At 37.6% G+C, this 72,089-nt stretch overlaps 1 protein-coding gene across 1 annotated transcript; it reads left to right on the top strand.

Annotated features, from left to right (window-relative positions):
- Window positions 1-21,418: 21,418 nt before the first annotated feature.
- Window positions 21,419-48,483, top strand: LOC309797549 (uncharacterized protein; the record flags this gene model as incomplete). The annotated part of the gene is made up of 6 exons (XM_082646044.1): window positions 21,419-21,602; window positions 21,713-21,767; window positions 21,834-21,895; window positions 22,202-22,280; window positions 22,341-22,590; window positions 48,094-48,483. The coding sequence occupies exons 1-6, from the start codon at window positions 21,509-21,511 to the stop codon at window positions 48,481-48,483; spliced, it is 930 nt and encodes a 309-aa protein (XP_082502170.1). The 5' UTR covers window positions 21,419-21,508.
- Between the last annotated feature and the right edge of the window lie 23,606 nt (window positions 48,484-72,089).

Below are 72,089 nucleotides of genomic sequence, written 5' to 3'. Positions count from 1 at the left end.
AATCAGAGGTAATCAAGTTGACGGCGAATGGTGATAGCAATGATAGAAGTAAAACATACTGAAAGGCAAAGCAAAGCGCACAGATGGGTGTGGTGAATAACTGGTGACCCCCGCAGATAGGGCAGTCACGGGTTGGAAATTCGCCTACGACAAATTTCGTTGCAGTGTAGGGGTCCATCTCTTGTCTTGCTTAGCGAAACTGTAAAAACGATTTATATATTTCCACCGCGTAGCCGAAAACAAAAGCGTAAGAGCATGGCGAAAATCACAGCTATCTCATGATAAGAGTTAGGTCGCCTATAATATTGAGCATCATAAAAAGTTCTACATAAATCCAACGTTTGAAGGCTTTCGTTTTTCGCAGTCAACGTCGTGTTATGAGAGTGATGTGTTTAGTAAATCAAAGATTGTTATACTTCCGACCGCGTAGAATTTCATTTGATGCTATTCCATGTGTTTTCGCTTTGCATCATTTTCATGTAGTAAAAAAATATCATGTTCTATTGTCCTCTTATTAAATAGATCCTGGACTTGTACAGTGGCGAGTTCTTGCGACTGGGTTGGTTTTTGCTTTTGGTACTGAGGCTCCTGTTTCGAAAACTGGGACGATTTAGTGAGCGAGCTCGATTGCTTACCGAAGTGTATCGTTTGTGTTTGCGGCTACAATACGTCCATTACGAGCTTTGAAAAATCGAACTTTTAATAATGCTTATAAAGAATCGATAGAACACTTTGAAGAGGACTTGATGAGTTGAACATTGGCTTGATTGTTCGGTAGGCCACCGAAAGTTATGGGATGGGTCACATATGCATTCATTCACATCTGCGTGATGAAGACGAATGCATGGCGCATTCATCAACGTTGAGCGTTTTGTCTTTTATCTCTATCCACAAGCACTCCAATTAACGAAAATTGTTTGCGATTATCGAAAAAGTAGCATCGTCACGCATGCTTTGATGTCACCTGGATCACCTGGATTCCCGTTGATCTTCGAGTGTATCGAGCGGGCGCCAGTACTGTCTCCATCCGTCCCTGTCGCGTGCAAGAGTAGCCCAATGGGTTCTGCTCGCTCCAGGGACACGTTGAGCATCATACCATTCCTTCAGCGTTTTTGTGAAGAACTCTGACCATCGGGTCGGTGGTCTTCCTGTTGTGCGCTTGACATCCCGAGGAATCCAATCCGTTACGGCTCTTGTCCATCGGTTGTCATTGAATCGCATCACGTGCCCGGCCCACCTTATTTTTGACTTTTTGGCGTGAAGAACGGCGTCTCTAATTTTCGATCGTTGACGTAGGTCGGAGCTTCGTATTCCCTCTCTCACTTGTGTGATACGGGACAGTCCTAGCATCGCCCTTTCGACTGCGCGTTCAGTAACGCTGAGTGTTCTTTCATCCTGCTTACGTAGACACCAGGTCTCTGATGCGTACGTTAAGGTAGGAAGAATCGTTGAGTCAAAAAGGTGGGCACGGAGTCGAGTGTTCTTCATTCTCTTCACTACATCCTCGATGCTCTTAAAAGCTCCCCATGCCGCTCTCTTCCTCCTGCTCAGCTCTGGAGCTAAGTCGTTCATCATGTTGATTTCTCGACCTAGATACACATAACTAGAGCATTCGGAGATATTTGTTCCGTTGAGCGTAAATGGGGCATTAGATACCCATCCGTTCCTCATGAACATCGTTTTTGTTAGATTTAGCCGAAGGCCAATATTTCCACACACTTTGTCGAACTCGGCAAGCATTCGTTCCGCCCGACTGATGTTTGATGTTATAAGAACGATGTCATCAGCAAAGCGAAGATGGTGTAGTTGCCGACCGTCGATTTTCACTCCTTCATTCTCCCATTCCAATTTTCGCATAACGTCTTCGAGGGTCGTTGTAAACAGTTTTGGCGAGATTGTGTCGCCTTGTCGAACACCTCTCTTTACGTTAATTTTAATTTCGTTGTAGAATGGTGATATGATAGTTGTGAAATCCTTATATAGCTCACGAAAGATCTTGATGTACTGAGCAGCGACGCCCTGGTTTCCCAGAGCTTCAATCACCGCTTCTGTCTCAACGGAGTCAAAGGCTTTCTTCAAGTCGATGAAAGTTAGACAGAGCGGTCTTTTATACTCTCGTGACACTTCAATGAGCCTCGTTATTGTGTGGATGTGGTCTATCGTGCTGAATCCTTTTCGGAACCCTGCTTGCTCGCATGGCTGTACCTCGTCCAGTGTTCTATCAATCCTGTTGAGGATGACTCGAGTGAAAAGTTTATAGACGACGGACAGCAGGCAGATTGGGCGATAATTACCAATGTCGTGGAGGTCTCCCTTTTTGTACAACAACACGGTCTTGCTGATCTTCCATTGATTTGGAACCTTGCATTCCGACAGGTAGCGCGTGAAGAGACGAGCCAGTGTGTTGATTAGAACTGGCGGAAGGTTCTTCAGATGTTCAGGTCTTATCCTGTCTAGACCGGGTGTTGTGCGGCTTCTCAGAAATGAGATAGCATGTTGGATTTCTGAAGGGAGAACCGGTGGAACAACATATTCGTCCTCTTTGATTTCATATGTAGGGAGGAGGACGTGGCTGTCGAAAAGATCAGAGTAGTAGTCGTGGATGATTTTCTCCATTGCCCTTCTTGAAGCTGTAAGTGTTCCGTCTGGGCGTCGGAGTGCAATCATCTTAGTTTTATAATTGGCAAAGCTCCGGCGAACGTTGCGAATGTTCTTCCCAACTTCAGCAGCTTCAACCATCACTGCAGTTCTTCTCTCTTTGAGATCTTATTTTATTGCCTTTCTGCACAGTTTTGCGAGTTCGGACGTGAGTTGTCGGTTGCCTGTGGCTCGCGCAATACCACGTTGGCGTATCAACTCGAGTGTTTCTGGAGAGAGACGTCTCTTAGTGACTTTGGGACACTCGGCGCTTATAGCACTAACGTGAAGATGTTGAATAAGCCGATTGTATTCTTCGTCAATGTTGTCAGTAACAGAATCTTTCCATAGGCCGACTATTGATTTGAATAAATCCCAATTAACGGCAGTTTTGGGATTTCGTTTTTTGAACATAGCGGCTTTCTCTCCTTTCCGCGAAAAAAAGAATTTTGCACGAAGAAGGCGATGGTCTGATCCGGTGTAGAACTTGGGGACAACAGCGACATCGGTTAGGCAAAACCTTCGGTTTACTATGATGTGGTCTATTTCATTATGGTACTCTCCATTGGGGGATTCCCACGTCCAGCGTTGAGAGAGGGGCTTTTGGAACTGTGAGCTACCATGGATTGTCTTGGTCGTCATGATAAACTCGGATAGCCTCTCTCCCTGTTCGTTCCATTCTAATCCGTGGGTCCCAATGTGATGTTCTTCAGACATTCTTCTCGGTCCAATCTTAGCGTTGAAGTCGCCAATTATGACTTTGAAGAAAGTATGATCTTCTCTGTAGAACTTTTCCAAGTCCATATAAAACGCTTCGACCTCATCTTCGTCGTAGCTTGAAGTTGGTGCGTAGACGACGAAGATAGTCAAAGCTGGCATAGGCCCACATCTCTTCAACCTTAACCGTCCGATTCGGGTTGTTAGTTGCTCAAACGATTCGATGTTCATGGCCAAACTCGGGTTGACGTGGACACCAACGCCTCCATCTCCTCTATTGTCGCATGTTCCAAGGAAGAGTTCTTCTCCGGAATCATGCACGGCGTTAAAGGAACGATGTCTCCTCGTCTCAGCCAGTCCGATGACGTCGTACCTGATTTTTCTGGCTTGCATCAGCAAGTCCTCAACAGCGGACTCTGATGCAAGCGATCTTGCGTTGTAGGTACAGATCGTCACCTTAGTCCTATCACATTTAGGCAGCCTAGAATGGCCCTGAGATTTTAGCAGCCTCTCCGTACTCGTCCTACCCAACGCTGCAGTATCGGGGGCTCTTTCGGGGTCAGGGGAATGAGGCCCATTTGTTATACTGTTTTTGGCGTTTTTTGTACCGACGGAGTAGCTTGCCGGGCTCTGACCATGGGGCTAAATATACTCATGAGTAGCTTGCCAGTCTTTCCCAGAGTTTAGTAGAGTGGACATTGAGCTTATTTGTTGGAGGCGACTACTAACCGCCTCACATGTACTTCCCAGTCACTTGCTTGCAGGCTTTTAGCCGAATTTACTTGTAGAATACAATCTGCACTGCAAGAGCATATCCACACACGCGTGCACGAACATGTCTACACAGCAACAGAAGGTATGTGCGAAATCGGCGCAGCAGAAAAAGGGAGTCCATCCCCTTAATCCACCTGCGGCTCTGGACAGTACAAGGTCGCTTTTGGTCCGCGTTTCACCCCCTATCCGCCACCTGGGGACGCGCCACGTAGCCTCGCGACCGCCGGCTCGAGATCCATCCGTGAGGAAAAACCTCAGTGAATGGAGATCCGTGGATGCTTTGATGTAGGAAAAAGAATCTAAGGAAGCATATGAATGTAGCACATGCTGAGATATGTGTCTTCCACTACACTCATGATGTATGTTGATGTTAATTTATAGTTAAGGAGTGTAGATGATGTGTAGTAGACACTGTGATACAATCAACTCTTGGTTCTAAGTGAGCACTGTAATGAGAAAAGGCTCACCGCGAAGAGAGCTTGTGAGTCTACCGCAGAAATTTTTTGCTATGTGCTCGTTTAGGTATAAAAAAAAAGATAAAGGATAAAAAGGATAGTTGGCGTTGATCAGTCCCCGAGGGATACGCCATGTATTCGACTTCATTATAAATCTTAGAGGTGATTGAATGCATATGTGTCATATACAATGATTTGCGGGGGTAAGTCAATTCAGTGTTTTTATCCTCCCAGACATGTCTGCCACCAATTTGCCGACACAGTAGGGATGGAGGGCTTGGTGTGCGCAGAACGCGGGATCGAATCCACTGTGTATTGCAGGACACCTCTAACCACTGCGCTACACGCGCCCCGTTTAGTACATATTTGAAATTTCGACCTTTGCTCCGCCATCTATTTTATAATAGATAGTGACTGACGTTCTAGAAAATTAGACCAATTGAAACACGTGGTAGTTGTGAATGTTAATGATGCCGCACTTGACATTTTGCTCAAATATGTTGTGGTTGAACAGGTATATGTTAAAGTATACTTCGTATTTTATGATATATTTCAGTTTTGTACCGATGACGCATGTACTCGTTGTTTTTGCAGGATTTGCAAATATTTCGAGATCCGATTTTCGAACAATCCTCTTTCAAGTTGACACTTCATGGGTAGACTAACCCTAGTGGGTCAATACGATTTTACATTTAAAATAGTGTAACTGTCCGATACGCTGTAATTCAGCTACATCTGCTGTTTCTCAATGTCTCTACCAAAATACAAAAAAAAAATTTTTAAGTTTTTCTGCCTTTAAATAGATCAACTTGGATGCAGTCTTGATCTTGTATTTGTGTTAATTATGCAGTTTTTTTGTCCAATTTTTTATGTTTTCCTAACTTTTCTATGTTGTTAATGAGGAGACCGGCCAGTAGAGAGATCTCTGCTTCTTGAAAAAATAGAGCTACCTTTCAACGGACGAGAAGATGTTAAAAATCCCTTTGACGAATTGTAGAGTGCAGTTGTTTACTGGGTGTAATCAAAACTATTTGTCTGTAAAATGGCTAACTGTTCACCAGTGTTTTATGTCGTAAACACGTAAGTAACTAAACTTTTTTTTTGCAAAACTCCTACAATTAGCACTTCTTATATACCATCTGGATTCTTTCCATCCTCCAACTTTCATAAGAGTTTTAAATCGTTATAAGATAAAGCCCTCATAACTAGCACTCTAGATGTAAAATCAATGTCAATTTGAGGTTCGAGATAGTAGGTCAGCTTTTCCATTATTAGCACTTATCCTCATCGTTATGGGAAGCGAAGTCAAAAACTACTTCAAATCAAAATAACCGCTAAGAAGACACTGAGATATTTGCAAAACTTGGGGGCGGTGCGAACTTCCAACCCGATGATTGCCCTTTCCGGGGGGTCACCAAGTTATCCATTACACCATCCGTGCCCCTCGCTTTGCCTTTCTCTCAGCGTGCTTTTTTTTTTTTTTATTTTACTTTTATCAACGCTATCAGCACTCACCCGTTATCGGGATGATCTTGGGTGCCCAAATCGGCCTTAAACCCAAGCTAAGCTGAAGCTGCGGTTAATTTATAATGTTGAATTTAAAATTCAACATTACTTCAAATCAATTTGAAGAAATTTTTAACTAGAGTAATAGAAGAGTGCCTAAAATGGAGAGAAAGTAAAATCCATAATTTCAACTACTTTTGAGAAAAGAATACACAAAACATAGTAGCAGCTGGGAAAATTTGGTAAAACATTTAGTTTTGCTTGTGAAGGCTTTTCGAATACATCTAACTCATCAGAATCATCGACGAAAGTTTTTTCTACGACTGACTGTGCAACTTGGAATATCAGAGATAAATCAGGATAGACATGCCAACATTTTTTAACAATTTCCATTGACAAATTGCACAGAGGAGTGCAAGAAAAATTGTTATGAAAAGGTTCGGGTAAAAAGTAAAAATGATTTCCGATGTCGACTTGTAGATTTAACTTTCACTTTAGAAATAAGAGGTTGTAACCAACTTAACCAGGAATTAAGAATTTCATAACGACAAAGAAATACTATTGATATGTACCTAGAAAGCTTGAACGCCTTTATGCGCTTTACCAATGTTATTATTGATATGTGAAGTAATAGGAATAGAAGCAATTAAAAAGAAAACAACTGAAATTTTCGCGTTGAAATGGAGGAATTTTAGCAGAAAAGGAATTATTTTAATAAATCATAAAAATTTAATCCGCTAAAATAACTGGTTAAAAAATAATGTGTTAGTGTTCGAACGTTGCAGGGGGATCTCTATGGGCTGTTGAATTTCAATCACTGAGCGAATCAGAATTGGTTACCAAGCCTGATGTACTTTCATTATCCTGGAACAGGAAAGGGACAGGTTATGCTAGGGTTATAGTTATAGGGGAAAGGAGATAACATTTTACTTAATTGGCGACTGTTACATTTATCTTTGTGCCTTATTTACTTTAAAGAAGCAACGCTGGGAGACTTACATTTCTTCATTGTTGGCACAGTATCACTAATAAATTCAGATTTTAAAGCACAACATTTTATGGAGACTACAGTTAATGGGGGGATCATAGGCTGTATCTTGTGTCAAAAAGAAAAACAACAGCAACAATACCACATTGCTCCAGTTAGGATTTCTTTAAAAAAAGAAAGAAGAAAGGTTCATATTTCAATAAAAGAAGAATTAACAGTTAAAGCCCTAATATAAGATACGAAGAGCAATGTCCTCAGGGTCTATGTACATTTGATAACTAGCTTCAAAACTCATAATAAGATGCCGAGAAACTCCTCATCTCTATACTCATTCTCTGACGTAAATTCATCGTGGACCCCTACACAGAGAACTCAATGCTCATAAGCTTCAAAAACTTTAGCATCACTGTCGTTGAAGAGCTGACTTAAAACCTACTGGAAATCGTTATTAGAATCCCTGTTCGCCCCATAAAAGTTCAGCTCCTATCCAGTTTAAAATCGTTCAGATAAACGAAAAGCTTCATTACAGCACAAAGTAGAACTAATATTTCATAGATAGATGTGTTTGTGGCATTCCAACGACATAAACAAGCAATTAAGAGAAACGGAATAAGTCAACTGTTCACTTTTAAGTAGCGCTTTGCAGTATATCGGCGAATATAAAGCAATAAAATATAAATACACATAGACTGATAAAAGAAATTGCATTCGATGTATGGAGTCATTTGTATCGTCTGAAATGACCTAATGTAAAGATGTGGTTCCCATTGACTCCCGTATGACCCCTACAGAGGTCTTTACGAATGTGTTAATCAGCTGTCAAGAACATAGAACTTTGTTAAGTGCACGCATTCACTCACAAATATATACATAAAATGGAAATTCGAGCTATGCCTGGAATTTTATAAAGAATTTTTACCACCACATATAGACAAATACTAGTATGTTGGATGTTTCCTACATTAACTACTACATCATTGAATTTTCGTTTAACATTAAGAGGATGAAGACAAAGAAAAATAAGAATTCAAATTTACGAATTGCACGAACAACTCTTTGAAAATTTGGTGAACCAGTATACTTTCCATTTAGTTTGAAAGAAAAAGCTTCTTTTCAGTGCGGCATTGAACCAAAGCTTGTGCCTCTGGCAGTCATCATAAATTTCGGCATCAATAACACTGCCTTCATTTATCTTACCAGCGAGACTCCATTGGTGTGAACTATTTGCACAAGTTACACCTTCATTGCTGAAAAAAAATGTAATGAAATATATCTGCACTGATAGATTAGTTGTGAGAGTTTCATAACGGTTTACAGAATCATTGTGGATAGAAGGAGGGCGGGAAAAGCATCATGGAAACTTTTCTAGAAGTCCCTTGTCTTCTATGTGAACAGAAAGGATTACTTTTATGGGAAAAGCTTTAGCATAGAACAAATGTTCTGCATCACATGATTCCAACACCCTAATAATTGACATTGGTTGATGAACCGCAATGGATAGAGATTGGGTCACACACTACAATGATAGGTGGTGTATTACTGAAACCAACAAAATTCGGTCCCATCCTAATGATTTCAGTATTTGAGTTAGATATTACTGCAGGCGTCAAAAGGATGCTACCGCTACATGGATTTTGGCATTGGTCTCTAGGTGGCAAGATATATGCAATTAAAACGTGAGAAAATGAAATTTTGCTATTCATAAGAATTTTCGTAACAAACAATGAATGCAAGAGTCGAATGCAAGAAGTTTTGGAATCTCCATTATGTGTAATGTGAGTCATGTAAAATAAAAAAAGTATTACTTATTTAGTTGTTCGCATTCCCAGGACGAAGATACGCGACGTTTCTGTTCATTTGATAATCAACTAAATGTTTGGTAAGCACGTACTTGTCTGTTACTGGAAAAAAGAAGAAACATTGTTATTCAACCACAACTATGTAGAATTAACTTTAAAATATTACAGCTATACAATAGTATTATTAACAAACGTACATATAGTTAAGATATTTGGTTATGTTACCATAAGGTGGTTAACTTCGATCGAAAAATGATTTTTCGATAGCAAAAGCTATGCAGCAGAATAAATAAATAGCGGAAGTGAAATTAGCTTTAAGTGCTAAATATTAACCAAATGCGTGAAGATATGGACAAGCAGAGGCAATGAATTTGGTCCCAATATCAGTTGTTTGAGGAAACTTGTAGAATGAGAAACCATCAACCTCACTCTTCAGTAGTCATAAACATGAGCAAAATTATTTCATTTACGTAGTATTGAAGAATAGCTTGAGTTTCCTTGATGAGGGGATACATCGATATCAAAACTATTTTCATTCGAGAGGTGCCGCTAAAGCTATCCAGAGTGACGAATTCAGCATAAAAATAGATGTAGATGCCATCAGGCTTCTTGGAGTTGCCATTTGAAACTGAGTTTTTGTGCTTTATGAAGTAATATGAGATCAGAGTGGTTAAGTAAGTAATGTGAAGAATTTTTTTTGATTTCTTGAACAACAAGCGATCATTTTCTAAAAAAACATACACAGTTCGCAATAAATAAACCATTTTTTAAAAAAAAAACTCAATTAACGAGATAATTGACCAACTACTTGACTGGTAATTGAGAGGTATTCCAATTTCAATCGCAATCACGAATCATGTTTATAGTATGGAATTAGTGGGTATGAAAAGATAGAAGTGGATACCAGTAAAACACTTTCAAGTGTTGCCAGTAAAAGTCTCTTCTTTTATGTTCTCAACCCCTATTCTCCAGTTATAAGAAAAATAGATCTCCATTCTCTAGTTATAAGAAAAATATCCTCTGTTTCCGAAAACTGGAAAAACTGTAACTACATGAAATGCATATGAAACATAGCGCACCTATTTATGTCAACGAAGTGTATGTCCATCACAATATCTTCAATGTTCCTTAATATTGCGTAGACTTTCCTTGAGGAATAACCGCCTCTAAGTTGAAACGGTGTCATAAAGGTCTCGTATAGGCTCAGCTAGTTATCTACAACGATTTGAATACACTGAATAAATCCGCCATTTTGAAAACACTAAAATAGCCACCTGCATGCTTGAATAACACAATTTCGTTGGTGAAATACTTGAGAAATAATCTGCAATAAACCACATATTATACGATAAACAAATTCTTTAATATAAAAACCCGTTTGTCTTTGATTAGAAGAAAAAAACCACCAATCATACGCAACAAGAAAAAAGCAAAAGAAAAGCATTAAGCGTGGTTTCTGGAGAGCTAATAAGAAAGACTGTCATATGAAATTTAAAAAAATTTAAGGCTTTAAAATAACATAAGAAATTAAGAACGCTCAAAAAGCATGAATGATTCCCCACGCTTTCATATAATTAGCTATCCCAAATAATTGTAGCTTTGAGGTCTTAAGGAGGGGTGGATCGCGAAGAGTTTAAGCTAGTTATTTCTCATAAGATTAAATGACGTGACACGTAATGCTCGAGATAACTTGTATGCTGTACATTCGTAGAGGGCGAAGTGGAGGAATTGCATTGTATCCATTGAATCTTGTTCTCACCGTTTATTTTGCTACATAGAGTTTTTTTATCGTACTTTTTGGGCTCAATCGATACCTTGTCCAAAACATTTGTGGTAGCGATCATTACTTGTAAAGAGCTATTTTCAACGCCTAATAACTCTGCACATTTATTAAAACCGTTTTTTTTTTTTTGGAAAGATTTCATCCACTAGTAATTTGAATGGTAATTGACTGACATTTTAATTCGTATCGCTATGATAGAACATGGTTATCATATGTAAAGGGCGGCTATAAAAAATATAGAAGTGGACTCAACACAGCTGAAAAATGCTTGTAAATGCTGGTAAAAATGCGGTTATGTGGAAATATAGAGAAAATTGCATATTTAACACATAAATGATCGCAGTTGATTTTATGGAGAGCAGAAAAGTCTTGAAGTTTTCTACGAAAAGTTGTTCGGTTCCGATAAGGTATGGACCACATAGCTCAAAGGTGTTTCAGAGTCTCGTAATTCACTTGAGTGCGTCTCTTTATGACCCACATTCTCTATGGCGTCCTCTTTAAAAGCAACACTGTCTCGTCATAAAATGACCATCTCCAACAGGATTTTGTTTGTAAATTATTAAGGATAGAGAACATCTTCTCATAATCCGTGCAGACATAGCGGTTCGGTCAGATTTGTTATCGACTCCCAACAAGAAGTGCGGTAAAAAATCTCTGCGAAGCGCTGGATGGATGTGGTGTGTTATAATTTCAGTACAGTGGTTGGTTATGTGTCAACACCTTATTATTAACACTTAATCGACCATCTGAATCCAATCGGATGCAGGCCTCTTCAGCAGTTCACAGAAGTTTTTTACGGGAATTTTTATAATCATTCGATAATCAATCTCGCCTATCGTTTATGGCCTGCATGGATCTTGAAATGTTTTCTGTATACTTAACTATTTCCAAAAATATTTGGGCAAGTGCATCGACCTTTAATTCGACTGGTAATCTATTGTGATTTTAATAATAGTCGCTATAATGAACCATAGTTGTCATATGGAATGAGGGATATAGAAAATACAAAAATGCGCTCAACATAAACTGGTAAACACTCCAAAATTGTAAAGGTGCTATTTTTGTGCTGTATACTTGATAACATAGTGTAAATAGTAGCATGCATACAATTCATACTCTTAGAGCAATAGAGGAAAGTATTTTCCACAATAATATCATTTTCTGAACCCTAAAACCATCGTGTATTGTTGAAAAACCAGCAAGTTGCGGCATCCGTGAAATTAACTGTGGTCTGTTATGTGTTACTACTGCCTAACATTAACAAGGACAGACGACCTACCAATTTTTTTAGCAGTTATAGTTAATTTATAGTTGTAACACAAGATCTGTTGCATCTAGGTTCTCCACTGAGAAACTGTTGATGCAGGCTAAGAAGATCAAGGTCGTTGTTTTCGGACTGGTCCAAATGAGATGATACCGCCCACTTGACACCGTCTATTGTACTGGAGAAACGCTTTCGAGAACATGCGAAAACAGGAAAGTCGGCAGCGTCGGTGCCCCCGTCGACACAAATATGACCATAAACATTGATTCTTTCGATCAACTAGCAACTCGAATTGGGCGAATACGGTTGAAGAGGCGCCTATACCGGCGTTGACATTCTTCATCGTCTACGCACTCACATATAGTCACGACTATGACGACGTCGAAGAGTACTATATAGACATGGAAAAAGCTCTACAGAGATGACCATACCTTTATCAACGTTATCACTGCCAATCCGCACGGTAAAATTAGTTAGTGGTTTAGTGAGATCTCTTTCTTTTCCCGTTATAACATTACTAGGAATTTCTCAAGGTTTACAACTTAACGACTATGCTTCACAGGAAAATAGCTATTATTCTCAATAATTTATAACAGCTTGGTTTTTGGATGTAAATCTCAAACTCGTTTTCAATTTGGGCGATCATCTGTCGGAAGAAACTCTGTTGTACATCACAGTTTGACAATCAGGAGCGCTTTCATCCCGGTCGACAAGTAAATCATTGAGGACAAAACAAAAATGTTACATTTCTAGTGCTTAAAACTTGTATAGGAGTCTATTTTTATTATTCAGTAATTGAGCAGAAAAATTACTTGTTTAAATAATTTTCGAAGTCTTAAGATAGTCGTGGAAGAAGAGCATATTTCTTTTAGAACGTTGACGGCACGAGGAAAAGACCGTTGGTCGGCTAAAGATATGAGGAAATTCATTTCAAAGGAGAAGCTTTTGAAGCCAGTCAAGGTAGAAGAATCTGCATGAAGACATTATCATTTCAATGGTTTAATTTTCACATTTCATAAACAGTTCTTAAATGCAATTTTTGATCACCCAACATTCATCGTGTTCTTTGTTTACTTCCTTTCTTTTCGTTAAGATTTCTATAGCATTTCGTGCTATCACTATCACTTTCCTCCAACATTTCTTGTCTTGTGATGCTTACATGTACATAATTTGATTTTTTTTCGTAGACTTCTGAAGTTTTGACGAGCATTTTTTTTAAATCTTCCATCATAGCCTTTTCTATGTGAATAGATGAATTTTATTCAAATAAATCTCGTAATTACTCGTGTCAATGGTGGCAAATGATGTAACGACTTTCATACTCAATCACAAGGTCACAATCTTTCTTTTTATCTATGCAGCTAACAAAAATTTGCACATAGTCGCTAATTCCATTAATCTCTAACTCAGGACAGCTATGCTTCAGTTTAACATGCAAGTTTTATCAAATCACTCTGCTTTCAAATTATTCTAGTTCATTTTACAATGAAGCGGACGATGTGTTCGCATGTAGACCGAGTGAGATCGTTAAGGTGAGCTCTTAAATGCAGATGGCGACATAATCTTAGAAAGTCAGCAAGCATTACGGTATACTATCGATTTTTTATCTCTACCGTTCTTGACTAAGCAACTACAATCACTTTAGCAAAAAAAAATACACCCCTACCTCTTGAGGGGTTGAGGATATAAGTGCAATACATCCATTTTCTAGTTCTTTGATTCAGTTTTACTTCCCTTGTTCAATATTTACCAATTTACAGAATCAAGATCAAAGAAAAGATAATGGGAAAAAGAAGAGAACACTGAACATTGGATCAGCGCCACATTGTCAGCAATAGCGGAAATTAGCGAGCAAGTGGTGTCAGCTGTGACGACTAATTCCGTCATATCGCTTGTATGTTTTTGCATGAAACCAACCAGAAATGTAATTAATAAAGTAATTTGAAACTGTGAGAAGTTATTCACTACAATCTTTGGCTTCATTATACTACAATAATATAAAGTATTGAAAAACAGCATATCGATAGAATGTTCCATCGATATAAAGTGTATTAATATTGAAACAAAACTCCTCAGGCTCTAAGTCTACGTGAATAGAAGCGTCTTCGACGGGGATAAATAGTAAATTATTAGTTTATGTTTGTTTGTTGCTTTTGCGCAGTTGTTTCAATCAAATAAATTGTTCAATTATAGACTAAACAGTAGATGTAAAGCTTGCTTCGTTGGGTATCGTGCTATGATTTCGAACTCGTTTGAGGTAAATTCATGATTTAAAAAGTATTCTACGTGAATAGAAGCGTTTTCGACGGGGATAAATAGTAAATTATTAGTTTATGTTTGTTTGTTGCTTTTGCGCAGTTGTTTCAATCAAATAAATTGTTCAATTATAGACTAAACAGTAGATGTAAAGCTTGCTTCGTTGGGTATCGTGCTATGATTTCGAACTCGTTTGAGGTAAATTCATGATTTAAAAAGTATTCACTCCAAGTTTTTGGAAGAACGTTTTCTCTTTCAAATTTTAGCATTATTATACATCATTATCTATATGATTAAATTTTTAAAAATATTTTTGTTACATTTCTCCTCGTTATTTCACAGATGAGCTTCCACAAAACTGCAAGCCAGAGCTGAGTTATAAGAGGCGATACTGATCTCTTGGTGCCTGTAAAAATCAGATTTCACCCATTCTGTAAAAAAGGTGATATATACAAAACACTATGAAAAGAGTATAACATATGTAGTGTTTTCTCAACTGAGTTTCTCAAATATTTGTTAGCAATAACATTACTCATCTGCCGAAAGTTCGAAGACCACATACTCGTTAGCGAGGAAAATCCGTAAAAAGCTTATGCTCGTTGCCTGTGAGCTTACTTCCGAAACACACGAAATGAACGTAATGCCTGCTTGGACGAATATCATGGTAGTATTCTTTATTAGAATTTTGTTCTATCATTCCTATAAGTTTCAGCCTGTGTCACACCTTACATCATTATCAATGAGGAAGACTGAGTCAACTAATATGCATTTCTAAGATCATCATCCTTATTGTTACTAGCAAAAATTTGTGCAAGAAGCTTGATATCACTTAAAGTTATAAAGCTTAGGTAAGAAAGCTATAATTCCATAGTAAAAAATCGCTATCTCATGGAAAAACAATGACCATAAAAGGCGAAACTACTTTTTATTATACCAGAATCAATAAAATATCATCTGGTTGTCTCCTTTATGTACTAATTTTTTAAATCAAAATCTTTGTGTCACATGAAAATTTCTGCAGTCGTCATTCGGACTTTTAATCCTTGGCATAAAGCATTTAGGATTACTCGCATCCTTCAAAAGGTTGTTTTTTAAAGCCATCTTACATTTAACGTGCACTTATCTTAGCTAGGGAGAGTGTCACAAAAACTAACATATTTCACGTTTTCTACTCTTGCTCTTCTTTTTTTTTTTAAAATGCGACGTGGTAAATGGATATACCTTATTTTTTATACTTAGTTTTCTAAGTATTGCTTATTTGTCCAAAATGTAATATTCCTTTTTGAAATTAAAAATAAGTGATCGAATATAAAAGAGTGATTTTTACATAAACGAATATAAAGAGTAAAGTGACGACACGGAGTATACAGTTCATATTCATTGGTATCAATGGATTCAAACTGTGAAAATCGAAAATTTCAGGGTTTACCATTTTATCTACACATGTCTATTCACTATGACCAGTCAACATCCGAAAACAGCATTCGATTTCCTCACCTACAATTGGACCATCCAACACTTGAACAAATCAGCATCGAGCGGGTGAAAAGCGTCGAGAAAGCGTGCAAGAGACTTTTTCGAGTGCCTTCGGATTTAATGTAGTAATCATGTCGAGTGCCAAATATAGTTTAGTTTTCAAGCTGATATTTCCTTAAATATACCCCATTAAGAGATGCCATTAAGACACCATTTTGATACTGTGCTGGATTAGTGTTTTACTTAATTTGGGGTCAAAATTTAAAGATGATAATTTGCCTAGATTTAAACACACCTATAATTTTGAATTTCATTTTTAACTACCTATTTCTGTTAATCGGTAGTGTTATTATCAATCGAAATAACGGCTAAGACACTGAGATATTTGCAAAACTTCGGGGCGGTGCGAACTTCCAACCAGATGATTGCCCTTTCCGGGGGGTCACCAGTTATCCATTACACCATCCGTGCCCCTCCCTTTGCCTTTCTCTCAGCGTGCTTTATTTTACTATACACCTATAACTGTTCCAAAGCAGCATTCCGTATATGTGAAGCTAGATTTAACACAAATATTGCTTACCAGCACTTCTTTCCGCTGTATACTTTTTCGTCAAAGAATGATAGCCAATAGAATAAATCTACTCACAAAGGTCTGAACTATTCGCACTTTTAACGTTAGCTTTCTTTCAACCTATCCTCAATAACGGATACTTCGCCGATCATGTTCTTATTTTAGCAATAAATATCCGATTTTGAGCAGAAAATTGAACACCACTACAACATCGTTAAAAAAAATAACTTTATCGGCCAAAGTGAAAGCCTTAATAAGTACTGAATTTTTTTTTTAACTGTACAAGTTTAGACATTCCATCCATGCAGAAGATAAGATTTTTTAGTCTGAAGTCGTCAAAGGCCTGTTTGGTCGCTTCTGAATTGATGTTTAGTGCGAATGAAGTTGTCCAGGATTTTGAAGTGGCAGTAATCCGTAATTCCCACTTTAAATTAGTAAACATGTCCAACTCCAACATGTCCTTCTACACTACCACTTGCAATTCGCGCTGCTTATAATTACATAGTAGAAACCGTCTTTACCGATCTTTCATCAACATCCTATATTCCAATTTTTAGTACATTATAGCGACTTCTGCACACTAATTCTTGCCGTAGTAATTTTCCCAGGATTTTATGCGTTATGATTTCATGTGCTCAATAACATCCATGACCAGTGGCCGCAAAATTCTTCGAGCGTAATTTCGCACAAATGTGTTTCAGGGTTTTCTTCATGTGTCTTTTCTCTTGGTCATCATAAGGGTAGCTGCGATCCTTGTAATCCTCAAGCTGCTTTTCTCCATCAATAAACATTCCGAAACGAACGTTGTAACCATTGATCATTAGCAATTCTCTGACCAAATGCAGTTCAATGCAACCAGTTTCAACGATTTTGCGTCACTGTTCAATTGAAAGTTAAAAAAGTCAAATTTTGAAACGACATTATCTCAGTAGTCCAAATCAATGAAGGACAATGGACAAACCATTCGGCATTGGTCACTATCGTTGATTTTCTGAGCAATGCATCATGGATTCGACTTCAGGCATTGTAAAAGTGATTGAACGCAATGAGTTCCGGTTACCTGGCAATGTATGAAATCACTGGCCTTATCCTCCCAGACTAGTCTGGCACCAATTTCTCGTTACCAGAGGAAGGAAGGACTTGATTAGATCGGCTCTCAGATCAAACACTCAGATAGTGCTTATTCCATTGCACCTCTAACTACTACGCTACAGGTACCCACCCAGAATCAGTACAAGTTAGTATTAGAACAAGATCACTAAGAAAAATGGTGAAAAAAAACGTGAACTTTTCGCGTTACGAAATTGGGCAATCTACTCTAAATAATCCAAATATTTCCTCAATCTTTTATAATTTTTTGCTGCATTACCTTTACAATCAGTTTTGTGGTTTATCAATTGATTGAAACCGTTTATGCTCATCTCTGACACAGTCGACTAATCTGTTCTCCACACCCCATGAGCACCAGGAGCACAATGATTTTTTTGTATGAGGCTTTCTGTTTTCAATATCTGTGATAAAAGATATCCACGGCAGGCTTGCCAAGCTTTGTCATTGCAATGCAGGACCTAACAAAGGTGTAGCTTGTCAAGTTCCTCCTATTACAAGTCGGGTTTATTTATTGGAATCTACCTCACACGGTGTCCCATTTCTACCACCTCACTTCATTTCAGCCTTCTGGTCAGTTGACATGCAAAATACAATCCATGCACATTGAGAAAAACTCATAGATTTATTCATGAGTATGGTTACCTGTATTTGAAAAATATAAATCATTCCGACAATTCAGAAGCCAAAAATCCATCTCTTCAGCGTTTCACTATCTACTAACGTAGTCGTTTTTGGCATAGTTCTAATAAGTTAGCCACTAACTATGTGTCTGGGATTAACTGAGTTGAATTTTTTCACATATCTCCGTGGAGTATTTTGAATTATGGACGAAGATTAGGGCGAAAAACAGGAGCAAAGTTGTTCTTCCATTATCCGACGTCAGATGTTCTGCGGGTCCCAGCACATCTCTTATTGGTTTCCTCGTATTCACCATCTACGAAGGTCCACGGATTTGTGTGTGGATTCGGCTTGAAAAAAATAGGAGAAAACGAGATCAAACTCGGGCGTTGTTGCAGAATAGAGTATTTAAAACAGCAATGAGGATTAGGCCAAGGAATGCACAGGGCGACATTTGTTTCAAAAAAATCGTAACGGCGAGTTCTACCTTGGAAAATATAAAAGTCGCTGTCATTCCCCTGCTACGGTCGAAGGAGCTGGGCCACGAAACCCTGCCTCACTCACCATAGTTGCCGCATCTCTTATCTATCGTCTACGACTTTTTCAAGCATCTCGACAGCTTCCTGTTCGGTAAAAATTTCAGAAACAAACGAAGGCTTAAACTGCATTCAATGACTTCATCGCTTCCAAAAATGCAGAATTTTATGCAACCGATATGTGCCTCGTTCGCAAAAATATGTAAATTTTAAAGGTTTTTATTACGGTTAAGAAAGCTTACTCTGAGCTAAGATGTGGCTTTCTAAGAAATAGCCCACATTTTTGACGTCGGGATGCAAAAGCAGAATTTTAGAGGAGATTTTAGGACATGGTATGGGTATTGTAGAACTAAGAATATTAGAGTACAACTTTCTCTACATCAACTTCATATAATAGAAAGAAGTGGTAGAACCACTGTGTTTCTCAAGTAGAATTGGATTCAGATCTTTATGTTCACAATTGAACAGAAGCATTGTTTCCTGTTTTGGACTACTTCCAGTGTTTTTTTAACCTGTTATATTTTCCTGCAAAAATAGTGTATAGCTAATATTTAATAATCACCAACCGTGTTAGGTGAACTAATATCTTGCTTCAGTTTTCATCATTTCTTAGCAATATTTCGTAACACCTTTGCTTTGCTAGAGATAATACAAAAACTTTATTACTAAAGATGATGAAAGGCAACAGATTACTAATGAAGAACTGAGATATAATCGAAATAGCCTCTTTCCGGTTCAGTCTACTAACAGTCTTTACTCTAAATCTCCTTGATCAGCCGGTTCTCTCGTCATATAATATTTATATATTTTTATTTATTGTCATGTTATTTTTGATGAAAGAAGCTCATTTACAGATTGCAGATGATTTGAATCATTCCACGAAGATGGCGGTGAATTGAGGCTGTAGGGAAACTTGTAAACTGCAGTGATGTCAACTTAATACTCGACATAATCCTAATGTTCTAAACCTTTAAGATTTACCTAACTTCTAAGCAATTGTGAATTTCTACAAGATGTTTGCAGGTGTATTTCCAAGCACAGATCTAATCTTCATTCGAGGACAATTATTTGAAAAAAACAACACGCGTGATTGTGCTGCTTATGGAGAAGACTCAGGTGGCTGTCATTTCAAAGCCTAGCTGCCTACTTATTAACAGCTGCAGATTAATTAATCAAGCGCAAAAACTATTCGGTAGTGTTATTTACGAAGCACTAAAGTACTAAAGATATTAACAGAAAATGAGCATTTTATTGATGTTTACTTTAAACGCATGTTTCCCTGGGTATTTTTATAGTCGTTCTTCTTCAAATAATATGCGAACCCCAGTTCCCAGTAGTTTTAAGGAGTGCAAAGAAAAAAACCTCTATAAACCACTCGAATGAGGGTTGTACAGATTTTCGGCATGCGTTAATATGCAATGACTTAAGTCCTTATGTGACGTCATAAAACATAAAATAACGGATCAAAGGGATCGTCGTTGATCAATCCGTGAGGCGATGCGCCATGCATTCGACTTCAGCAGACATCATTGAGATGGTTGAATACATATTCAATTTATACAAACTTACGATATCTGACAAATGTAAGAGTCTAAATAATTTTCCGATCCCAGAGTGATATGGACGACTTAGTAAGCCCGGAATCGAACCAAGGATCAATCGTGAATTTTAGGGCGCCTCTAACCACTGCGTCATACTGTCGTCATGTGGAGTCATACGATGATTGAATGGTTGCTTTTAACTTTCAACACATTACATTCGAGATTTATTTGATCCAGTGCATTCAATGAGAAAATAATGAACGCTTTTAACTTTAAATTAATATATTGTCGGTTCGTATTGAACCTTAATACTTGGAATAAAACCATTGAAATCTATAGATTTTTGCCTACAGATATCCCATCAAATTAAAATTCTTATTTTCTAAAGGCAATGATATTCTTTTCACATTTCAGAGAGAAAGCCTTTATCTCCAATACAAAAGCTGTTCAATTCAACAACACAATATTTCGCCCTAGAATGCATAGACGTATTTTTCGTAGCTCCGTTTGTATTTGCGGCTACCGCGCTTATTTGAAAAGTTTGAAAAAATTTAGATTTGGTTTCATTTTTTTGGAATGTTTTGCTTCATTTGTAATAGATTTACATTACACTTGGAATGGTAGAGTAAAGTTGTTTTTATTGGTATGTAGATTTCCCAATTCCCTTACTATTAATGAAGAAATTATAGTCTGTTATCGAAAATACAGTTTCGTTACGGAAGTGTTAATAATGATTACTGAACAAATTGCATAATATACTTAATTTTTCAAATAGTGGAATAACATTGAAGTTCGCAACTTATTTATTTTCATTTTCCAATAGAATATAGTGCTTGACAGTTGCAATAAGCCGGAACTCTTAACATTTTATAGTTCTCTCGCACAGTTCGACGAGATCTACAATATTTTTTTTAAATCGTCGCGCAATATCGAATAAATAAACTGTAGGAGACACTATTATTGACATTCATAATCATAATGAATGCTTTCCTAAGCACAAATCAACAATTAAGAAGCGGTGGAAACTGCCTGCTGGCGGTCATAGGGATTTTATAGTGACGTGTTGATTTCTATCCATTTCTAGCTGGTTATCATGTTTTTCATTTCACGAATAGATGTGTAAAAGATATGTACGTGTTGTTTTCTTGATTTCGCTGATATAAAAGTAAACCGTCATCTCAGTGGTCTCAAATGAGTTCTCTACCTCGTAAATATACTCGCGCTCAACTTGGTGCTCCTCGTAGGTTTTTTGGAATTCAAAAATTCATATTTATCATTTTGAAATTTCCATATCGATTACTCAGAAATAATATATCGATTTTCTTAATGCTTTCTCTATTGTGTTTGAGTTTTACTGTTCCGTTAATGTTAGTGGATTTTTAACGTTTAATCTGGATGACCGTTGCTAGAGTCAGTATGCATTCCAAATATATTTTTTTATTTGTTGTTCTCTTTAATACCTTCAGACACTTCCAAAATGTCTAGCATTGCGGATGATGAAGAGATAGTGGAAGACAGATTCGATGATCAGAGTTTCGACGATGCCCCGCTTTCAGATCGTGAATCAAACTGTGAGTTTGCACTAGAATTGTTGTATACTAATTAACGAGGTACTCGTAGAATTTCCTCTGCAATCTACCATGTCGTGATGTCATTGTGTAATACTTTTTTTTTAATTTAGTTGATGAAAAGGAATTGCATGAATATGACAATGTTCAACAATCCGTTGACGAAAGGTATGTGTTTTGCGCAACAGATTGTTTTTAGCTAAAACAACTTCGAATGTATAACCTATTTAACAGGATTCATTCTTTCCTTTCCACAATTCCGGAGGAATCGAAGATTGGAGACATGCCAAATAGTGGTTTGCGCTTTAGTTCTTAATCTTAATCAGTATTTGTTGTTTTGGTATATGAGACTTCTAATCTTAAGCTCCACTTTTTATTTTCAACCACACTCATGTCTTTACGCAGATGAAATAGGTTCCTATACTTTTACAATTAACCATTCTGTCATCAATAAGTCGACATCCGTCGAATAGCAATACCTTCAATAACGATGATTGTTCATCCTTTCGGGCGGTTTCTGTCAAAAGCAGCGAATTTATTTCAGACCGTTAGTTTTGTGTTATTAGTCATCCAATATAAAGAACTGATAAGTCTCACTTTAGAAAAACCAATTGACATCATTCAAAGAGAGCAGGAATCATTTCTTCGCGATCATGGCCGCTTCATTTTAAACGATCCAAGGTTTGCAAACTGTTCCAACAAGTCTATATCTATTTACCATTTTATTTCTCTGTATTGAAGGTTCAATCAGAGCAATTTCGAGAAGGAGAATAGTTGGGAGCCAAGCATTATTAATCATTCTTCGTGCGAAAAAACAAATAAGGCTAGATTTTCCCAAGGCCTTCCAGTGCCGGTATGTCTTTTAAAACTTTCTCAGTTATTCGTTTCATCAACTATATTACTGCAGGATAATGGTGATTGTTGCCTGAAATCTGACGGAACATGCTTGAATGCTGCTAATGAAGCACCTTCAGAAAGCAACAACGGCGCGGTTGGTATAATCACAAGTATTTCGTTCTATCATTATTAAACGATTGAATATCTTGTTCCAGGTTTCCGTTAGTACTAAAATGTTTTGTCAGAACATCGTAAACAAGGAAAACATAACGAGTGATGTTACCAATAAAGACTACGATCACATGCTATTAGACATGCAAAAAGTGATTAAGAACTTTCTTGGAACTGTTACTGTATGTTTTAAGCTTCCTGAGGCGTTCAAATTTCAGCTTAATTTGAGTCATAGTTGGAGTACTCCCAAGCGGATTCTGGATTCATCGTATGTTACCAACGAACCGACAAACCCTTCTGTTTCATCTTCAGGAGTCGTACAAACGAGCACTCCTATTTGTGTGTTACTGCATTTTCATATTAATTCTATAGCCATCCACTGCATATTCACTCTTTTACATATATATATATATATATATATATATATATACGTATGCACACGTACATACATGTGTATATACATATATATATATGCATATATATACATATATGTGTATATATACATATGTTTTTTAGCCTTAATAGCCAAAGCTACATCTCGACATCATGATCTTGCTAAAGAATTCCATGGTATATCTCTGATCCTGCCTGAAGGTAATTTACATGGAAAAATTGGCTTTAGTTCGGGTTCCTTTTATGTGTATAGAGTTGTTTTTTCTTTTTAGCTTCATCTACACTTGATGAGCACTCTGTTGCGGAAACCACGGGATCGCTTCATTTAAGTATAAGGACAATTCAAGAGGTTTTAAAGGAATACCTTTGATCCTAACGAAGAGTGTATCTTCGATAATCAAAAATTCTGAAACGAGTATTTATTGTCTTAACTTAAGCAAGAAGTATATTTAAAAGTGACTATTACACATAAGTTCGGTTAGTAAATTCTTGCGAAACATTGATAACCCTGGCATGAAAAACAGCATAGTTTTTCTCAGTTATTTATTCGTTAAAAAAGAGATCGCGGTGTTTGAGTTCTTGGAAGAACGGTGGAATTATCTCTAATGTCGAATCTTTTAACCCGTTTATGAAAATGTTTCTTATTAGTCGGACACCTTTCCAGAATTAAAACGAAAAATTTTTCAGAAACAACCCTCTGGTGCTTCCACAGAATCGTTAATGAAGGTGTTGGAAGAGCATAGAAAAAGTCGAGTGAAGGCACGAAAAGCTCATAATCACCTTTTTGCGCCTCCGGTTTCATATATGTCAGTGCATATATCTTAATTAGTAAAAAAAGGTGCATTCACACTGCTCTATTTAAGTAAACCATCATTGCCGTGTACCTCGCGTAATCTCTCTTCCACTAAATCATGTAGCAGTGGTGGAATCATGGTAGGAGCTGTCTTTTATAGTTGCCGCAATAACATTGCGCAATATATTTGTAGTTTAGGCTGGATTCGCTGTGGCAGAAAATGCTTTGGTAGGTTAAGTTTCAAGTGTTTCTGTAAAGGCTGTCTTCCTGATTTATTTTCAAGGCTAACATATTCTGTTCAGGATAAAACTACAGATATGAATAAGACAATTGTTCCTGACAATGAAATGGTTTCAAAGGTTTCTGCCACATTGACGGTTGTTCTTTGACTTTATTTTGCTATCGTTCTATTTAGCATGATTCATTTTCCTTTCAGCTCTTTATTTTGCTCGCCCACCCACTACTTTTTTATTGCTCTTCTCCATATATTTAATCTATACAGCTTCCCGATGCAGACGTTATATCACGCGTCGCCTGAGAAGCTTATTTTGTACAAATTAAAGTTTGCAAAATTTTTTTGCAAACGGGTTAGTTCTTTTCGCGACGGAACTGTTCTAAGAAGAAGGAAACTAAGAGTACCAGCTTATTATTATGATTCCATATGTTTTATCATTGAAGACATTAGAGATACTCGACTCTATCGTAACAACTCGTATAACCTAAACGTTTTGCCATCAACTTTTGAACCTTTTGGTATACCATTTATATATATACTTGTGGAGTTTGTATATATGTATATATACATACAAACAAACATATATACAAACATATATACATATAACATTTATATATTTATAGTATATATACATATATATAACCTCAGGAGGGGCTGGTGTAGAGCAGTGATTAGAGGTGAATTTGCAATATGCACTGTATCGAACAAAGGTTCGATCCCTTCATCTAAGGTCACCATGCCTTCATCTCTCCGTGGATGACGAGTTGGTTAAAACTTGTTTGGAAGGATAAAAGCACTAACTTGAAACATCATTGGGCCACCTTTGGCTAGTGTATAGGCCAAATACGCATTCAATCATTCCTATGATGGTTGATGGAATCGACCACATGCCACTTCCTTCATGGTCTAATCAAAGCCGAATAGTTAATCCTTTACCTAAGGAGCTTCTACTCACCAATTTGAAAACTCTTTGAGCTTGTGCAATCTTTCCAGCGTCCTAGAGAGGTTTTCAAACAGGAAATTTTCTCTACTGAAGCAAAGTTAGCAATTCGCATATTGTTTAGAAGACATTTTAAAAGTCTCCAGTTCTACTTTCATTGTAAGCTAAGTAAGACAGATTTTCAAATTTATCTCTTGATGGGATTTGGGATTCAAGAGGATGGAATACATAAGCGAAGTTTGGAATTCCTCTTAATAGTGTTAACAGTTGTTATGTGAAGGCACAGTCTAATAAATATGTTCATCTCTTCAAAAGATGTTGGTACCCTCGATTCTGATTCGTCGCCTGCCCAAGCCACTTTACTTTCACAACGAGATATTAGAAGTACTCCAAAAATTCTTAAAGTTCTGTTCATTCTCCCAGAAGCTGCAGTCCATTGCAAAATCTGTTCTCGATAATCCAAGTGTCGTGATGCATCATATTGCTCCACCACTGAAGTCATCTTTGTCCTTCTATGTACTTCTCTTTACTTTCTTCGCATATGAGAAACACTGGATGTTTCGGTGGCTTATGAATTGTATTTTTTACACTCGTTGAACAATTCGAAAAAGTTCAGTTCTCTTCGGCCGACATAACACAAGCGTTTATTTGAACATACAATTTAACATCCAGTTCAACTGTATCACCTGTATTCCCGTTGATCTTCGATTGAATCAAGCGGGCGCCAGTAATTCCTCCATCTGTCCCTGTCGCGTGCAAGAGTGGTCCAAAGGGTTCTGCTCGCTCTAGGGACACGTTGAGCATCATACCATTCGTTCAGCGTGTTTGTAAAGAACTCTGAAGAATCGGGTCGGTGGTCTTCCTGTTGTGCGCTTGACATCCCGAGGAATCCAATCCGTGGCGGCTCTTGTCCATCGGTTGCCATTTCGTCGCATCACGTGCCCGGCCCACCTTATTTTTGACATTTTGGCGTAAAGGACGGCGTCTCTAATTTTCGATCGTTGACGTAGGTCCGAGCTTCGTATTCCCTCTCTCACTTGCGTGACACGCGACACTCCTAGCATCGCCCTTTCGCTGAGTGTTCTTTCATCCTGCCTACGTAGCGATCAGGTCTCTGATGCGTATGTTAATGCAGGAAGCATCGTTGATTCAAAAATGTGGGCACGGAGTCGAGTGTTCTTCATCCTCTTCACTACATCCTCGATGCTCTTAAAAGCTCCCTAAGCTGCTCTCTTCCTCCTGCTCAGCTATGGAGCTACGTCATTCATCATTTGAGTTCTCGAGTTCTTCTAGGTACACATAACTGTTGCATTCGGAGATATTTGTTCCGTTGAGCTTAAATGGGGCCTTTGAGACCGATCCGTTTTCATGAATACCGTTTTCGTCATGTATAGTCGAAGACCAATACTTCCACATACTCGGTCAATGTCGGCAAGCATTCGTTCCGCCTGACTGATGTTTGATGTTATAAGGACGATATCATCAGCAAAGCGAAGATGGTGTAGTTGCCGACCATCATTTTTCACTCTTTCATTGTCCCATTCCAATTTTCGCATAACGTCTTCGAGGCTCGATGTGAAAAGTTTTGGCGACATTGTGTCGCCTTGTCGAACACCCCTCTTTACGTTCATTTTAATTGCGTTGTAAAATGGCGATACGGTATTCTATTCGTGAAATTCTTCTATAGCTCACGAAGGAGTGGTGTTTGGGTAGCGACGCCCTGGTTTCCCAGAGCTTCTATAACCGCTTCTGTCTCAACGGAGTCAAAGGCTTTCCTCAAGTCGATGAAAGTGAGACAGAGCGGTCTTTTATACTCTCGTGATAGTTCGATGAGCCTCGTTATTGTGTGTATGTGGTCTATCGTACTGAATCCTTTTCGGAACCCTGCTTCCTCGCATGGCTGTACCTCGTCCAATGTTCTGTCCATCCTGTTGAGAATGACTCTAGTAAAGAGTTTATTTACGACGGACAGCAGGCAGATTGGGCGATAGTTGCCAATGTCGTGGAGGTCTCCCTTTTTGTACAACAACACGGTTTTGCTGGTCTTCCATTGTTTGGAACCTTGCATTCTGACAGGTAGCCTGTGAAGAGACGAGCCAGTGCATTTGCACACCCAAATCGGTTATGCAAAATCTTCGGTTTACTATGATGTGGTCTATTTCACTATGGTACTCTCCATTGGGGGATTCCCACGTCCAGCGTTGAGAGAGGGGCTTTTGGAACTGTGAGTTACCATGGATTGTCTTGGTCGTCATGATAAACTCGGATAGCCTCTCTCCCTGTTCGGTCCAATCTTAGCGTTGAAGTCGCCAATTATGACTTGGAAGGAGGTATGATCTTCTCTGTAGAACTTCTCCAAGTCCATATAAAACGCTTCGACCTCATCTTCGTCGTAGCTTGAGGTAGCTGCGTAGACGACGTAGATAATTAGAGCCGGCATAGGCCCACATCTCTTCAACCTTAACCGTCCGATTCGGGTTGTTAGTTGTTTAAACGATTCGATGTTCATGGCCAAACTCGTGTTGTCGAGGACACCAACGCCTCCAACTCCTCTATTGTCGCATGTTCCAAGGAAGAGTTCTTTTCCAGAATCATAAACGGCGTTAAAGGAATGATGTCTCCTCGTCTCAGCCAGTCCGATGTCGTCGTATCTGATCTTTCTGGCCTGCATCAGCAAGTCCTCAACAGCGGACTCAGATGCAAGCGATCTTGCGTTGTAGGTACAGATCGTCACCTTAGTCCTATCACATTTAGGTAGCCCAGATAGCCCTGAGATTGTAGCAGCCTCTCCGTACTCGTCCTACCCAACGCTGCCTTATCGGGGGCTCTTTCGTGGTCAGGGGAATGACTCTCATTTATTTTACTCTGTTTGGCATCTTTTGTACCCATGGGGTAGCTTGCCGGGCTCTAACCATGGGGGCTGAATATACTAATGAGTAGCTTGCCAGTCTTTCCCAGAGTTCATTGCAGTTGAGTGGACAGGACTCCTAACCGCCTCCCATGTACTTCCTAGTCACTTGCTTGCAGGCTTTTGGCCGAATTGACTTGTAGAATACAATTTGCACTGCCAGATCTGCGCAGCAGAAAAAGAGTGTTCATCCCTTTGATCCACCTGCTGCTCTGGGAAGCACAAGGTCGCTTTTGGTTCGCGTTTGACCCCCTATCCGCCACCTGGGGACGCGCCACGTAGCCTCACGACTAACCGGCTCGAGATCCATCAGTGAGGAAAAACCTCAGTGAGTGGAAATCCGTGGAACATCCAGTTATTACCAGCAATTGGTTGTTTTTCATTTGAAATCTCTTTTAAGAATCATAGTTGTAGTACTGAATTTATAAGAGGGTAGAGTTTTTGGCGTTGGTCAATAACTTTGGGATTTACAATCTATTAAGCTGAGCCTCGAACAGGTAAAATATTTGCCCTATACGATCTTGCGTGGCCTACCGATGTTTCCAGGTAATGCTTTTTTTTGGAACCACTTTCCTGATCTCAAAGGATGGAGAGTTCGGTTTGTTTGGAGCGCGAGATCGAGCCAAGCCTCGTTTATTATAGGGTTCCTAGGCGATAAATACTTTTCTTTAAAGTGGATAGTTGTAAATGTTGTATAAAATTGGAGAAATATACTACATGTGTTGCAAAATCGACCGCCAAAGGCGACAGCAACGTATTTCAATAGAAACATGGAAAACTAAATAGATAAGCCGAATTGTAGAGCCGAATACACAAATAAGGGGCGGGCTATTGCGAAACTACAGTGAAAATCATGAGTCACATATTATTCGTTGCGTGAGAGATGAGAAATTATACGTTGTTCCATGGGCTTGACACAAAAATTTAGACGTTGTACACGTTGTCTTAGGTGGGTTAAAAAAGAGATTAGATCAAGACGAACTGGAAATATATCTGGCTAAAAATTCACCTCTCAAAATGCTTTACATGGTGAAGACTCTACTCCGAAGCGAATGGTACCGCCAACATTCATTTGAATATTATTTCCTTCTCGGTTTCTTTTTGATTTTCTTTTTTTTATTTCCTAATGTATACATTTTAGAAAATGGATCATGGTGCTGCTTGTAATCAAGGGAAGGTTACATGCGAGGGAGAGGTGCGTTGTGAGGCGGTTTTTTTGCTTTTATGATTTTAATAGTTCCTCTTTCTCTTACAATATTCGTTCCTGGTGGTGATCCTTTTCGAGCATCGCGACGTTTGCGTGTGTTATTCTATAAAATACAAACGTACAAATCTTTTGAAGTTGCAACTACAACTGGGTGGCTTAAGCCACAATCATTATTGTCAGCCATCCCAATGTTCACCTTAAAGCTCTCTTGCATCTTATTCTGTCTCTCTGATATCTTTCTGGGCCATTTATAATGAATAGAAGAATGATTGTAAAGTTGCATTCAAACCCCGTATACAATCCATTTTCCATCCTTGGATTAGGGTTATAAGGCAACGAAAGCAATAAAGGGAAAGCTAGGCAAGTACGATCTAATTAGCAAGCACTCTATGTATAATAAGTAAACAATTAGTATTTGTGTATAAATTTTTGTGTTCGCTCTCATCAACTTCCGTGCTGTTGTTTGCTTGTTTATTAGCTATTCAAGCTGTTTTTCATACATATTTTGGTAATTGTACGCATATCTCTATGATGAAACTTCACTCCGTTAGCTGCATAGTACTATATGTTGCGTCCTATTGCTGTTTGTGAGTAAATGTAAGCCAAAACCAACTATGTATTTTTTATGATCAAAAATATAATTCCTATATCTGTTGTGCTGGGATGGTTTGCACACAACATACATTAGTCATAATCATTCTTGATTCTGTGTATACTGGTTGATTCTATGATTGGGAAGAAGTGGTGAGACACTTCAGAGCTTGAAGAAGTAAGTCCACGTATACTCTTCAAAGGTCGGTAAGGCAACTAATAGGTTTGCTAAGTTCCCCAGAGAGCGGCTCGTAGCTGTTTTTGGTCGTTATTCACTTCTTTCGTATGCCCCATACAACCTAATGACGTGCGAGTGAATGAAGTTGACGAATATATCTTTAGTTGAGCTCTCGACCGCATTCCTCTGCAAGATCATCTAGCTCTTTATCTACAAACGCTATGGTTCCATGCTTTTCACAACTGACTTCTAATCCGACGCGGAGGTTTTTTTTTCACTTACCAATAAGAATTTTATGACAGCTTTATTTTCTGAAAATTGAGATTTAGGTCTGTGCTTTATATCCCTCAACTCGAAGTAGCGTTCGGTTTCGTAGCTATTGGAGATACAGCTGTTTCGAACGTTGATGTTACCAATCGTACAGATACCTCTCTTCGAATAAGGGCGAAGCTCAGTCATTCTGGACCACCTTTTACTGTACACTAGTTATTTTCTAAAATCTTTCCTATCACTATTCAATGCTCTAATGAAGAACGACTATATTGGTTGCAGCTCTTGGACAGCCAAATCTTACTTCTGGATCCACGTCGTACTGTTCCGCTTCGAATTGAATTTTCCCCGTCTCAGATTGCTCGATTCTATACAAATGTTCTGATTGCGGTGGAGGGAGGAGATGGACCTCAAGTGAACTATAGGGTATTCTTTTTTTTCTTATAAGCTTTTATTTATAGATAATGTTTCATTGTTTCTTTTCTTTTCTTAAATCTTTGTTGTGTAACTTCAATGGTGTTAATTTCATTTTTATGGTTACTTTCAGCTGAAATAAACTCTTAATTTTTCTTTCTACTTTTTTAATACACTTCTACATAAAGCATTATTTCTTTTAAGATGCCGGTTCGAGGACTGGGTGGAGCTGCAGTTGTTAGAGTGAAGGCCAGAGATGACCTACGTATTTTACGAAATGGAACTTATATCTTACAGTCTTGTCATGAATCAACTTTCTCATTTTCGTTGACAAACTCAGGAAACCGGTTTGTTACTAACAACCGTTGTTGATTCAGAAGCTATTGGAAGAGCATTGTATGTGATTATATCTTATATGATTCATTATAAAACTTGAACTTTTAGACGAGCGTTTTCCCGTGTAGTCGTTTTATGCACTACAGAATCTGGCGCTCTGGAACACATTCCTGCTGATATTCGTCCAGCTCCTGGAATTGTGATAGATCGTGGTGACTCTAAGGAAAGGATATTCACTGTTATTTATTTTGCTTACGTCTTGTTTTTATTTTCATTTAAATGTCCTCTGTAGTAACACATTTAGATATGTGGTCGTAAACAAAATTCACTTAAAACTTATAATTATGATTTTATCCTGAAGAAAAATTTATCGTAACGCTCATCTAACTTTTCAAAAAATTTTGACGCGCTTAATATCGCCTACAGTTATTTTGCCTTTTTAAGCTGGTTTCCATACGTCTCCATTCTCCCATATCTTCAATGAACTCAATTGTCTCTACTGCGTCAACAGCAGTAAGCATTTTTGCATACCTGTATTTCTGTACTCCCTTTTGGTTTCGAAACTTATTAGATCCATTTAAAGTAGTTTTGTTGTAGCAACAGCGAACAGCTAGTGAGCTTCAAGTGATGGTATATTGGGGAGAAGAACGCACTCGTCAACGACTAAGATGGTTGATTTACTTTCTCCTCATTCTTCTTTTTTGAGACATGAATATGGTGTTTTCATATCCTTACGTTTCACTATTTTTTACTTTCTTAAAGGTATCTCTGTCATTTCAGAATAGTTTTGTACATATTTCTTACTTGTATTTTTTATAGCTCACGAAGTTTTAGTTTCGAGAAATTGAAAGACATTTCACATCTGTGTGAAGGGATTCGTTTTACGGATGCTTTTCTTGGTGAAGAGTTATCATTCTGCCCTCCTGAAGACCATCCCATTACCAAAGAGGACGTGCGACTTTTCGATCAGAAGCTGAGGATGTCTACTATATATGTGAGTCGGTAATTTTTCGCAATGTCTGGTTTTCATAGCTGTATTATTTGTAGGTTTGCTCCCAGCTAGTTCGCCTAAGGCAATCATTGGCCTCGAGCTATTCAACATCGTTTGAGAGGAGCCTTCAACCAGAAGACACTTTTTGCGAGGAATATACTTACAAAGTAGCTGTTCCTGACCAAACGCTGCAATAGATGGGATCAAATCTTATATTTAACTAGAGATTTTCTAATTTCTTATTTCGATCTCTGGATCTCTTTCACGATGTATGGTTAGAGGGTGATATAAATGCTGTGTTTTTGTGATACATTTCGTTCCAACGCTGGAAATGCGTTTAATGTAATGTCATATTTGAAAAAAGTGAATTCAAGAGGCAAATGATGCTGTCGACATACTCTTATGGTCCTGAATACGGCCTGGATGTGGTCCATACAACAGGTTTCATGACGGAATCCTGATTGCTGTTGTTGTGACTCAAAGTTCACGATATGCAGAAGAGGGTAATCTTCGTGTAAAAATTGTAGAGAACACTCAACAAGCGTATCGGACAGTACTGATGAAGAATTCTTTTGCAAACTAAGGAGGAGGAGCGTGCGCGAGATCGACTATCTAGGATCCTTTCCTTTGAAAGTAAGACGTCATATGGCTTGTGGCTTTCAACAGAAAGAATTTTGTAATGATTTTATTTGGCAATCAATGACGGAGTCACTGACCTATCTGTGAATAAATGAATAAAGATAGGTTGAGTCTCATGTGTAGATGGAAACGAATAACGCAGAAAATTATAAAATAGTTCTACAATTCTCAATTGATCTCAAAAAGAATCCTGAATGGTTACAATACACTACTTTCGTGGAGTGTTGCTATAGTTGAAAGTGTTCAAATGGCATTTGCAATACACCTGATTTAAATACTAATGGTGCGCGTGTAGCGTAGTAGTTAGAGGTGGCCTGCAATACGATTTCCAACAATCCTTGGTTCGATCCCGTACCCAGGCACACTAAACCTTCCATTCCGCTGGAATCGGTATATTGGTACCAGACTTGGTTGAGAGGATAAGCACACTGACGTGATAGATCGGTAGGCCACCGAAAGTCATTTTATTGGCAAATATATGCATTTATTAATCTCTACAATGCTTGATGAAGTCGAATGCATAGCGCGAGACTGATCAGCACTGATTGATTGTCCTTTATTTTTCAAATAATAACAAAAACCACAACAATATATCGTACTTGGCAAGAAAACGGAAATATCGATGAAAAAAAAAACATAAAAAAACCAAAGTGTGCATAGGATGAGACCGATGTCAAATAATATTGTGGTTTAATGAAACGAAGAAAAAACTCGAAAGAATCTAAAATGCCCAACTAATTTATGTGTGTAGGGTGGATACATATTAGAAAGGTATTTCTTCGCGATTCTTTTTATCCGTTTGCTAGCCTTAATAAAAGAACTAATTTACGTGGAAATTGTTTTGAAATTAGCAACATTGTCGCTTTTTAGATCCATGTTATATGGCTTTGGACAATTAGATCAAATTTGCCACACATTTTAAAAAGGGCAACCAGAAACAGTCAATTATTTTGTACAAAAATCCTCGACAAAATCTGGTACCTGTAACGCTGTAGATTCTCGACTAATAGATTTACGTAACCCTCACATACGAATCATTTCACATCGGATCTCTGGCTAACCGATTACCATTTTTTCGCAGGAATCTCGAAAGCTACTACTACTAAGAAGTCTTTAACAACTAGACCGCTGCTGAAAACGTTTTCAGGAAAATCGTCGATTTCAAGACGTCAAAATGCTATGCGAACAAAAGAAAAGTGTCTCGTTGGTAGAATTAGTAGATTCCAACTGTTCCTTTTTTCAGAGTAGCCATGTTGTGTTTGATCAGGATTATATCATTTTAAAAGTAAATTATGACCTTTATAAATAAATCGTCTACAATCCATCGTTATTTTATCACCTGAGATTGTTTTCATGAGAGCAGCGATTTGAATCTTCCGATTTGTTAACAGACGAACTGCTCGACAACAATGTTACAAACCAAATTCAAGGTTTAAGGGCTTCGTTGGTCTGGTGCCGCATTGAACCAGTAAGGTTATTATGTTGTTAAATGGTTAGGAAAGTGTAATCTTCTGGAATTTACTAAAGAGACATCTGGGTAAAAATATGAAGGATATTGATACTTATACTACTTCATAATTGAAAATTAAACAATTGTTGTTCAACCCTTAAGTAGTCGCCAGTTATGCGGATTTGAAGAAGCCAATTGGTCCTGAACAAGTCTGGTACCAATTCTCCGACCCGACTCCGGAGGGATGATAGGCTTAATGGTCCTCGTGTATGATCGAACCAATACCTTTCTTTTGCTGAACAGTATCACTTCTAATGTGTTATCAATTCCTAATTTTAATAGTACTCTATGAAATTTAATGAATAAATTGAATGGATTCTGCTGCCTAGAATATAGCTTTTCGGTTCGCTTCCTTAACACAAAAACGCCATGTGTACCAAAATCGGTATACACCCCTTGAAAGATTCCCAGAGGTTTTCTTACCGCACTTCTTGAAATCACTAGAAAAGAAAATTCGACGTAAATCGTATGTCCGGAATAGCTCTTCGAAAACTGTTCTCTCAACTAATAATTTATAAAAAACCTCCATTTAGAGCAGCTCAATTTGGGACAAGAGTGTATTGCTTTTTAAGAGAATATACACTACAGATTATGGCCAATGAGAAAACGCAGATATTCCCTTGTTTAGACATTGAGGTTCATTACCTTAGGACAGCTTTTCACTATGATGTAATAATAAATCAGTAATGATAAATGTTCTAACTTACTGTGTTTCTTTTCACGACAGTGAAATTATTGGAAATAATTTGGATACATAACAGCATCATTGCAGTTCTTTGAGAATTCTTCTTCAGACTGTTCAGACATTAGGGGTGAGAAGATTTTCTGTTTGGAAACAATTATTAATTCTTATTACCACCAATTTTTATTGCTGGTTTAGACCCTTACTGTTCGAGAACATAGATATATGCGATATTATAGTACAGCCCATAAGATAGGTCCTTCTATGCAGTAAGTCCTCAGCCAAAGGAATACTTGTATACCAACACTATCGGTGTACAAATGCCTTCTCTTATTTAGAAATTCGTACATAAAGTACATCATTATGGAATGCACTACATCTGCACTAAAATTCAGTACATCCTGAATAACTTGTGAATTCTGAAGAACTTGGTTTTGTTCTTGGATCTCTTATGTGAGATGTACTGGTAGAAAGCTGTCACAATGAATTGTCACATTGTCATACGTCAGCAAAATGGAGATTTGCCATCGGACATCCAAATCACTTTCTTGACATAAAAGGCCAATGACACAATGAGATGGCATGATGAATGTTTTAAAGTGAAATAAGCTTAAAATGAAAAGTACACACACCTTAGAAAACTTACTAGTACTTTCCTACTTTGGTAGATCACTTTTTACAGATAAATAACTGGTGTTATTAAAAATTTTGCATCGTCCATGTAATGTATGTGTAAAACATGTAATGTATAATATTTTGTATTTGTATTACATTATTTTATTTATTTATATTTATTTATTATATTATTTTGCATTTGCCCTCAGGGCAGAGACGGTGATTGCATGATCTCAGGTACAGTGTACCTGATTTCTTGCAAAACTTGCGGAGACGAATATATTGGCGAAACGGGAAGACCTCTTTGTGTCCGCATAGAAGAACACCTAGATGGAAAATTTAAAAGCAAAACGAGTACTCCACTAGGCACGCATAGGACACAAAGACACAACGGAGAGGATTTTGATGTTAAGGTTAATATTCTTGCGCAAGAAACTAGCATATCGACGCGCAGGGTTCTTGACGCATTTTGCATTAACTTCAAAAACCCAAATATGAACCGCAAGGAAGAGTGCCTCCTAATCACACGTGATTTCGCACAATATATCAGATTGATCTTCTAGTCTGATAAAGGGGCACTCTAGAAGGAAGTGTACCTCATTCCTCTTCCGCAGACACAACCTAGCGGTTGGTCGAAGGCAGAGAAGTGGTGAGTATTCGATGTTATTCACGCGGTTAGGATTTGGTTTTTGAGTTTCTCTGTTTGAGATATTGACGTGTTTGGCTTGGTAGATCGCTGTCAGTCGACCTTTCCAGGCTCTGAAGAAGGCGACACGGCCGAAACGTCAGCCTCATAATAAACTTAACAACCTCGCGCTCGTTCAAAGAAGAAGAATCAAGAAGTATTAAACAATGCCGAGGTTAAAAGACAGTCGGTCTTGGAAATTGTGGAATTATAACTTTCTTACCTAAGCTTTATAACTTTAAGTGATATCAAGCTTCTTGCACAAATTTTTGGCTAGTAACAATAAGGATGATGCTCTTAGAAATGCATATTAGTTGACTCAGTCTTCCTCATTGATAATGATGTAAGGTGTGACACAGGCTGAAACTTATAGGAATGATAGAACAAAATTCTAATAAAGAATACTACCATGATATTCGTCCAAGCAGGCATTACGTTCATTTGGTGTGTTTCGGAAGTAAGCTCACAAGCAATGAGCATAAGCTTTTTATGGATTTTCCTCGCTAACGAGTATGTGGTCTTCGAACTTTCGGCAGATGAGTAATGTTATTGCTAACAAATATTTGAGAAACTCAGTTGAGAAAACACTACATATGTTATACTCTTTTCATAGTGTTTTGTATATATCACCTTTTTTACAGAATGGGTGAAATCTGATTTTTACAGGCACCAAGAGATCAGTATCGCCTCTTATAACTCAGCTCTGGCTTGCAGTTTTGTGGAATCTCATCTGTGAAATAACGAGGAGAAATGTAACAAAAATATTTTTAAAAATTTAATCATATAGATAATGATGTATAATAATGCTAAAATTTGAAAGAGAAAACGTTCTTCCAAAAACTTGGAGTGAATACTTTTTAAATCATGAATTTACCTCAAACGAGTTCGAAATCATAGCACGATACCCAACGAAGCAAGCTTTACATCTACTGTTTAGTCTATAATTGAACAATTTATTTGATTGAAACAACTGCGCAAAAGCGACAAACAAACATAAACTAATAATTTACTATTTATCCCCGTCGAAGACGCTTCTATTCACGTAGACTTAGAGCCTGAGGAGTTTTGTTTCAATATTAATAGACTTTATATCGATGGAACATTCTATCGATATGCTGTTTTTCAATACTTTATATTATTGTAGTATAATGAAGCCAAAGATTGTAGTGAATAACTTCTCACAGTTTCAAATTACTTTATTAATTACATTTCTGGTTGGTTTCATGCAAAAACATACAAGCAATATGACGGAATTAGTCGTCACAGCTGACACCACTTGCTCGCTAATTTCCGCTATTGCTGACAATGTGGCGCTGATCCAATGTTCAGTGTTCTCTTCTTTTTCCCATTATCTTTTCTTTGATCTTGATTCTGTAAATTGATAAATATTGAACAAGGGAAGTAAAACTGAATCAAAGAACTAGAAAATGGATGTATCGCACTTATATCCTTAACCCCTCAAGAGGTAAGGGTGTATTTTTTTTGCTAAAGTGATTGTAGTTGCTTAGTCAAGAACGGTAGAGATAAAAAATCGATAGTATACCGTAATGCTTGCTGACTTTCTAAGATTATGTCGCCATCTGCATTTAAGAGCTCACCTTAACGATCTCACTCGGTCTATATGCGAACACATCGTCCGCTTCATTCTAAAATGAACTAGAATAATTTGAAAGCAGAGTGATTTGATAAAACTTGCATGTTAAACTGAAGCATAGCTGTCTTGAGTTAGAGATTAATGGTGTGATTGAGTATGAAAGTCGTTACATCATTTGCCACCATTGACACGAGTAATTACGATATTTATTTGAATAAAATTCATCTATTCACATAGAAAAGGCTATGATGGAAGATTTAAAAAAAATGCTCGTCAAAACTTCAGAAGTCTACGAAAAAAAATCAAATTATGTACATATAAGCATCACAAGACAAGAAATGTTGGAGGAAAGTGATAGTGATAGCACGAAATGCTACAGAAATCTTAACGAAAAAAAAGGAAGTAAACAAAGAACACGATGAATGTTGGGTGATCAAAAATTGCATTTAAGAACTGTTTATGAAATGTGAAAATTAAACCATTGAAATGATAATGTCTTCATGCAGATTCTTCTACCTTAACTGGCTTCAAAAGCTTCTCCTTTGAAATGAATTTCCTCATATCTTTAGCCGACCAACGGTCTTTTCCTCGTGCCGTCAACGTTCTAAAATAAATATGCTCTTCTTCCACGACTATCTTAAGACTTCGAAAATTATTTAAACAAGTAATTTTTCTGCTCAATAACTGAATAATAAAAATAGACTCCTATACAAGTTTTAAGCACTAGAAATGTAACATTTTTGTTTTGTCCTCAATGATTTACTTGTCGACCGGGATGAAAGCGCTCCTGATTGTCAAACTGTGATGTACAACAGAGTTTCTTCGGACAGATGATCGCCCAAATTGAAAAGGAGTTTGAGATTTCCATCCAAAAACCAAGCTGTTATAAATTATTGAGAATAATAGCTATTTTCCTGTGAAGCATAGTCGTTAAGTTGTAAACCTTGTAAACCTTGAGAAATTCCTAATAATGTTATAACGGGAAAAGAAAGAGATCTCACTAAACCAGCAACATACTCTTCATGTGTAACGGCAATATGAGACAATAGGCTTACTCTTGAATGTGTTGCAGCATGGAAGTGCCGAACTTGTCCTCAGGAAACCAAATGCACGAGCAATTACAACTATCTCAGATTTTAGCCGCTTAAATTAGATCTTAGTAATATTTCACGATTACTATGTAGCTCATGCTACTCGTTCGCAAGAGTTGGATAAAAAGTAAAGAAAAATAGAAGTCCGGAAGTCGACATTTTTAGTCAAACTTACCTTTTCATAAGTTTAAATGCTTTTTCACTAAACAACGTCCATCGTTTTGGTAGTGTCGGATTTTTATGCTTCAACCATTGCTCCCATTCCCAGTACTCCTTACACATGATAGACGCTTTTTGCCATAGGAATCGTCCTCTCAAGCAGTAGTAAAAGATAACACCTGAAGTGGCATGAAAATCAGTATGCCTTGCCATAGTTAGTCATTAAATTCTATATATTGTTCTTTCATTTTACTAAATGCTTCCTGAACCTTCTTCAAAATACTTTGCAAGCTCTCATATAACTTCAATTGTATATATGTTCTCCATTTCAAAAACTTGTTTTAAAAGCTACACTTCAAACATTGTTGTATTTTCTTATTGTGTTGTTAATTAGTGGTAATTATTAAACTTTTGAATGAAACGCGTGTCGTGTGGAAACCCCAGAGTGATATTAATGATTATGAACAGAAACCATAGATTCATCAAGTCAAGAAAAAGATTGATTTTGGCTTTGAAAACATAACAGAAGAACTGCTGTAGGTAAGAGAACACAAATACTTACCTTGAACCTATTCTTGAAAAAGGGCATAAAGTGTAGATCCTAGAAGTGCAAGAATGTTTACCATTTTGAATACAGACAATCTAAGAAACCATGGGCACGGCTTCAGTGACCGAGTTATAAAAAGTGGTTTCTACCTCATTTTTACAGAGAAGATCTAATCATGAAACTTAGCCATGTACGTTTTTTGTGCATTCGTCTGTTTATTATGTAACCATTCATGAAATGAGAAATTCCGTCTAAAAATAAGAACCGCACGTCTTTTTCAAGCAGCTCCCTTACTGAGACTCCAGAAAGAGTGGACGGTGTCGTTTTGCCGAAGAGTGTCTAACTGACGCCCATATAGAACGAGATTGATAACCTCACATGAAAACGGATCAACGAACTCCATCATCAAATCTTATCCACGATGATTCAGATGAGGGATAAAATCGACGAAATCGATTCCAAGCATAGCTAGTGAGGAATAGAACTTTCGTCACACTAAAGGAAAGCTTGAAGCACATTCCAGATAAAGAAAGTGATGCTTGTAAACAGGAAATACTTTACACTACATTTTTCTAACTAGGTAGGTTTAACAAAAACTTTTTAATCCAAAATTTAGTGGAAATTGTAAGAAGAATTATTAGTGATGTCGACGCCAAAAATACGATAATTATAAGAGGCTGAAGATTTATGATAATGTAACACACCAAGTCAGTCTAGCCGCTGGGTTAAACGGCAACTTACAAGCGGTAGCATCATAATATCAGATGAATTCATTTCAAAATCATGTAAAACCACTATGAATTGTTTTCTATTGAACAGTTCCTGATCAATAGTACTCGCGATAATTCCTGATAAAAAAATTTCTTGCAATAATAAGTTAATAAAGCGAAGATAAAGTGGTATGCCTCGATCAATCCCTGAAGAATGCGCCATACAATCGACTTCATCAAGCATCGTAGAGGTAATTGAATGCATATTTGCTCCATACACTGATCTGCGGTGTCTTCCTATGTATCAAGTCGATGCCTTTACCCTCTCATTATCAATTTTCCGATCTCGGAGGTACGGAAGGATTGGTGAGCACGATGCGCTGAATCGAACCATCGATCGATCCAGTGTGAATTTCAGGACACATCTAATCGCTGCGCTACACTCGCCGACAAAATTATAAGAATTCGGAACGTAATAAATCTAAGGAACGGGCTATATTCACATCTATCTTCCCATCAAGGAAGAGAACTGCTAAATAGCAAGCTGAACTGCTTAAATACTATGCTGTCCAAACACATACATGCTCAAAGTCACGGCTGTTCGATAGCTGCGGATAAGATTTCGATAATCAGAGCTGAAGAGTTCCGAATATGACAGACTTGAAAAAGACAATTTATACTAACGTTCTATGTTTATATGTAAATTTCTTAAGCGCAATTTCCATCGGTTATAACTGGGCGGGATTTCGTTATGTTTCTCTGACTTTTGCATCTTAACGCAGTAATGATGCTCTTCTCTCGTCCTTCCTTTTATCCCTTCTCTGAAGAACTTTGCAAGATCGGCATGTTGCTCGCGCATCTCCGCGTTTGGGTATCTACCGGAGTGCTTCTGCCGACGGACTTGTGCTTTTAAATTATCGGCTTTATTAGCACTGACATGGAGACGTTGATTTAAAGAGTCTCTTCAACTGCTTGAGGTTTCGAGAAACCTTTTTTCTTCGGCATCATAAATCACTGAGGTATTCCAATCTCGGCCTATCTAGTGATACCGTTCTTAACCTTCTTAGCTAATATCACATCGTTAGTCAAAGATTCAGACGCAAGTGTGTATGCGTTGTAGCGACGTATGTACAATACGCCTTTATACTATCACCAGACCCTAGATGGCTAGAATGATGCTGAGATTTAGTGACCTTGTTTGGCTCATCCCACCCAAAGTTGCCTTATTATAAGTTCTTTTGAGGTGATGAAAATAAGACAATTTATTTTCGCTATTTTTGGCGACAGCTACCATTGGATCGTTTGCAAGACTCCGCCAAGGAAATTGATATTTCTACGAGCATAGCTCTTCGGACTTTTATACAGCATAAGTGAAGCGGAAATGCTAGACGTAAGGTTGCATACTTTGATACACGACAAACGGTATTAATAAAGGTAGAATAAAGCAGTTTCTAAAGCCATGTGTTCAGCAGATCTAGGAATAAGGGAGGACGGTATACTTAGATATCTAAGTGCGTAACTAACACACAGCAGATTCAATAGAAAAGAAAATGTTAGATGATTTAAAACGTCAAAATAGAAATGAAACTGAATCAGTTGAAGTTTGGACGACTGACTAACAGAGAATTGGTTAACATGATACAACTTCTTGTCTGCCATGGACAACAACATTGGAATGGGAGGCACTCAAAAATACCGTAACAAGGATGAGGCTAAGAAGATTGTTAATTAACATTGTTAAAACGCGCAAATATAACCTTTTTCAACATGTTGCTAGAACAAAAAAGAAGGAAAGCTTTCGAAAATAATCACAATAAAGAGGGAAAATCACTTAAGAATGCCGCAGATAAATGCTAAAAGAATACACCCGTTTAGAAGTCGTCACGTGTTTCTTGTACACGAGCGCCAACAACAATTTATTGCAATTCAAACAGCTTGTGTTTTCCTTGTCACTAATGGTTTTCGCCCACACATACAAACAGTCATCAACAAATGAATTTACCAAAACCATAACAAACAATCAACAATCTACTTTTGAATAAATTTAATTATTCTGAATCCTATAAAAAGAAAAAAAAGCAAATTCCTCTCCACAGTATCGAACGATATATGGTAGAAATGTGCTTAGCAAGAAGCATAATACTGTTATTAATGTTAAAGGATAAAGGATGAAGTGGTTGACGTTGATCAATCCTTGGGATGCGCCATGCATTCGACTTCATTAGACATCATAGAGGTGATTGAATGCATATGTGGCCTATACAATGCCTTGCGGGGGCCAGCCGATGTGTCAAGGCAGTATTTTTATCCTCCCATACAATTCTGGTACCAATTTACCGACTCCGAAGTGATAGTAATCTTGGTGAGCCCGCCGCGCGGTATCGAATGCATTTTGCATTGCAGGGCGCCTCTAACCACTGCGCTACACGTGTCCGTTATTATCGTTACGTTTATCAGTCTAACGTGCCCTTCCTCATCTTCGAAGTGGGATTCTCCACGGTGAAAGTTTGAAACCAACGTTGCACTGTGCGTTTGTTAACAGCTCCTTGACCCCATGCGTTAATTGTGCTACTCTATGTCCCAGTCTGAAATCGTAGAAATAGACTTGTCGAAATTTTTCTTTTGACACCTGAAATTCTAACGTTTTAGATGTGTCAAAAACATAATTGGCAGCATTAATTAATTATGAAGTTAATTAAAACATATACAAGAAAAAGATATAGAGAGAGATAAGATAGGGGCACGTGTAGAGCAGTGGTTAGAGGTGTCCTTCAATACACACTTCATTCGATCCCCACGCCCTGGGCTCACCAAACCTTCCATCCATCCGGTTCAACAAACTGGTACCAGAATTGTATGGGAGGATATAAAAAACACTGAGTAGACACATCGCGCAGCACCTCCAAGTTATAGTATAGGCCAGACATCATTCAATCACTTCTACGATGTCCGATGAAGTCGAATGCATGGTGCATCTATTAGGGATTGATCAACGCCAACCACTTTATCCTCTATCCTTTTGTAGAAGAAAAATGACATTACGAAAGCAACATTATTCTCCGAACAACCTAATACATTACTAACTAATTATGTGAATAAATAATAAACCTGATTTTTCGTGAATGAAGTTCTAACTTTCTTTTCTTGGCAATTTTGGTCCACGAATTCAGCTTCGTCATTTCGAGCACACCGGTTTTTTTTATCATTCATCTTAAAGTGTTACTGTTAGAACGCAAATATCCTTACAAAATACATGTGAATTTTCAAATTTACCTGTTGATATCCATATAAAATATTGTTGACAGAAAATGTAGGGTTTTCCATTCGCTCGAAATTGTATGAATGATAATACGAAGCAGCTACAGCAATTCCTCAGAAAAGAGGAGAATAAGCGGCGGAACCATAATGAAATTCGGTGTTAATGTCAATCAACTCGTTTATTTGCTATTAACAACCACAATAACATTGAAAATGAAAATTAAAAGCGGTGGAAAGTAAAATGACAATTAGGCAATCGACATAACTGTTTGCAAGCACTGTTATTCTCATCCCGTATGTCGATAAGATCATTACGACGTCTAGTTGTACTTTAATTGCGGAGAAACAAACTTTCTAATTGTATAATAAAAGAATAGAGCTAAATAATGGTACTCAATAATACGCAAAAATTTTGACCTCGCAATTTTACCAAAGGGGTGCATTTCAGTGCTTGGCCACGTTGCCTTTGGCTCGATCTCGTGTTCTCGGCAACCGAGGCCTCCATCATTCCGGATTCCAAAAATTGGTAGTGGATATGTTTGGGAGGATAAAAACATTGACTTGATAGGTGAGTTGCCCAACGAAAGTCATTGTTTAAATGTCATACTCATTCAATCATCTCTAATATGTATTAGCTCGAATGCATAGCGCATCCCTGAGGCATTAATATCACCAACACTGAGGATAACATTGAATTAAGAACAAACACACTTAATTGATGGATTTAATTCCAATGATTTCTGTCTGCATAACATGTCATAAAATTGGAATTTATAAAAGTCCTAACACAGCATTGCCATACACTGCATTTGCATATTTTCTGAAATTTAATGACCAAAGTAAAAATCGTAGAATTCCACTGTTTTCTTCAAAAAAGGCATTCTTTTCTAATATATATGTATATATTCGTATACTTTATGATGTCAAAAAATTTAGGAATTTGGGCATTCTTTGCATATTCCTTGAATGTGGATTTAAGCAAATGTACACCAAAAGTAGTATTCGAGAAGAATCTTGTTCTATAACCTCAAAGCGACAAAGCTAAGTCACTTTCTTAAGTCTCCAAGCTCTTCGCGGTGCTCAAGTACTTTAGTTGTCGGAAAATTATTGGGAGTTTTGGATAAACCATCATAACTCATTATGTGCTTACTATAGACTAGAATTATCATCAGGTCTAAACAATCCATCGTCGTTTGCTGTCAAGTTTTGTTAACAAATAAACGTTCAAGGTTATGGCTCACCTCCATGTTTCCTATAATTCATTCAACGATATGGAAGACAGGTTTCATAGGATTAGATTACATTTCGAACTTCCCAACAGAATTTACCAGGGACTTCTCAGACATCACAAGATACGAGTGTACTTGAATATTTATGAAATTATTAGTGTCCTAACGCTATCACTTAGCCATGTACTTGAAAAGGCTGATAGAATTTCGAGACAACGGAATGACAGAGACGCTGTGTTGCCTGTTATAACAGGTTCGAAAAAATCTACTTTAATGTGTACCAAACAGGTCAATACTAGATGTAGTCAATGTAGAGGTTGTACACTGCAATAATTGTAATATGTATATATATATATATATATATAGTGTATATTGTAAACGATACGGATTTCAATCATGTTTAAATGATGTAAAATGTAAACGTCACATTTTAGAGAAACATTTTATTGAATATTTTGTGAAGAAAAATCGTTTAAAGGGTGCAAGTTATGTGAACACCTAGCATTTTTTCAGACAATCGTTTTGACGAAGCCGAGTGTTCAACTACATTACAATTTCATTCGTACAAGTCTTCTCAATGATTTATTCTTTTTTTTTAACAAACAATTAAACAAGATATTATTGCAAATGTTGAGCTTCAGAGCTTAGAAAATACAGTATTTATAGTCGTAGCTTCAATGATTTCTTCTAAGATGATTCTCACTTCACCATCAGCAATCTGTCGCCCTGAATTGGTAGTGTCAGAAAAAGTACCTACTTCAACATTTCCAGTGCATTCACGGACTACAGAATCCAACTTAGACAAGAATAAGATCTTCGACAAGACAAAACGACAGATTAAAATTGTCATCAAAGTACTGAAGACAAGAGTAAAACCAGAACAAATGATGCGTGATGTGATCAATATTAACCTGGAGTGATTGGAGCTTGCTAATAGTCTCTAAATAAGAGCATATGAAATATTAGGATTTTGATTGTGAATTAATTTCACCGTCAGCATCTTCGACAGCTTCGCTCCTTTTATCATCCGACTCTTTTGTCTTATTTTCTTTATTGTCGACGTTCGAAGTAGACGCAATCTGAATTCTGTGTTCGACGCACGGAAATAACGAGCTGCGACTTATACTAGCAGCAGTGGTACACATGTATACAGTATAATACTTGTAAATGCTTACCTAGTTAGATGTACAGTATATAGAATCATTTTATATTACACAGCTATTCCGCTAGCATTACGAAACCATACGATTAAAATATGAACGAACCTCGGTGATTGATCCACTTGGCTCATCCGATGCTGCCGGACCAGTCTCCTCAACAGCTGGTGTTGAATCTTTATTTAATTCGCTATTAACGATATACTGAAATCATATCAAGTAAACCAATGACACGCCATTCTCGATGAGAATGTTTTGAAGAGTCGCTAATTTAAAAAATGAATTCAAATTTTTAGAGTATCTTTACACGAACGAAGAATACAAACACACACAAGCAAATATACACGCCCAAATATTCACATGAAAATACGTAGGTATACCTTAATACGTACACATGAACAAACGTTTATATGTATATATATCGGACCACAGTTTAAAGATTTAGGTTCTGTCAGCATTCGCATTTTCGTTGAAGAACGTACCACCAGAGGTAAGATGCGAGCACTTCTGCTTAGGAAATACTTTTGATTAAGGGCTGGTAATACCAATGAGGAAAAAATTGTTACAAAACATTCTTTGATAATGCCCTGATAATGTCATACTTTTGAATGAATTGGTTGGTGTTTGTTCAGTACGACGATGATAATACAACAGCACTGAGTGAGGTTTAGTTTATTTGCGGTGTTGCGGTGTAGAAGGTAGAATCATATGATGTCGGTGAGTGAGTAAAAATTTTTGAAGCTTTTTTCAATTGTGCATAAATGTAATGTGTGTGCGCATGTGTACATCGCATGTGTACTTTTCTATGTACCTAACTACATAATTTACAAGTCTCTCTTTCTGATGCATAATTACAATTTTTAACAACCACAATAGAAAACCACTACGTAGAACTATTCTCTAACTTACCAAGTCTGTATTTCAAACATTTTGCTATGCCAAAAAGTGCATAAAGTTTTGTGAGTTAGAAAAAAGGCTACAAAATTAACATAGACTGAAAGTAGGCAGAGCAAAAATACACCTGTGATAGGTTGAGCGAGCCGTAACAGCATTGCGGATGCGCGCACAAACGATAGGTATCGATCGGACGAGAATACGAATGCGAAGGCAATAACATATAACCTACCTATGCAAAAAATAAATGGTTAACAATACTTAACCTTAGTGGTATAACAGCTTCTCTGCTTTGTCACACATTAATTCTTCGTGTCGGAGACAAAACAACGATTATGGAGTTTATCTCATCATATTTGTAAATCACATCTTTTCTTTTCGACTTTACGACGAATAACTAGAAAAAATAAATCAAATAACGATGATATTTTAAGGAAGACTACGAAAAAGAAAAAGCGAAAAAAAGTTCAAGAGAGGGTAGTAGAATTGTTCTTCGAGGCTAGTTATGTTTTTTCTTCTATGTGTGCCGAATAATCGCAAACTTCTTCATTAGCTCTTTTTTAATTTTAACAAAGCTTAAAATATACTAAATACGTTGGAATAACAGATCGTCGTAATATGAAGGTTAGCAGAGTGTGAGATTTTTCGTTTTCTTGAGCAGCGATGTGTGCATATCAACGCCAAAAATTCAGATAACAAACCGTACAAAGTGGAAAAACTTACCAAATCGTGTGGAGAAACGGTGGGAAGGAAAGTTGAGGTAAGTTAGAGTGCGCGGAAAAGCGCAGTGGATAAAAGTGCCATGCAACACATGTGGTCACGAGTCGACCCAGCAATTCGACGTGACCAAGCCGCCATTCATTCAGTGGAGGCGAATTCGTACAAGATTTATTTGTTAGGCAATCAATACTATACCTCGTATATTAAAAGGTCATAACGAATTATTTTCTGGACCAAATATGTATTGGGTCAATTTTAGTAAATGAAAAAAAAAAGTAAAAAATTAATGAATTTCGAATGCGTGGCGCATCTCTAAGGATTGTTCAAAGCCAAACGTTTCAAGCTTATGGAACGTGTGCGTTTGTTTTCTTCTGGAATAGAAATGGGTAATTGAATTGGCCATGTGCACTGCTTTTACCTTGTATCCATTTACAGATCTACACATATTGCTGGAAAATTTTGATAGCTGTGCTAGAGTTCTCTCACATATTCATTCAAATGGAGTCGCTATTCTTTGTAGATCGAAGGAGGCTTGTCCCAATAAATCTGGCACCAATCTGCCGATTTCGGATGGTTGTGAGGGTTGGCTGGCCCTAGGCGTGGAAAACTACACTTATTATGCATGTGTTTTACAACATCTTCAACCACTACCCTTCCAATGCCCGAAAATGAACCGTCCAAATAAAATTGTAGGCTTATTGCTGCTCACATGTGTGAATAATGATGGAAGCAATTTTTAGGGCGAAAACAGAAAGGAATGTGGTGAAGTAGCAGTTGACATTGACAAATCTCAGAAACGTAGAGGAATCGTGGTTGAAAAAGAGAGAAGAAAAAAACTGAAACAAGAACGAAAGTCTCGCAGTGCCGATAGAGCACAAAGGCGTAGTGAAGTTAGCAACAACGAGAATGCATCGATGTTAAAAACACGGAACGATAAGTCCTTCTACGATGTACCGAAAGCGAAAAGTCTATGCAGAATGCAGAATGTCGATGATGAGCCGCAAGCAAAATCATTGAAACGATCGACAGAGAGGCTCTCAATTTCGCTATCAACAGATAATCGCTCTATTTGGGCTCAAAACCTCTTGATGCACGTGGTTTGTCTTTTTTATATTATTATTCTACTATGAACCGCCATGGAAGACAGCCTGTAAAAATCTACATAACAAAAAGAAAGGAACACGTTTAAGAACAATGTAAAATTTTAGAATATAACATCGTTAAGAAAAGAATTCATTCAAAATAAGAGAAATTCGCAAACGAACTACACATTTGAACACTGCAAGTGAAATATGACGAAGAACAGGTGTATTTATAATAGAAGAATAAAGTAGTGGTTTTATTATTAGTACTTAAATTTGTGCTTTCGATAAATAAAATTTGCTAAAGACTAGTAACTATAGCGACTCTTTCTTAGGCTTAGACAAGTTAATCGAACTATACTTTTTATTATACATGTTACATCACCCGATATCTCATATTTGCTAATACCAATACTTGCTCCATCGGAATCGCCTCCAACCACTAGTCTTTGAATTTGGGGGTAGATTCAGCTGATCCTTGAGGGTTTTAGTATTCTTTATGAAAGTGGTAAAATACGGATCGAATATCTCTTCGTTATCCTGGGACAGCTCTGAGGAGCGTTCTCATGTCTTAAACATAGGCAGTCACCAGTCCATTATTAATCATTCTTCGTGCGAAAAAACAAATAAGGCTAGATTTTCCCAAGGCCTTCCAGTGCCGGTATGTCTTTTAAAACTTTCTCAGTTATTCGTTTCATCAACTATATTACTGCAGGATAATGGTGATTGTTGCCTGAAATCTGACGGAACATGCTTGAATGCTGCTAATGAAGCACCTTCAGAAAGCAACAACGGCGCGGTTGGTATAATCACAAGTATTTCGTTCTATCATTATTAAACGATTGAATATCTTGTTCCAGGTTTCCGTTAGTACTAAAATCGTAAACAAGGAAAACATAACGAGTGATGTTACCAATAAAGACTACGATCACATGCTATTAGACATGCAAAAAGTGATTAAGAACTTTCTTGGAACTGTTACTGTATGTTTTAAGCTTCCTGAGGCGTTCAAATTTCAGCTTAATTTGAGTCATAGTTGGAGTACTCCCAAGCGGATTCTGGATTCATCGTATGTTACCAACGAACCGACAAACCCTTCTGTTTCATCTTCAGGAGTCGTACAAACGAGCACTCCTATTTGTGTGTTACTGCATTTTCATATTAATTCTATAGCCATCCACTGCATATTCACTCTTTTACATATATATATATATATATATATATATATATATATACGTATGCACACGTACATACATGTGTATATACATATATATATGCATATATATACATATATGTGTATATATACATATATGTTTTTTAGCCTTAATAGCCAAAGCTACATCTCGACATCATGATCTTGCTAAAGAATTCCATGGTATATCTCTGATCCTGCCTGAAGGTAATTTACATGGAAAAATTGGCTTTAGTTCGGGTTCCTTTTATGTGTATAGAGTTGTTTTTTCTTTTTAGCTTCATCTACACTTGATGAGCACTCTGTTGCGGAAACCACGGGATCGCTTCATTTAAGTATAAGGACAATTCAAGAGGTTTTAAAGGTATACCTTTGATCCTAACGAAGAGTGTATCTTCGATAATCAAAAATTCTGAAACGAGTATTTATTGTCTTAACTTAAGCAAGAAGTATATTTAAAAGTGACTATTACACATAAGTTAGGTTAGTAAATTCTTGCGAAACATTGATAACCCTGGCATGAAAAACAGCATAGTTTTTCTCAGTTATTTATTCGTTAAAAAAAAAGATCGCGGTGTTTGAGTTCTTGGAAGAACGGTGGAATCATCTCTAATGTCGAATCTTTTAACCCGTTTATGAAAATGTTTCTTATTAGTCGGACACCTTTCCAGAATTAAAACGAAAAATTTTTCAGAAACAACCCTCTGGTGCTTCCACAGAATCGTTAATGAAGGTGTTGGAAGAGCATAGAAAAAGTCGAGTGAAGGCACGAAAAGATCATAATCAACTTTTTGCGCCTCCGGTTTCATATATGTCAGTGCATATATCTTAATTAGTAAAAAAAGGTGCATTCACACTGCTCTATTTAAGTAAACCATCATTGCCGTGTACCTCGCGTAATCTCTCTTCCACTAAATCATGTAGCAGTGGTGGAATCATGGTAGGAGCTGTCTTTTATAGTTGCCGCAATAACATTGCGCAATATATTTGTAGTTTAGGCTGGATTCGCTGTGGCAGAAAATGCTTTGGTAGGTTAAGTTTCAAGTGTTTCTGTAAAGGCTGTCTTCCTGATTTATTTTCAAGGCTAACATATTCTGTTCAGGATAAAACTACAGATATGAATAAGACAATTGTTCCTGACAATGAAATGGTTTCAAAGGTTTCTGCCACATTGACGGTTGTTCTTTGACTTTATTTTGCTATCGTTCTATTTAGCATGATTCATTTTCCTTTCAGCTCTTTATTTTGCTCGCCCACCCACTACTTTTTTATTGCTCTTCTCCATATATTTAATCTATACAGCTTCCCGATGCAGACGTTATATCACGCGTCGCCTGAGAAGCTTATTTTGTACAAATTAAAGTTTGCAAAATTTTTTTGCAAACGGGTTAGTTCTTTTCGCGACGGAACTGTTCTAAGAAGAAGGAAACTAAGAGTACCAGCTTATTATTATGATTCCATATGTTTTATCATTGAAGACATTAGAGATACTCGACTCTATCGTAACAACTCGTATAACTAAACGTTTTGCCATCAACTTTTGAACCTTTTGGCATACCATTTATATATATACTTGTGGAGTTTGTATATATGTATATGTACATACAAACAAACATATATACAAACATATATACATATAACATTTATATATTTATAATATATATACATATATATAACCTCAGGAGGGGCTGGTGTAGAGCAGTGATTAGAGGTGAATTTGCAATATGCACTGTATCGAACAAAGGTTCGATCCCTTCATCTAAGCTCACCATGCCTTCATCTCTCCGTGGATGACGAGTTGGTTAAAACTTGTTTGGAAGGATAAAAGCACTAACTTGAAACATCATTGGGCCACCTTTGGCTAGTGTATAGGCCAAATACGCATTCAATCATTCCTATGATGGTTGATGGAATCGACCACATGCCACTTCCTTCATGGTCTAATCAAAGCCGAATAGTTAATCCTTTACCTAAGGAGCTTCTACTCACCAATTTGAAAACTCTTTGAGCTTGTGCAATCTTTCCAGCGTCCTAGAGAGGTTTTCAAACAGGAAATTTTCTCTACTGAAGCAAAGTTAGCAATTCGCATATTGTTTAGAAGACATTTTAAAAGTCTCCAGTTCTACTTTCATTGTAAGCTAAGTAAGACAGATTTTCAAATTTATCTCTTGATGGGATTTGGGATTCAAGAGGATGGAATACATAAGCGAAGTTTGGAATTCCTCTTAATAGTGTTAACAGTTGTTATGTGAAGGCACAGTCTAATAAATATGTTCATCTCTTCAAAAGATGTTGGTACCCTCGATTCTGATTCGTCGCCTGCACAAGCCACTTTACTTTCACAACGAGATATTAGAAGTACTCCAAAAATTCTTAAAGTTCTGTTCATTCTCCCAGAAGCTGCAGTCCATTGCAAAATCTGTTCTCGATAATCCAAGTGTCGTGATGCATCATATTGCTCCACCACTGAAGTCATCTTTGTCCTTCTATGTACCTCTCTTTACTTTCTTCGCATATGAGAAACACTGGATGTTTCTGTGGCTTATGAATTGTATTTTTTACACTCGTTGAACAATTCGAAAAAGTTCAGTTCTCTTCGGCCGACATAACACAAGCGTTTATTTGAACATACAATTTAACATCCAGTTCAACTGTATCACCTGTATTCCCGTTGATCTTCGATTGAATCAAGCGGGCATCAGTAATTCCTCCATCTGTCCCTGTCGCGTGCAAGAGTGGTCCAAAGGGTTCTGCTCGCTCTAGGGACACGTTGAGCATCATACCATTCGTTCAGCGTGTTTGTAAAGAACTCTGAAGAATCGGGTCGGTGGTCTTCCTGTTGTGCGCTTGACATCCCGAGGAATCCAATCCGTGGCGGCTCTTGTCCATCGGTTGCCATTTCGTCGCATCACGTGCCCGGCCCACCTTATTTTTGACATTTTGGCGTAAAGGACGGCGTCTCTAATTTTCGATCGTTGACGTAGGTCCGAGCTTCGTATTCCCTCTCTCACTTGCGTGACACGCGACACTCCTAGCATCGCCCTTTCGCTGAGTGTTCTTTCATCCTGCCTACGTAGCGATCAGGTCTCTGATGCGTATGTTAATGCAGGAAGCATCGTTGATTCAAAAATGTGGGCACGGAGTCGAGTGTTCTTCATCCTCTTCACTACATCCTCGATGCTCTTAAAAGCTCCCTAAGCTGCTCTCTTCCTCATGCTCAGCTATGGAGCTACGTCATTCATCATTTGAGTTCTCGAGTTCTTCTAGGTACACATAACTGTTGCATTCGGAGATATTTGTTCCGTTGAGCTTAAATGGGGCCTTTGAGACCGATCCGTTTTCATGAATACCGTTTTCGTCATGTATAGTCGAAGACCAATACTTCCACATACTCGGTCAATGTCGGCAAGCATTCGTTCCGCCTGACTGATGTTTGATGTTATAAGGACGATATCATCAGCAAAGCGAAGATGGTGTAGTTGCCGACCATCATTTTTCACTCTTTCATTGTCCCATTCCAATTTTCGCATAACGTCTTCGAGGCTCGATGTGAAAAGTTTTGGCGACATTGTGTCGCCTTGTCGAACACCCCTCTTTACGTTCATTTTAATTGCGTTGTAAAATGGCGATACGGTATTCTATTCGTGAAATTCTTCTATAGCTCACGAAGGAGTGGTGTTTGGGTAGCGACGCCCTGGTTTCCCAGAGCTTCTATAACCACTTCTGTCTCAACGGAGTCAAAGGCTTTCCTCAAGTCGATGAAAGTGAGACAGAGCGGTCTTTTATACTCTCGTGATAGTTCGATGAGCCTCGTTATTGTGTGTATGTGGTCTATCGTACTGAATCCTTTTCGGAACCCTGCTTCCTCGCATGGCTGTACCTCGTCCAATGTTCTGTCCATCCTGTTGAGAATGACTCTAGTAAAGAGTTTATTTACGACGGACAGCAGGCAGATTGGGCGATAGTTGCCAATGTCGTGGAGGTCTCCCTTTTTGTACAACAACACGGTTTTGCTGGTCTTCCATTGTTTGGAACCTTGCATTCTGACAGGTAGCCTGTGAAGAGACGAGCCAGTGCATTTGCACACCCAAATCGGTTATGCAAAATCTTCGGTTTACTATGATGTGGTCTATTTCACTATGGTACTCTCCATTGGGGGATTCCCACGTCCAGCGTTGAGAGAGGGGCTTTTGGAACTGTGAGTTACCATGGATTGTCTTGGTCGTCATGATAAACTCGGATAGCCTCTCTCCCTGTTCGGTCCAATCTTAGCGTTGAAGTCGCCAATTATGACTTTGAAGGAGGTATGATCTTCTCTGTAGAACTTCTCCAAGTCCATATAAAACGCTTCGACCTCATCTTCGTCGTAGCTTGAGGTAGCTGCGTAGACGACGTAGATAATTAGAGCCGGCATAGGCCCACATCTCTTCAACCTTAACCGTCCGATTCGGGTTGTTAGTTGTTTAAACGATTCGATGTTCATGGCCAAACTCGTGTTGACGAGGACACCAACGCCTCCAACTCCTCTATTGTCGCATGTTCCAAGGAAGAGTTCTTTTCCAGAATCATAAACGGCGTTAAAGGAATGATGTCTCCTCGTCTCAGCCAGTCCGATGTCGTCGTATCTGATCTTTCTGGCCTGCATCAGCAAATCCTCAACAGCGGACTCAGATGCAAGCGATCTTGCGTTGTAGGTACAGATCGTCACCTTAGTCCTATCACATTTAGGTAGCCCAGATAGCCCTGAGATTGTAGCAGCCTCTCCGTACTCGTCCTACCCAACGCTGCCTTATCGGGGGCTCTTTCGTGGTCAGGGGAATGACTCTCATTTATTTTACTCTGTTTGGCATCTTTTGTACCCATGGGGTAGCTTGCCGGGCTCTAACCATGGGGGCTGAATATACTAATGAGTAGCTTGCCAGTCTTTGCCAGAGTTCATTGGAGTTGAGTGGACAGGACTCCTAACCGCCTCCCATGTACTTCCTAGTCACTTGCTTGCAGGCTTTCGGCCGAATTGACTTGTAGAATACAATTTGCACTGCCAGATCTGCGCAGCAGAAAAAGAGTGTTCATCCCTTTGATCCACCTGCTGCTCTGGGAAGCACAAGGTCGCTTTTGGTTCGCGTTTGACCCCCTATCCGCCACCTGGGGACGCGCCACGTAGCCTCACGACTAACCGGCTCGAGATCCATCAGTGAGGAAAAACCTCAGTGAGTGGAAATCCGTGGAACATCCAGTTATTACCAGCAATTGGTTGTTTTTCATTTGAAATCTCTTTTAAGAATCATAGTTGTAGTACTGAATTTATAAGAGGGTAGAGTTTTTGGCGTTGGTCAATAACTTTGGGATTTACAATCTATTACGCTGAGCCTCGAACAGGTAAAATATTTGCCCTATACGATCTTGCGTGGCCTACCGATGTTTCCAGGTAATGTTTTTTTTTGGAACCACTTTCCTGATCTCAAAGTATGGAGAGTTCGGTTTGTTTGGAGCGCGAGATCGAGCCAAGCCTCGTTTATTATAGGGTTCCTAGGCGATAAATACTTTTCTTTAAAGTGGATAGTTGTAAATGTTGTATAAAATTGGAGAAATATACTACATGTGTTGCAAAATCGACCGCCAAAGGCGACAGCAACGTATTTCAATAGAAACATGGAAAACTAAACAGATAAGCCAAATTGTAGAGCCGAATACACAAATAAGGGGCGGGCTATTGCGAAACTACAGTGAAAATCATGAGTCACATATTATTCGTTGCGTGAGAGATGAGAAATTATACGTTGTTCCATGGGCTTGACACAAAAATTTAGACGTTGTACACGTTGTCTTAGGTGGGTTAAAAAAGAGATTAGATCAAGACGAACTGGAAATATATCTGGCTAAAAATTCACCTCTCAAAATGCTTTACATGGTGAAGACTCTACTCCGAAGCGAATGGTACCGCCAACATTCATTTGAATATTATTTCCTTCTCGGTTTCTTTTTGATTTTCTTTTTTTTATTTCCTAATGTATACATTTTAGAAAATGGATCATGGTGCTGCTTGTAATCAAGGGAAGGTTACATGCGAGGGAGAGGTGCGTTGTGAGGCGGTTTTTTTGCTTTTATGATTTTAATAGTTCCTCTTTCTCTTACAATATTCGTTCCTGGTGGTGATCCTTTTCGAGCATCGCGACGTTTGCGTGTGTTATTCTATAAAATACAAACGTACAAATCTTTTGAAGTTGCAACTACAACTGGGTGGCTTAAGCCACAATCATTATTGTCAGCCATCCCAATGTTCACCTTAAAGCTCTCTTGCATCTTATTCTGTCTCTCTGATATCTTTCTGGGCCATTTATAATGATTAGAAGAATGATTGTAAAGTTGAATTCAAACCCCGTATACAATCCATTTTCCATCCTTGGATTAGGGTTATAAGGCAACGAAAGCAATAAAGGGAAAGCTAGGCAAGTAGGATCTAATTAGCAAGCACTCTATGTATAATAAGTAAACAATTAGTATTTGTGTATAAATTTTTGTGTTCGCTCTCATCAACTTCCGTGCTGTTGTTTGCTTGTTTATTAGCTATTCAAGCTGTTTTTCATACATATTTTGGTAATTGTACGCATATCTCTATGATGACACTTCACTCCGTTAGCTGCATAGTACTATATGTTGCGTCCTTTGCTGTTTGTGAGTAAATGTAAGCCAAAACCAACTATGTATTTTTTATGATCAAAAATATAATTCCTATATCTGTTGTGCTGGGATGGTTTGCACACAACATACATTAGTCATAATCATTCTTGATTCTGTGTATACTGGTTGATTCTATGATTGGGAAGAAGTGGTGAGACACTTCAGAGCTTGAAGAAGTAAGTCCACGTATACTCTTCAAAGGTCGGTAAGGCAACTAATAGGTTTGCTAAGTTCCCCAGAGAGCGGCTCGTAGCTGTTTTTGGTCGTTATTCACTTCTTTCGTATGCCCCATACAACCTAATGACGTGCGAGTGAATGAAGTTGACGAATATATCTTTAGTTGAGCTCTCGACCGCATTCCTCTGCAAGATCATCTAGCTCTTTATCTACAAACGCTATGGTTCCATGCTTTTCACAACTGACTTCTAATCCGACGCGGAGGTTTTTTTTTCACTTACCAATAAGAATTTTATGACAGCTTTATTTTCTGAAAATTGAGATTTAGGTCTGTGCTTTATATCCCTCAACTCGAAGTAGCGTTCGGTTTCGTAGCTATTGGAGATACAGCTGTTTCGAACGTTGATGTTACCAATCGTACAGATACCTCTCTTCGAATAAGGGCGAAGCTCAGTCATTCTGGACCACCTTTTACTGTACACTAGTTATTTTCTAAAATCTTTCCTATCACTATTCAATGCTCTAATGAAGAACGACTATATTGGTTGCAGCTCTTGGACAGCCAAATCTTACTTCTGGATGCACGTCGTACTGTTCCGCTTCGAATTGAATTTTCCCCGTCTCAGATTGCTCGATTCTATACAAATCTTCTGATTGCGGTGGAGGGAGGAGGTGGACCTCAAATGAACTATAGGGTATTCTTTTTTTTCTTATAAGCTTTTATTTATAGATAATGTTTCATTGTTTCTTTTCTTTTCTTAAATCTTTGTTGTGTAACTTCAATGGTGTTAATTTCATTTTTATGGTTACTTTCAGCTGAAATAAACTCTTAATTTTTCTTTCTACTTTTTTAATACACTTCTACATAAAGTATTATTTCTTTTAAGATGCCGGTTCGAGGACTGGGTGGAGCTGCAGTTGTTACAGTGGAGGCCAGAGATGACCTACGTATTTCACGAAATGGAACTTATATCTTGCAGTCTTGTCATGAATCAACTTTCTCATTTTCGTTGACAAACTCAGGAAACCGGTTTGTTACTAACAACCGTTGTTGATTCAGAAGCTATTGGAAGAGCATTGTACGTGATTATATCTTATATGATTCATTATAAAACTTGAACTTTTAGACGAGCGTTTTCCCGTGTAGTCGTTTTATGCACTACAGAATCTGGCGCTCTGGAACACATTCCTGCTGATATTCGTCCAGCTCCTGGAATTGTGATAGATCGTGGTGACTCTAAGGAAAGGATATTCACTGTTATTTATTTTGCTTACGTCTTGTTTTTATTTTCATTTAAATGTCCTCTGTAGTAACACATTTAGATATGTGGTCGTAAACAAAATTCACTTAAAACTTATAATTATGATTTTATCCTGAAGAAAAATTTATCGTAACGCTCATCTAACTTTTCAAAAAATTTTGACGCGCTTAATATCGCCTACAGTTATTTTAGCCTTTTTAAGCTGGTTTCCATACGTCTCCATTCTCCCATATCTTCAATGAACTCAATTGTCTCTACTGCGTCAACAGCAGTAAGCATTTTTGCATACCTGTATTTCTGTACTCCCTTTTGGTTTCGAAACTTATTAGATCCATTTAAAGTAGTTTTGTTGTAGCAACAGCGAACAGCTAGTGAGCTTCAAGTGATGGTATATTGGGGAGAAGAACGCACTCGTCAACGACTAAGATGGTTGATTTACTTTCTCCTCATTCTTCTTTTTTGAGACATGAATATGGTGTTTTCATATCCTTACGTTTCACTATTTTTTACTTTCTTAAAGGTATCTCTGTCATTTCAGAATAGTTTTGTACATATTTCTTACTTGTATTTTTTATAGCTCACGAAGTTTTAGTTTCGAGAAATTGAAAGACATTTCACATCTGTGTGAAGGGATTCGTTTTACGGATGCTTTTCTTGGTGAAGAGTTATCATTCTGCCCTCCTGAAGACCATCCCATTACCAAAGAGGACGTGCGACTTTTCGATCAGAAGCTGAGGATGTCTACTATATATGTGAGTCGGTAATTTTTCGCAATGTCTGGTTTTCATAGCTGTATTATTTGTAGGTTTGCTCCCAGCTAGTTCGCCTAAGGCAATCATTGGCCTCGAGCTATTCAACATCGTTTGAGAGGAGCCTTCAACCAGAAGACACTTTTTGCGAGGAATCTACTTACAAAGTAGCTGTTCCTGACCAAACGCTGCAATAGATGGGATCAAATCTTATATTTAACTAGAGATTTTCTAATTTCTTATTTCGATCTCTGGATCTCTTTCACGATGTATGGTTAGAGGGTGATATAAAAGCTGTGTTTTTGTGATACATTTCGTTCCAACGCTGGAAATGCGTTTAATGTAATGTCATATTTGAAAAAAGTGAATTCAAGAGGCAAATGATGCTGTCGACATACTCTTATGGTCCTGAATACGGCCTGGATGTGGTCCATACAACAGGTTTCATGACGGAATCCTGATTGCTGTTGTTGTGACTCAAAGTTTACGATATGCAGAAGAGGGTAATCTTCGTGTAAAAATTGTAGAGAACACTCAACAAGCGTATCGGACAGTACTGATGAAGAATTCTTTTGCAACCTAAGGAGGAGGAGCGTGCATAAAGATCGACTATCTAGGATCCTTTCCTTTGAAAGTAAGACGTCATATGGCTTGTGGCTTTCAACAGAAAGAATTTTGTAATGATTTTATTTGGCAATCAATGACGGAGTCACTGACCTATCTGTGAATAAATGAATAAAGATAGGTTGAGTCTCATGTGTAGATGGAAACGAATAACGCAGAAAATTATAAAATAGTTCTACAATTCTCAATTGATCTCAAAAAGAATCCTGAATGGTTACAATACACTACTTTCGTGGAGTGTTGCTATAGTTGAAAGTGTTCAAATGGCATTTGCAATACACCTGATTTAAATACTAATGGTGCGCGTGTAGCGTAGTAGTTAGAGGTGGCCTGCAATACGCTTTCCAACAATCCTTGGTTCGATCCCGTACCCAGGCACACTAAACCTTCCATTCCGCTGGAATCGGTATATTGGTACCAGACTTGGTTGAGAGGATAAGCACACTGACGTGATAGATCGGTAGGCCACCGAAAGTCATTTTATTGGCAAATATATGCATTTATTAATCTCTACAATGCTTGATGAAGTCGAATGCATAGCGCGAGACTGATCAGCACTGATTGATTGTCCTTTATTTTTCAAATAATAACAAAAACCACAACAATCTATCGTACTTGGCAAGAAAACGGAAATATCGATGAAAAAAAAACATAAAAAAACCAAAGTGTGCATAGGATGAGACCGATGTCAAATAATATTGTGGTTTAATGAAACGAAGAAAAAACTCGAAAGAATCTAAAATGCCCAACTAATTTATGTGTGTAGGGTGGATATATATTAGAAAGGTATTTCTTCGCGATTCTTTTTATCCGTTTGCTAGCCTTAATAAAAGAACTAATTTACGTGGAAATTGTTTTGAAATTAGCAACATTGTCGCTTTTTAGATCCATGTTATATGGCTTTGGACAATTAGATCAAATTTGCCACACATTTTAAAAAGGGCAACCAGAAACAGTCAATTATTTTGTACAAAAATCCTCGACAAAATCTGGTACCTGTAACGCTGTAGATTCTCGACTAATAGATTTACGTAACCCTCACATACGAATCATTTCACATCGGATCTCTGGCTAACCGATTACCATTTTTTCGCAGGAATCTCGAAAGCTACTACTAAGAAGTCTTTAACAACTAGACCGCTGCTGAAAACGTTTTCAGGAAAATCGTCGATTTCAAGACGTCAAAATGCTATGCGAACAAAAGAAAAGTGTCTCGTTGGTAGAATTAGTAGATTCCAACTGTTCCTTTTTTCAGAGTAGCCATGTTGTGTTTGATCAGGATTATATCATTTTAAAAGTAAATTATGACCTTTATAAATAAATCGTCTACAATCCATCGTTATTTTATCACCTGAGATTGTTTTCATGAGAGCAGCGATTTGAATCTTCCGATTTGTTAACAGACGAACTGCTCGACAACAATGTTACAAACCAAATTCAAGGTTTAAGGGCTTCGTTGGTCTGGTGCCGCATTGAACCAGTAAGGTTATTATGTTGTTAAATGGTTAGGAAAGTGTAATCTTCTGGAATTTACTAAAGAGACATCTGGGTAAAAATATGAAGGATATTGATACTTATACTACTTCATAATTGAAAATTAAACAATTGTTGTTCAACCCTTAAGTAGTCGCCAGTTATGCGGATTTGAAGAAGCCAATTGGTTCTGAACAAGTCTGGTACCAATTCTCCGACCCGACTCCGGAGGGATGATAGGCTTAATGGTCCTCGTGTATGATCGAACCAATACCTTTCTTTTGCTGAACAGTATCACTTCTATTGTGTTATCAATTCCTAATTTTAATAGTACTCTATGAAATTTAATGAAAAAATTGAATGGATTCTGCTGCCTAGAATATAGCTTTTCGGTTCGCTTCCTTAACACAAAAACGCCATGTGTACCAAAATCGGTATACACCTCTTGAAAGATTCCCAGAGGTTTTCTTACCGCACTTCTTGAAATCACTAGAAAAGAAAATTCGACGTAAATCGTAAGTCCGGAATAGCTCTTCGAAAACTGTTCTCTCTCCTAATAATTTATAAAAAACCTCCATTTAGAGCAGCTCAATTTGGGACAAGAGTGTATTGCTTTTTAAGAGAATATACACTACAGATTATGGCCAATGAGAAAACGCAGATATTCCCTTGTTTAGACATTGAGGTTCATTACCTTAGGACAGCTTTTCACTATGATGTAATAATAAATCAGTAATGATAAATGTTCTAACTTACTGTGTTTCTTTTCACGACAGTGAAATTATTGGAAATAATTTGGATACATAACAGCATCATTGCAGATCTTTGAGAATTCTTCTTCAGACTGTTCAGACATTAGGGGTGAGAAGATTTTCTGTTTGGAAACAATTATTAATTCTTATTACCACCAATTTTTATTGCTGGTTTAGACCCTTACTGTTCGAGAACATACATATATGCGATATTATAGCACAGCCCATAAGATAGGTCCTTCTATGCAGTAAGTCCTCAGCCAAAGGAATACTTGTATACCAACACTATCGGTGTACAAATGCCTTCTCTTATTTAGAAATTCGTACATAAAGTACATCATTATGGAATGCACTACATCTGCACTAAAATTCAGTACATCCTGAATAACTTGTGAATTCTGAAGAACTTGGTTTTGTTCTTGGATCTCTTATGTGAGATGTACTGGTAGAAAGCTGTCACAATGAATTGTCACATTGTCATACGTCAGCAAAATGGAGATTTGCCATCGGACATCCAAATCACTTTCTTGACATAAAAGGCCAATGACACAATGAGATGGCATGATGAATGTTTTAAAGTGAAATAAGCTTAAAATGAAAAGTATACACACCTTAGAAAACTTACTAGTACTTTCCTACTTTGGTAGATCACTTTTTACAGATAAATAACTGGTGTTATTAAAAATTTTGCATCGTCCATGTAATGTATGTGTAAAACATGTAATGTATAATATTTTGTATTTGTATTACATTATTTTATTTATTTATATTTATTTATTATATTATTTTGCATTTGCCCTCAGGGCAGAGACGGTGATTGCATGATCTCAGGTACAGTGTACCTGATTTCTTGCAAAACTTGCGGAGACGAATATATTGGCGAAACGGGAAGACCTCTTTGTGTCCGCATAGAAGAACACCTAGATGGAAAATTTAAAAGCAAAACGAGTACTCCACTAGGCACGCATAGGACACAAAGACACAACGGAGAGGATTTTGATGTTAAGGTTAATATTCTTGCGCAAGAAACTAGCATATCGACGCGCAGGGGTCTTGAGGCATTTTGGATTAACTTCAAAAACCCAAATATGAACCGCAAGGAAGAGTGCCTCCTAATCACACGTGATTTCGCACAATATATCAGATTGATCTTCTAGTCTGATAAAGGGGCACTCTAGAAGGAAGTATACCTCATTCCTCTTCCGCAGACACAACCTAGCGGTTGGTCGAAGGCAGAGAAGTGGTGAGTATTCGATGTTATTCACGCGGTTAGGACTTGGTTTTTGAGTTTCTCTCTTTGAGTTATTGACGTGTTTGGCTTGGTAGATCGCTGTCAGTCGACCTTTCCAGGCTCTGAAGAAGGCGACACGGCCGAAACGTCAGCCTCATAATAAACTTAACAACCTCGCGCTCGTTCAAAGAAGAAGAATCAAGAAGTATTAAACAATGCCGAGGTTAAAAGACAGTCGGTCTTGGAAATTGTGGAATTATAACTTTCTTACCTAAGCTTTATAACTTTAAGTGATATCAAGCTTCTTGCACAAATTTTTGGCTAGTAACAATAAGGATGATGCTCTTAGAAATGCATATTAGTTGACTCAGTCTTCCTCATTGATAATGATGTAAGGTGTGACACAGGCTGAAACTTATAGGAATGATAGAACAAAATTCTAATAAAGAATACTACCATGATATTCGTCCAAGCAGGCATTACGTTCATTTGGTGTGTTTCGGAAGTAAGCTCACAAGCAATGAGCATAAGCTTTTTATGGATTTTCCTCGCTAACGAGTATGTGGTCTTCGAACTTTCGGCAGATGAGTAATGTTATTGCTAACAAATATTTGAGAAACTCAGTTGAGAAAACACTACATATGTTATACTCTTTTCATAGTGTTTTGTATATATCACCTTTTTTACAGAATGGGTGAAATCTGATTTTTACAGGCACCAAGAGATCAGTATCGCCTCTTATAACTCAGCTCTGGCTTGCAGTTTTGTGGAAGCTCATCTGTGAAATAACGAGGAGAAATGTAACAAAAATATTTTTAAAATTTAATCATATAGATAATGATGTATAATAATGCTAAAATTTGAAAGAGAAAACGTTCTTCCAAAAACTTGGAGTGAATACTTTTTAAATCATGAATTTACCTCAAACGAGTTCGAAATCATAGCACGATACCCAACGAAGCAAGCTTTACATCTACTGTTTAGTCTATAATTGAACAATTTATTTGATTGAAACAACTGCGCAAAAGCAACAAACAAACATAAACTAATAATTTACTATTTATCCCCGTCGAAGACGCTTCTATTCACGTAGACTTAGAGCCTGAGGAGTTTTGTTTCAATATTAATACACTTTATATCGATGGAACATTCTATCGATATGCTGTTTTTCAATACTTTATATTATTGTAGTATAATGAAGCCAAAGATTGTAGTGAATAACTTCTCACAGTTTCAAATTACTTTATTAATTACATTTCTGGTTGGTTTCATGCAAAAACATACAAGCGATATGACGGAATTAGTCGTCACAGCTGACACCACTTGCTCGCTAATTTCCGCTATTGCTGACAATGTGGCGCTGATCCAATGTTCAGTGTTCTCTTCTTTTTCCCATTATCTTTTCTTTGATCTTGATTCTGTAAATTGATAAATATTGAACAAGGGAAGTAAAACTGAATCAAAGAACTAGAAAATGGATGTATTGCACTTATATCCTTAATCCCTCAAGAGGTAAGGGTGTATTTTTTTTGCTAAAGTGATTGTAGTTGCTTAGTCAAGAACGGTAGAGATAAAAAATCGATAGTATACCGTAATGCTTGCTGACTTTCTAAGATTATGTCGCCATCTGCATTTAAGAGCTCACCTTAACGATCTCACTCGGTCTATATGCGAACACATCGTCCGCTTCATTCTAAAATGAACTAGAATAATTTGAAAGCAGAGTGATTTGATAAAACTTGCATGTTAAACTGAAGCATAGCTGTCTTGAGTTAGAGATTAATGGAATTAGTGACTATGTGCAAATTTTTGTTAGCTGCATAGATAAAAAGAAAGATTGTGACCTTGTGATTGAGTATGAAAGTCGTTACATCATTTGCCACCATTGACACGAGTAATTACGAGATTTATTTGAATAAAATTCATCTATTCACATAGAAAAGGCTATGATGGAAGATTTAAAAAAAATGCTCGTCAAAACTTCAGAAGTCTACGAAAAAAAATCAAATTATGTACATATAAGCATCACAAGACAAGAAATGTTGGAGGAAAGTGATAGTGATAGCACGAAATGCTACAGAAATCTTAACGAAAAAAAAGGAAGTAAACAAAGAACACGATGAATGTTGGGTGATCAAAAATTGCATTTAAGAACTGTTTATGAAATGTGAAAATTAAACCATTGAAATGATAATGTCTTCATGCAGATTCTTCTACCTTGACTGGCTTCAAAAGCTTCTCCTTTGAAATGAATTTCCTCATATCTTTAGCCGACCAACGGTCTTTTCCTCGTGCCGTCAACGTTCTAAAAGAAATATGCTCTTCTTCAACGACTATCTTAAGACTTCGAAAATTATTTAAACAAGTAATTTTTCTGCTCAATTACTGAATAATAAAAATAGACTCCTATACAAGTTTTAAGCACTAGAAATGTAACATTTTTGTTTTGTCCTCAATGATTTACTTGTCGACCGGGATGAAAGCGCTCCTGATTGTCAAACTGTGATGTACAACAGAGTTTCTTCCGACAGATGATCGCCCAAATTGAAAACGAGTTTGAGATTTCCATCCAAAAACCAAGCTGTTATAAATTATTGAGAATAATAGCTATTTTCCTGTGAAGCATAGTCGTTAAGTTGTAAACCTTGAGAAATTCCTAATAATGTTATAACGGGAAAAGAAATAGATCTCACTAAACCAGCAACATACTCTTTATGTGTAACGGCAATATGAGACAATAGGCTTACTCTTGAATGTGTTGCAGCATGGAAGTGCCGAACTTGTCCTCAGGAAACCAAATGCACGAGCAATTACAACTATCTCAGATTTTAGCCGCTTAAATTAGATCTTAGTAATATTTCACGATTACTATGTAGCTCATGCTACTCGTTCGCAAGAGTTGGATAAAAAGTAAAGAAAAATAGAAGTCCGGAAGTCGACATTTTTAGTCAAACTTACCTTTTCATAAGTTTAAATGCTTTTTCACTAAACAACGTCCATCGTTTTGGTAGTGTCGGATTTTTATGCTTCAACCATTGCTCCCATTCCCAGTACTCCTTATACATGATAGACGCTTTTTGCCATAGGAATCGTCCTCTCAAGCAGTAGTAAAAGATAACACCTGAAGTGTCATGAAAATCAGTATGCCTTGCCATAGTTAGTCGTTAAATTCTATATATTGTTCTTTCATTTTACTAAATGCTTCCTGAACCTTCTTCAAAATACTTTGCAAGCTCTCATATAACTTCAATTGTATATATGTTCTCCATTTCAAAAACTTGTTTTAAAAGCTACACTTCAAACATTGTTGTATTTTCTTATTGTGTTGTTAATTAGTGGTAATTATTAAACTTTTGAATGAAACGCGTGTCGTGTGGAAACCCCAGAGTGATATTAATGATTATGAACAGAAGCCATAGATTCATCAAGTCAAGAAAAAGATTGATTTTGGCTTTGAAAACATAACAGAAGAACTGCTGTAGGTAAGAGAACACAAATACTTACCTTGAACCTATTCTTGAAAAAGGGCATAAAGTGTAGATCCTAGAAGTGCAAGAATGTTTACCATTTTGAATACAGACAATCAAGAAACCATGGGCACGGCTTCAGTGACCGAGTTATAAAAAGTGGTTTCTACCTCATTTTTACAGAGAAGATCTAATCATGAAACTTAGCCATGTACGTTTTTTGTGCATTCGTCTGTTTATTATGTAACCATTCATGAAATGAGAAATTCCGTCTAAAAATAAGAACCGCACGTCTTTTTCAAGCAGCTCCCTTACTGAGACTCCAGAAAGAGTGGACGGTGTCGTTTTGCCGAAGAGTGTCTAACTGACGCCCATAAAGAACGAGATTGATAACCTCACATGAAAACGGATCAACGAACTCCATCATCAAATCTTATCCACGATGATTCAGATGAGGGATAAAATCGACGAAATCGATTCCAAGCATAGCTAGTGAGGAATAGAACTTTCGTCACACTAAAGGAAAGCTTGAAGCACATTCCAGATAAAGAAAGTGATGCTTGTAAACAGGAAATACTTTACACTACATTTTTCTTAACTAGGTAGGTTTAACAAAAACTTTTTAATCCAAAATTTAGTGGAAATTGTAAGAAGAATTATTAGTGATGTCGACGCCAAAAATACGATAATTATAAGAGGCTGAAGATTTATGATAATGTAACACACCAAGTCAGTCTAGCCGCTGGGTTAAACGGCAACTTACAAGCGGTAGCATCATAATATCAGATGAATTCATTTCAAAATCATGTAAAACCACTATGAATTGTTTTCTATTGAACAGTTCCTGATCAATAGTACTCGCGATAATTCCTGATAAAAAAATTTCTTGCAATAATAAGTTAATAAAGCGAAGATAAAGTGGTATGCCTCGATCAATCCCTGAAGAATGCGCCATACAATCGACTTCGTCAAGCATCGTAGAGGTAATTGAATGCATATTTGCTCCATACACTGATCTGCGGTGTCTTCCTATGTATCAAGTCGATGCCTTTACCCTCTCATTATCAATTTTCCGATCTCGGAGGTACGGAAGGATTGGTGAGCACGATGCGCTGAATCGAACCATCGATCGATCCAGTGTGAATTTCAGGACACATCTAATCGCTGCGCTACACTCGCCGACAAAATTATAAGAATTCGGAACGTAATAAATCTAAGGAACGGGCTATATTCACATCTATCTTCCCATCAAGGAAGAGAACTGCTAAATAGCAAGCTGAACTGCTTAAATACTATGCTGTCCAAACACATACATGCTCAAAGTCACGGCTGTTCGATAGCTGCGGATAAGATTTCGATAATCAGAGCTGAAGAGTTCCGAATATGACAGACTTGAAAAAGACAATTTATACTAACGTTCTATGTTTATATGTAAATTTCTTAAGCGCAATTTCCATCGGTTATAACTGGGCGGAATTTCGTTATGTTTCTCTGACTTTTGCATCTTGACGCAGTAATGATGCTCTTCTCTCGTCCTTCCTTTTATCCCTTCTCTGAAGAACTTTGCAAGATCGGCATGTTGCTCGCGCATCTCCGCGTTTGGGTATCTACCGGAGTGCTTCTGCCGACGGACTTGTGCTTTTAAATTATCGGCTTTATTAGCACTGACATCGAGACGTTGATTTAAAGAGTCTCTTCAACTGCTTGAGGTTTCGAGAAACCTTTTTTCTTCGGCATCATAAATCACTGAGGTATTCCAATCTCGGCCTATCTAGTGATACCGTTCTTAACCTTCTTAGCTAATATCACATCGTTAGTCAAAGATTCAGACGCAAGTGTGTATGCGTTGTAGCGACGTATGTACAATACGCCTTTATACTATCACCAGACCCTAGATGGCTAGAATGATGCTGAGATTTAGTGACCTTGTTTGGCTCATCCCACCCAAAGTTGCCTTGTTATAAGTTCTTTTGAGGTGATGAAAATAAGACAATTTGTTTTCGCTATTTTTGGCGACAGCTACCATTGGATCGTTTGCAAGACTCCGCCAAGGAAATTGATATTTCTACGAGCATAGCTCTTCGGACTTTTATAGAGCATAAGTGAAGCGGAAATGCTAGACGTAAGGTTGCATACTTTGATACACGACAAACGGTATTAATAAAGGTAGAATAAAGCAGTTTCTAAAGCCATGTGTTCAGCAGATCTAGGAATAAGGGAGGACGGTATACTTAGATATCTAAGTGCGTAACTAACACACAGCAGATTCAATAGAAAAGAAAATGTTAGATGATTTAAAACGTCAAAATAGAAATGAAACTGAATCAGTTGAAGTTTGGACGACTGACTAACAGAGAATTGGTTAACATGATACAACTTCTTGTCTGCCATGGACAACAACATTGGAATGGGAGGCACTCAAAAATACCGTAACAAGGATGAGGCTAAGAAGATTGTTAATTAACATTGTTAAAACGCGCAAATATAACCTTTTTCAACATGTTGCTAGAACAAAAAAGAAGGAAAGCTTTCGAAAATAATCACAATAAAGAGGGAAAATCACTTAAGAATGCCGCAGATAAATGCTAAAAGAATACACCCGTTTAGAAGTCGTCACGTGTTTCTTGTACACGAGCGCCAACAACAATTTATTGCAATTCAAACAGCTTGTGTTTTCCTTGTCACTAATGGTTTTCGCCCACACATACAAACAGTCATCAACAAATGAATTTACCAAAACCATAACAAACAATCAACAATCTACTTTTGAATAAATTTAATTATTCTGAATCCTATAAAAAGAAAAAAAAGCAAATTCCTCTCCACAGTATCGAACGATATATGGTAGAAATGTGCTTAGCAAGAAACATAATACTGTTATTAATGTTAAAGGATAAAGGATGAAGTGGTTGACGTTGATCAATCCTTGGGATGCGCCATGCATTCGACTTCATTAGACATCATAGAGGTGATTGAATGCGTATGTGGCCTATACAATGCCTTGCGGGGGCCAGCCGATGTGTCAAGGCAGTATTTTTATCCTCCCATACAATTCTGGTACCAATTTACCGACTCCGAAGAGATAGTAATCTTGGTGAGCCCGCCGCGCGGTATCGAATGCATTGTGCATTGCAGGGCGCCTCTAACCACTGCGCTACACGTGTCCGTTATTATCGTTACGTTTATCAGTCTAACGTGCCCTTCCTCATCTTCGAAGTGGGATTCTCCACGGTGAAAGTTTGAAACCAACGTTGCACTGTGCGTTTGTTAACAGCTCCTTGACCCCATGCGTTAATTGTGCTACTCTATGTCCCAGTCTGAAATCGTAGAAATAGACTTGTCGAAATTTTTCTTTTGACACCTGAAATTCTAACGTTTTAGATATGTCAAAAACATAATTGGCAGCATTAATTAATTATGAAATTAATTAAAACATATACAAGAAAAAGATATAGAGAGAGATAAGAAAGGGGCACGTGTAGAGCAGTGGTTAGAGGTGTCCTTCAATACACACTTCATTCGATCCCACGCCCTGGGCTCACCAAACCTTCCATCCATCCGGTTCAGCAAACTGGTACCAGAATTGTATGGGAGGATATAAAAAACACTGAGTTGACACATCGCGCAGCACCTGCAAGTTATAGTATAGGCCAGACATCATTCAATCACTTCTACGATGTCCGATGAAGTCGAATGCATGGTGCATCTATTAGGGATTGATCAACGCCAACCACTTTATCCTCTATCCTTTTGTAGAAGAAAAATGACATTACGAAAGCAACATTATTCTCCGAACAACCTAATACATTACTAACTAATTATGTGAATAAATAATAAACCTGATTTTTCGTGAATGAAGTTCTAACTTTCTTTTCTTGGCAATTTTGGTCCACGAATTCAGCTTCGTCATTTCGAGCACACCGGTTTTTTTTATCATTCATCTTAAAGTGTTACTGTTAGAACGCAAATATCCTTACAAAATACATGTGAATTTTCAAATTTACCTGTTGATATCCATATAAAATATTGTTGACAGAAAATGTAGGGTTTTCCATTCGCTCGAAATTGTATGAATGATAATACGAAGCAGCTACAGCAATTCCTCAGAAAAGAGGAGAATAAGCGGCGGAACCATAATGAAATTCGGTGTTAATGTCAATCAACTCGTTTATTTGCTATTAACAACCACAATAACATTGAAAATGAAAATTAAAAGCGGTGGAAAGTAAAACGACAATTAGGCAATCGACATAACTGTTTGCAAGCACTGTTATTCTCATCCCGTATGTCGATAAGATCATTACGACGTCTAGTTGTACTTTAATTGCGGAGAAACAAACTTTCTAATTGTATAATAAAAGAATAGAGCTAAATAATGGTACTCAATAATACGCAAAAATTTTGACCTCGCAATTTTACCAAAGGGGTGCATTTCAGTGCTTGGCCACGTTGCCTTTGGCTCGATCTCGTGTTCTCGGCAACCGAGGCCTCCATCATTCCGGATTCCAAAAATTGGTAGTGGATATGTTTGGGAGGATAAAAACATTGACTTGATAGGTGAGTTGCCCAACGAAAGTCATTGTTTAAATGTCATACTCATTCAATCATCTCTAATATGTATTAGCTCGAATGCATAGCGCATCCCTGAGGCATTAATATCACCAACACTGAGGATAACATTGAATTAAGAACAAACACACTTAATTGATGGATTTAATTCCAATGATTTCTGTCTGCATAACATGTCATAAAATTGGAATTTATAAAAGTCCTAACACAGCATTGCCATACACTGCATTTGCATATTTTCTGAAATTTAATGACCAAAGTAAAAATCGTAGAATTCCACTGTTTTCTTCAAAAAAGGCATTCTTTTCTAATATATATGTATATATTCGTATACTTTATGATGTCAAAAAATTTAGGAATTTGGGCATTCTTTGCATATTCCTTGAATGTGGATTTTGAAGCAAATGTACACCAAAAGTAGTATTCGAGAAGAATCTTGTTCTATAACCTCAAAGCGACAAAGCTAAGTCACTTTCTTAAGTCTCCAAGCTCTTCGCGGTGCTCAAGTACTTTAGTTGTCGGAAAATTATTGGGAGTTTTGGATAAACCATCATAACTCATTATGTGCTTACTATAGACTAGAATTATCATCAGGTCTAAACAATCCATCGTCGTTTGCTGTCAAGTTTTGTTAACAAATAAACGTTCAAGGTTATGGCTCACCTCCATGTTTCCTATAATTCATTCAACGATATGGAAGACAGGTTTCATAGGATTAGATTACATTTCGAACTTCCCAACAGAATTTACCAGGGACTTCTCAGACATCACAAGATACGAGTGTACTTGAATATTTATGAAATTATTAGTGTCCTAACGCTATCACTTAGCCATGTACTTGAAAAGGCTGATAGAATTTCGAGACAACGGAATGACAGAGACGCTGTGTTGCCTGTTATAACAGGTTCGAAAAAATCTACTTTAATGTGTACCAAACAGGTCAATACTAGATGTAGTCAATGTAGAGGTTGTACACTGCAATAATTGTAATATGTATATATATATATATATGTATATATATAGTGTATATTGTAAACGATACGGATTTCAATCATGTTTAAATGATGTAAAATGTAAACGTCACATTTTAGAGAAACATTTTATTGAATATTTTGTGAAGAAAAATCGTTTAAAGGGTGCAAGTTATGTGAACACCTAGCATTTTTTCAGACAATCGTTTTGACGAAGCCGAGTGTTCAACTACATTACAATTTCATTCGTACAAGTCTACTCAATGATTTATTCTTTTTTTTAACAAACAATTAAACAAGATATTATTGCAAATGTTGAGCTTCAGAGCTTAGAAAATACAGTATTTATAGTCGTAGCTTCAATGATTTCTTCTAAGATGATTCTCACTTCACCAACAGCAATCTGTCGCCCTGAATTGGAAGTGTCAGAAAAAGTACCTACTTCAACATTTCCAGTGCAGTCACGGACTACAGAATCCAACTTAGACAAGAATAAGATCTTCGAC

This window comes from Mesoplodon mirus (genome assembly GCF_964341445.2).
Source record: "Mesoplodon mirus genome assembly, contig: HAP1_SCAFFOLD_709, whole genome shotgun sequence".
In the NCBI taxonomy this organism is placed as follows: domain Eukaryota; kingdom Metazoa; phylum Chordata; class Mammalia; order Artiodactyla; family Ziphiidae; genus Mesoplodon; species Mesoplodon mirus.
This window is presented reverse-complemented; position numbering and strand designations above follow the sequence as displayed.